Source organism: Jaculus jaculus, chromosome 5 (genome assembly GCF_020740685.1).
Source record: "Jaculus jaculus isolate mJacJac1 chromosome 5, mJacJac1.mat.Y.cur, whole genome shotgun sequence".
Classification (NCBI taxonomy): Eukaryota; Metazoa; Chordata; class Mammalia; order Rodentia; family Dipodidae; genus Jaculus; species Jaculus jaculus.
Genome location: NC_059106.1, coordinates 59,599,343 through 59,669,443, shown reverse-complemented (window position 1 = coordinate 59,669,443; position 70,101 = coordinate 59,599,343). Strand labels below are relative to the sequence as shown.

General features: G+C 46.7%; 3 protein-coding genes across 6 annotated transcripts; 2 read left to right on the top strand and 1 right to left on the bottom strand.

Moving 5' to 3' along the window:
* Nucleotides 1-17,604: 17,604 nt before the first annotated feature.
* Kdf1 (keratinocyte differentiation factor 1) lies at nucleotides 17,605-29,789 on the top strand. Of its 4 annotated transcripts, none has more exons than XM_045150506.1 (4): nucleotides 17,605-17,656; nucleotides 26,589-27,865; nucleotides 28,814-28,888; nucleotides 29,259-29,789. In XM_045150506.1, exons 2-4 carry the CDS (start codon nucleotides 26,824-26,826, stop codon nucleotides 29,339-29,341), a joined length of 1,200 nt encoding a protein of 399 aa, XP_045006441.1. In that variant the 5' UTR covers nucleotides 17,605-17,656; nucleotides 26,589-26,823; the 3' UTR covers nucleotides 29,342-29,789. The 4 variants fall into 4 exon arrangements, with proteins under 4 accessions (XP_045006441.1, XP_004671281.1, XP_045006440.1 ...); XM_004671224.2 differs by lacking the exon at nucleotides 17,605-17,656 and adding an exon at nucleotides 17,681-17,720 and having other exon boundaries at nucleotides 26,792-27,865; XM_045150505.1 differs by lacking the exon at nucleotides 17,605-17,656 and adding an exon at nucleotides 17,682-17,720.
* Nucleotides 29,790-33,749: 3,960 nt separating this feature from the next.
* On the bottom strand, nucleotides 33,750-50,851 carry Nudc (nuclear distribution C, dynein complex regulator). The gene is made up of 8 exons (XM_004671223.2): nucleotides 50,695-50,851; nucleotides 42,353-42,430; nucleotides 37,004-37,207; nucleotides 36,857-36,922; nucleotides 35,776-36,090; nucleotides 34,646-34,729; nucleotides 34,431-34,549; nucleotides 33,750-34,019 (listed from the first exon to the last, which is right to left on the bottom strand). Exons 1-8 carry the CDS (start codon nucleotides 50,773-50,775, stop codon nucleotides 33,968-33,970), a joined length of 999 nt encoding a protein of 332 aa, XP_004671280.1. The 5' UTR covers nucleotides 50,776-50,851; the 3' UTR covers nucleotides 33,750-33,967.
* An 8,417-nt stretch (nucleotides 50,852-59,268) lies between these two features.
* Nr0b2 (nuclear receptor subfamily 0 group B member 2) lies at nucleotides 59,269-62,318 on the top strand. Its single transcript, XM_004671222.2, has 2 exons — nucleotides 59,269-59,815; nucleotides 62,077-62,318. Exons 1-2 carry the CDS (start codon nucleotides 59,269-59,271, stop codon nucleotides 62,316-62,318), a joined length of 789 nt encoding a protein of 262 aa, XP_004671279.1.
* Nucleotides 62,319-70,101: the final 7,783 nt, after the last annotated feature.

The following is a 70,101-nucleotide window of genomic DNA, read 5'->3' as shown; positions in this document are numbered from 1 at the left end:
AGATTCCCCTTGCCAATATTTGGTATTTTCCTATTGCTGTTGTCCACCTGATGTTGGCAAGAGGGTGATGTCCACCCTCTGCTCATGCCATTGTTTTCCCCTGCCATCATAGAGCTTCCCTAGAGTCTGTAAGCCAAAATAAGCCCTTTTTCCACAAATAGCCCCTGGTCGGGTGTTTTCTGCCAGCAATGTGAACCTGACTGCAACAGTAAAGTGGGTGCGGAGGAGTGGTATAATTGCTGCTAGACACCTGACTGTGTGGCTTTTGGCCTTTTGGAGTTGATTTGTTTTTGTTGTTGTTGTTGTTGTTTGTTTGTTTTTGTGGTTTTCGGAGGTAGGGTCTCACTCTAGCTAGCTGAGGCTGACCTGGAATTAACTATGTAGTCTCAGGGTGGCCTTGAACTCAAGGTGATCCTCCTACCTCTGCCTCCCAAGTGCTGAGATTAAAGGCCTATGCCACCATGCCCAGCTGGAGCTGATTTTTGAGAGGAATGTGGAAAGATTTGAAATCTTGGCTTAAGAGATGCCTTGCAGTGCTGTAATTACAGCTTGATGGAATGTTCTGGTTAGAGTTGAAAGAGCTGAATTCAGTAAGAAGTATGGACTGTGAAGTTTGGCTTGTGAGGTTGAGAAAGAGCTTTGCCTGGACTGGGATAGAAGCAGTTTGTGTGAGAGGCTTGCTGTTATGTGCCCATCCTGAGAACTTTTGCAGGGTTGCATTGTATAGAAATGGACTTGTGTGAGCAGAGGGACATAGCACAGAAAAAATGAAATTTCTGAGCCAAAACTTCTGCCCATTCAGCTGCAACTGTATCAGAGATTACAACTATTGAGATTAGGCCAGCTGACCTGCACTGGTACAACAGAAAGAATGCAAACTCTTGAAGGGGCCTGAATGCTGAAGGAGTGTCCTATTCTTCAAAGTCTGCTTTATTCCTCCCTGGATTAACAAATTGGCACCCTACCTGGTATTATGGAGAATAAGAAATGCAGGAAAGAGAGGGTCATTGAATTTGCAACACATTCTTGTGTTTTTAAAATAACCATGGGCAGTGTGAAGCAGGAGACCCAACAGAGCTATGAGGATGGACCGTGGGTTGCAGTGGAGACCCAGTGGAGATGCCAGGACCACAAGACAGCTGCTAAGGAGAGCTGCCAGCCCCGGATGAAGTTTGTCAGGACTGTGAGTAGCCTAGCTGGAGGGGTGGAATTGGAACTCCAGAGACTTGTTGCTGGTTAGAATTATCAGACTTCGAAATTTGTCACTGACTAGAGTTGTTGGAGTTGGAGCTACAGAGTTTGGTGTTTGCCCTGTTTAAATCTTGTATTAAGTATTTCTTTGCTATGCCCAATGCCATCTTTTGCAGTGTGAGTGTTTATTCTGTGCCATTATGGATTTTGGGGGGACTATTTGGTATTATGGCTCAGTTAAAAGATCTCAGATCATAGGAATGTTTGAACATCATTAGGATTGATAAAAACTATAGGGGCTTTTAAACTTGGACAGAATGCATTGCATTGCATTTTCCATTGTGGATGGTTATGTTATGGGGACCACAGGTGGAATGTGGCGGTTTGATTCAGATGTCCCCCATAAACTTAGGCATTCTGAATGCTAGGTCCCCAGCTGATGGCAATTTGGAAACTAAGGCCTACTAGAGGCAGTGTATTGTTGAAGGTCAGCTTATGGGTGTTACAGCCAGATCCCCCTTGCCAGTATTTGGCACACTCTTCTGTTGCCATTGTCCACCTGATGTTGGCTAGGAGGTGATGTCCACCCTGTGCTCATGCCATCATTTTCCCCTGCCATCACAGAGCTTCCCCTCGAGTGTACAAGCCAAAACAAACCCCTTTGCCCACAAAGAGCTCTTGGTCGGGTGTTTTCTGTCAGTAATGTGAACCTGACTGCCACACTTAGTGCTTGCTCCATGTGAGTAGAGAGCCTATCAGATGTTGTTAGACACTGACTTTTTTTTCTCGCTTTTGGTTTTTTAAAGTAGGGTCTCACTCTAGCCCAGTCTGACCTGAAATTCACTATGTAGTCTCAGGGTGCCCTCCAACTCATGATGACCCTTCTATCTCTGCCTCCTAAGTGCTGGGATTACAGGCGTGCACCACCACACCCCACCACACTGCATTTTATACATAGAAGACAGACTGGGAATGTCAAGCTCAACATGGTCAAGGAGCACCGGAACCTTAGTTCTTACCGACCAGAGTGCTTCCATAGAAATGAATAAGGAGGAGCTACAGAGATGGATCAGTGGTTAAGGTGCTTGCCTATGTAGCCTAAGGACCCAGATTTAATTCCCCAGTACCCACGTAAGCCAGGTGCATAAGGTGGCACATGTTTCTGGAGTTCCTTTTCAGTAGGCATGCCCATTCTCTCTTTCCCTGCAAATATATATGTATTTAAGCAGGGTGTTGTGGTGGTGCATGATTTTAATCTCAGTACACTGGGAGGCTCTGATCCCAGCACTTGAGAGGCATGCCATGAGACTGAGGCCACCCTGAGATTACATAGTGAATTCCAAGTCAACCTGGACTAAAGTGAGACCCTACCTCGAAAAACAAAAAACAAACAACAAAAAAAAGTGAACAAGGAATAAACTAGTGACATGATAGGAAAGGGAGTCAAAGAGGGCTTCTCTTTAGGAGGTGACATTAAAGCTGAGGTCTGAAAAACTGATGAGCAGGAATCAGACTTATAGAAATATGGGTGGGGTGGTAAGCAACTGCAAGGGCCCTGAGACAGAAAGACCAGTGTGTGGTGAGCTTGCAGGAAAACAGTGAGGGTTCAGCCTGAGCCTGAATGCCAATAGGATTTCAGATGTTATTCTGTTTTAATTTTCTTTTTCTTTAAAGATTTATTTTATTAATTTATTAGAAAGAGAGAGACAGAGAGAGAGAGAGTATGGGCACACCAGGGCCTCTAGCCACTGCAAACGAACTCCAGACACATGTGCCACCATGTGCATCTGGCTTACGTGGGACCTGGAGAATCGAACCTGGGTCCTTAGACTTTACAGGTAAGTGCCTTAACCACTAAGCCATCACTCCTCCAGCCCTCTTTTTTTTTTTTTTCTGAGGTAGGGTCTCACTCTAGTCCAAGCTGACCTGGAATTTACTTTGTAGTCTCAGGCTGGCCTCAGAATCACAGCAATCCTCTTACCTCTGCTTCCCGAGTGCTGGGATTAAAGGCACGCCCCACCACACCCCAATTTGTCAGATGTTACTCTGTATGTGGGGAAAGCCTTTAAAAGGTTAAAGTTGATTTGTCTCTAAAAGATGAGGCTATTTGCTTCACAGACTGGAGAAAATGGACTAGAAGTGGGGCAGGAGGGGCCTGGGAGGAGCCAGTTAAAAGATTATTGCAGTAATCCAGGGGAGAGAGGTTGGTGCCAGGCGTAATGGCTCCAGGTGGAGTGGGAACAGATTTGAGATTTATTTGAAGAGGAGCCAGAGGACATGTAGGTGGATTAGTGCAGCAGTGAGAGAATGACCTCAGGGTTTGATCACCAGAGAGCAGGATGGATTGTGGCAATACTGACCAAGAGGAGAAAGAGCAAAGGAAGAGCAGGCTTGATGGAGACGTCAAGGTCAAGAATTTATTTTAGCTGGGTGTAGTGGCGCTTGCCTTTAATTCCAGCACTTGGAAGGCAGAGGTAGGAGGATCACCATGAGTTTGAGGCCACCCTGAGACATAGTGAATTTCAGGTCAGCCTGGGCTATAGTGAGACTCTACCTGGGGGAATATATATATATATATAACCTGGGTGACCATTCCTTTACTCCAAAAACAAGACCAACAGGATCTACAGTTCTTCTGGATGCGAACCACCTGGTGCATTCATGACCCCACAGTGATTGCTCGGCAGCCCCACAAGAACTGCAGACCCTGAGTGCAGTGTTCTGAGTGCATGGGTGGTTTTCTTTTTAATATTCCACTTTTTTATTGATTGATTGATTTTTCGAGGTAGAGTCTCACTCTAGTCCAAGCTGACCTGGAATTCACTATGTGTCTCAGGGTGGCCTTGAACTCATGGCGATCCTCCTACCTCTGCCTCCTTAGTGCTAGGATCAAAGGTGTGAATCACCACATCCGGTTTAATATTTTATTTATTTCAAAGAGAGAGGGAGAGAGAGAGAGAAAAAGAGAGAGAGAGAGAGAAAAAAGAGAGAGAGAGAGAGAATGGGCACTTCAGAGTCTCCAGCCACTATAAATGAACTCCAGACACATGCATCACCTTGTGCATCTGGCTTTACATGGGTCCTGGGAAATCGAAGGAAGCTTAAGGAACCATTCCTTAGGCTTCACAGGCAAGCTCCTTAACTGCTAACCCATCTCTCCAGCCCACATCCATGTTTTGACATGAGGAAGGAGGAGGACAAAAGGAAGGAGACAAAAAACAGAGGAAGAACAATTTAGAAAGAAGAGGGTCCTTAGTGGAATGAAGTTAAGGGACAGGGTACAAAAGAGGGTAATGAGATGGGAATACAATCAAGTTATACATACTATGCTCATATATTAAAGTACTTACTTAAAAAAAGGGAGAAGGAGCCGGGTGTGGTGGCACACACCTTTAATCACAGCACTCAGGAGGCTGAGGTAGGAAGATTGTCATGAGTTTGAGACCACCCTGAGACTACATAGTGAATTCCAGGTCATCCTGGGCTAGAGTGAGACCCTACCTTTAAAAGTAAAAAAAACAGTGGGGGGTGGCTGTAGGGATGGCTTAGTGGTTAAGGTGTTTGCCTCCAAAGCCAAAAGACCTATGTTTGATTCCCCAGGACCCACGTTAGCCAGATGCACATATTCAGCTACAAATGTCCAAATGCTTGGACTTCTATGTGAGTTGGAATAAAACTTGATAGCAGAAGTCTGTAAGCTGGAAAGGAGCTATAAGGGAGGGAGGAGAGGGAAGGCTTAAGGGGATGGTATTGGATATACGTAAGTAGAAGAATAGATTAATGGGGGTGGGAAAGCCTAAGTGAAGTCAGGGGAAGAGACTGAATAAAGGTAGGGTGGGGGAGGGTTAATCAAAATAAGGTATGAGTAAGTCATATGGAAACCTACTTTTTTGGATAATGGCACATCCAAAATGCATAGATTGTTACTAGAAAATTTTTCAAAGATAGGACACCTTCCAGTGAGTTGTTGGCCAAGGAGGTCCCATATGCCCCCAAAACATTACAGGAATAGATGGTAAGACCCTATTGCTAAGACTCCACATACTTGGGCTGCAAGGTCACTGAGAAATCCTGCTGGAGCTGAGCTGAAAACCTCCTCCATGTAGAGCAGCTGACAGAAAGTGGGAAAAAGCTATCTTGCATTTAGCTCTGTGGGAGAAAGAGAAGTCAGTGTAGATAAAGAACAGTGGACACTGAAAGCCTTAAATTAGGCCAGCCAGACCAATGAGCCAATGGATGCAATAGTGGCATGCCTGTTATGGGGGAAACACACCACTCTTTTTTCTCTTTTTCTTTTTTTTGGAGGGTAGGGCTTGAGGTAGGGTTTCACTCTAGCCCAGGCTGACCTGGAATTTACTATGTATTTTCAGGGTGGCCTCGAACTAACAGTGATCCTCCTACCTCTGCCTCCCGAGTGCCAGGATTAAAAGTGTACACTATCATGCCCGGCTTCAACTTTTTTTAAGATCTATTTTTATTTATTAGAAATAGAGAAAGAATGGACATGCCAGGGCCTCTAGCCACTGCAAATGAACTCCAGACACATGTGCCACCATGCATCTGGCTTACGTGGAACCTGGAGAATCGAACCTGGGTCCTTAGGCTTCCCAGGTATGTGCCTTAACTGCTAAGCCATCTCTCCAGCCCCCCCCCCTTTTTTTTTTTGTTTTGAGGTAGGGTCTTATTCTAGCCAAAGCTTAACTGGAATTTACTACGTAGTCGCAGGGTGGCCTTGAACTCATGGTGATCCTGCTACCTCTGCCTTCTGAGTACTGGGATTAAAGGCAGACACCACCATGCCTGGCTTGTTCAATTTTGTTCAACTGTTTCAATGGTCATATTATCGCAAGATGGCAGGATTAACTAAAAATGTGTGATTTTGGGCTCGGGAAATGGCTTAGCGGTTAAGGCATTTGCCTGTGAAGCCTAAGGACCCTGGTTCGATTCCCCAGGATCCACATAAGCCAGATGCACAAGGTAGCACATGTGTCTGGAGTTCATTTACAGTGGCTAGAGGCCCTAGTGCACCCATTCTCACTTTCTTTATATCTGCCTCTTCCTCTTTCTCAAATAAATAATTTTTTTGAAAAAAAAGAAAAACATTGGTGATTTTAGCAACACTCTATGTCGAAAAAAAAACAAAGCAAAACAAAAAAAATGGTGATTTTATTCAAGCAACAAGTTGCTGCAAACTGCTTATTCAAAAGCGATCACTACACTGTTCATGACGCAGAGTAAGAGTGAGAAAAATCTGGCCAGTAGATTTAACTCAGGCATGAGTTCTTAGGAAAGGTACACAGTGATTTCAATCAACAGCAATACAGAAGACGCTCTGACGGGCCTAGTTTCCATTTCGTCCACTGTGTCTGACTACCATGGCTGAGACCGTTACATTTCCATCTCAGGCTGGGCCTGAGCCTTCCTTGAGAGATGCACTTGGCAACGGGCTCCTTCTCCGGCCGTGCACTTGTGCTGGGCACCACGTTCTCCTCCACCCAGTATACCACGTGCTCTTGGTGCTTTCTGGGCATCATAGTCTGCACAGAAATGCGATGGTCCAAGCGACCCTACACCTCTCTATTTACTTTGTGTAGCTGTCCCCAGTAAGTGACCTCCAAAGCCAAAGCAGTGTTACTCCTCTGAACATCAAGAAGGTAGTGGTAGGCTAGGCGTGGTGCCACAGGCCTTTAATCCCAGCACTGGGAGGCAGAGGTGAGGGGATCATTGTGAGTTCGAGGCCAACCTGAGACTACATAGTGAATTCTAGGTTAGCCTGGTCTAACCTAGACACTACCAAAAAATAAACAAAAAGGTAGTGGCTGGGCTGGAGAGATGGCTTAGTGGTTGAGGCACTTGCCTGCAAAGTCAAAGGACCCAGGTTCAAATTCCAGGACCCATGTAAGCCAAATGTACAAGGTGTTGCATGCAATTGGAGGGCATTTGCAGTGACTAGAGGCCCTGGCATGCCCATTCTCTCTCTCCTTCTCCTCCTCCCCCCAAATAAATAAATAAATAAAATTTTTAAGAAAAGCTAGTGGCGCTTCTGAGTCAGTGCCTACTGTGACTTCAATTCAACCATATCCTGCATTTGTTGGATGGACGCCTGTTTTGCTTCTTCCAGTTAAGCAATTTTTTGCTCATTGAGTTTATCAATAAATTCTGCAACAGAGGAACTTATATATTTTTTTTTATTGACAACTTCCATGAATATAAACAATGTCCCATGGTAATTCCCTCCTTCCCCCCCCACTTTCCCCTTTGAAACTCCACTCTCCATCACATCCCCTCCCCCTCTCAATCAGTCTTTTTTTTTTTTTTTTGATGTCATGATCTTTTCCTCCTATTATGATGGTCTTAGGTAAGTAGTGTCAGGCACTGTAAGGTCATAGATGGGACCATGTTTTTTGTGGGGGGTTCTTTTTGTTTTTTTAGGGACCATATTTTTTTACTTACGTAGACAAGTAACCCTATTACTGATATGATAGATAAGGTTACTGGGGAAATCATATGTATTTCTTTGGATAGACAGTACAAGATAAGCCCAGTTCCAAGCATGCAGGGTCCTGTTTCTCCAGCTTTAGGATAAGGAAGAATTCCCCAGAGATCAGCCCAACATGTACTTTTCCTCCAAATTCAGGAAGAGGTAGTAAAGGAGCAAGTCATGGCTGCCCTGTGTGGAGGATCCTTGCTGCCTTCAATGCCCCTGGTCCCAGGACAGTCACATCTTCAGACACAGAGCAGAAAGTACCACCCAGGACAGCAAGGTCAGCCGAGGTGTAGGAAGCAAGTGGAGACTGGGGAGATGGCTCAGTGGATAAGGTCTTGCCTGCAAAGCCTAAGGTCCCAGGTTTGATTCCCCAGTACCCGTGTAAAGCTAGACACACAGAGGAGGGTGTGCATCTGGAACTTGCTGCTGTGAATGCAAGGCCAGTCTGGGACTACAGAGTGAGTTCCAGGTCAGACTGGGCTAGAGTGAGATCCTATCTCAGAAAACCAAAAAAAGAAGAGGGCTGGAGAGATGGCTTAGCAGTTAAGGCCCATGCCTGCGAAGCCTAAGGACCCAGGTTCAATTCTCCAGGTCCCACACAAGCCAGATGCAGATGGTGGAACATGCATCTGCAGTTCATTTGCAGTGGCTAGTGGCCCTGGCATGCCCATTCATTCCCTCCCTCCCTCCCTCTCTCTCTCTTTCTCCCTCCCTCCCTCATTCATTGTCTCTAATAAATAAAAATAAACCTTTACAAAAAAAAAAAAAAAAGGAGGGCTAGAAAGATGGCATAGTGTTTAAGGCACTTGCCTGCAAAGTCAAAGGACCCAGGTTTGACTCCCCAGGACCCACATAAGCCAGATGCACATGAGGGTATAGGCATCTGAAGTTCCTTTGCAGTGGCTTGAGGCCCTGGCATGCCCATTCTCTCTATCTGCTTATTTCTCTCTCTTTCTCTTTTATAAATATATAAAAATTAAAAAAGAAAAAAAGATATCCAGGCTTGGTGGTGCACGCCTTTAATCCCAGCACTTGGGAGGCAGAGGTAGGAGGATCGCCATGAGTTTGAGGCCACCCTGAGAGTATGTAGGTGAATTCCAGGTCAGCCTGGGCTAGAGCAAGACCCTACATTAAAAAGAAAAAAAGGGCTGGAGAGATGGCTTAGCGGTTAAGCGCTTGCCTGTGAAGCCTAAGGACCCCGGTTCGAGGCTCGGTTCCCCAGGTCCCACGTTAGCCAGATGCACAAGGGGGCGCACACGTCTGGAGTTCGTTTGCAGTGGCTGGAAGCCCTGGCGCGCCCATTCTCTCTCTCTCCCTCTACCTGTCTTTCTCTTTGTGTCTGTCGCTCTCAAATAAATAAATAAATAAATGAACAAAAAAAAAAGAGCTAGTTTTCCTAACCTCCACCCCTCCACCTATCCTTCCTACTGTACAGGTGAATACACTGAAATAAACGTAGTGTAAAGGAAAAAAAAAAAAAAGCCAGATGTGGTGGTGCATGCCTTTAATCCTAGCACTTGGGAAGCAATGGTAGTGGATGGCTGTGAATTTGAGGCCACCCTAAGAATACATAGTGAATTCCAGGTTAGTCTGGGCTAGAGAGTGAGACCCTACCTTAAAAAAAAAAAAAAAAAGCTGGGTGTGGTGGTGCATGCCTTTAATCCCAGTACTCGGGAGACAGTGGTAGGAGGATCACTGTGAGTTCAACATAGTGAAGAGTGAGACCCTACCTCAAAAACCAAAATAAATAAATAAGTAAAAAGAAAAAGAAATATTGAGAAAAGAAAAGCAGGGTTGGCCACTGTCAGAGGACACAGCAAAAGCCAAAGCCAGAGCAGATGGCAGGGGAAGTGCTATGGGCTGGCAACACTACCACCAGCCCATGGAAGCATCTCAGGGTCTTGCTCTAGCCCAGGCTGACCTGGAATTCACTATGTCGTCTCAGGCTGGCCTCAAACTCACATCGATCCTCCTACCTCAGCCTCCCAAGTGCTGGGATTAAAGGCCCATGCCACCATGCCCGGTTTGTTTTAGTTCTGGGTTTGTATGTGGGTGGAGCATGTGTGTACACATGTATGTGGAGGCCAAGGACAACCCTGGTGTCACTTAGGAATGCCGTTCTCCTTTTTATTTTTTGGAACAGGGTTTCTCATTGTCTTGGAGCTCCCCAATTGGACTAGACTGGCTGAGCAACGAAAGCTAAGAATCAATTTGTTCTCGCTTTCCCAACATTGATATTAAAAGAGTATGCCAGCCAGGCGTGGTGGCGCATGCCTTTAATCCCAGCACTCAGGAGGCAGAGGTAGGAGGATTGCTGAGAGTTCGAGGCCACCCTGAGACTACATAGTGAATTCCAGGTCAGCCTGAGCTGAAGTGAGACCTTCCTCAAAAAACCAAAAAAAAAAAAAAAAGCATGTGCCACCACATCTACCTATTTTTAAAATGCTTTATTTTTATTTATTTATTTGAGAGAGAAAGAGAGATGGAGAGAGAGAGAGTGGGCACGCCAGGGCATCCAGCCACTGCAAACGAAGTCTAGACACATGTACCACCTTGTGCATCTGGCTTATGTGGGTCCTGGGGAATCACCCTACCTATTTTTTTTTTTTTAGATTATTCCATATCACACGCTTTATTTATTTTCAACATTGATAATTTCATTCTAAACACATACATTATTATGTGTGTAGTAGGCTATACAGAATAAATAAACATCTAGCATTTTGTAGTTGTTTCGGGAGATGGAACTCAGGTCCATATGCTTACAAGACAAGCACTTTATCCCCTGATCTAGCTCCTCCGCCCCATGATATTTTTTGTTTTTTGTTTTTTTGAGGTAGTGTCTCACATTAGCCCAGGTTCACCTAGAACAAACTCACTCTGTAGTCCCAGGCTGGCCTTGAACTCGTGGCAATCCACCTACTTCTGTGCCCCCATGAATGTTTTTTGCGATTTTTTGTTTGCTTTTTTTTTCCAAGTAGGGTCTCACTCTAGCCCAAGCTGACCTGGAATTCACTATGTAGTCTTAGGGTGACCTGGAACTCAAGGCTATCCTCCCACCTCTACCTACCCCCTGAGTGCTGGGATTAAAGGCGTGCGCAAGCACGCCTGGCAAATTGTGAAGTTCTTGAGTATGAAGCTTGTAGACGAGAATGTCATGCTGCAGTGTTAAAAGACTGGATAGCCAACATCTGTGGATGAGAAATGCCTAGTTCAAATGTTATACTCACACTGGTGGTCAGTGGCATACCTAAGATTTCAACTCACCCTGTACTAAATCCTGATTATTTCCACTGTGTGTGCCGCCCCCTAGTGTCCATGTTGGAGAAGCGCACCAGGCAAGCTGCAAACACAAAATGGAAGGAGGCAGAGCCCCTGGTGCTGGACCCTACAGTTCCCCTAACACCCTGACCCACTGCTGTTCCCCAGTACCAAAGCTGCGGGTCTAGCAGCTTCTAAAGAGCCACCCATATATACAGTTGTGATGATGTGTTTGGCTATCTCACAGCCCTCCAATTCAACAGGTCCAACCCAACTTTGAATTCTTACACCCTAGACTTGTGTCCATCCAGTAACACAAGCTAGAAACCCACATCACCCTGACACCTTTCTCTTCCCTCAGTATGACATCAGTCAACTGCCCTGACTAGTGACAGGGAGAGATGACCAGAAAAATATTCAAACACAGCAATGATCAAAAACTGTGGGCCTGGTGGCGCACGTCTTTAATCCCAGCACTCAGGAGGCAGAGCTAGGAAGATCACCATGAGTTTGAGGCCACCCTGAGACTACACAGTGAATTCCAGGTCATCCTGGGCTAGACGAAGACCCTACCCTGAAGAAACAAAAATAGGGGCTAGAGAGGTTGTTTAGTAGTTAAAGTGCTTGCTTGCAAAGCCAAAGGACCCAGGTTTGATTCCCCAGTACCCACATAAAGCCAGATGCGTAAGGTGATACATGCAAATAAGCAAATAAAATTAAAATTTTTCTTTTAAATTTTTATTCATTTATTTATTTGAAAATGACAGAGACAGAAAGAGGCAGATATAGAGAGAGAATTGGCGTGCCAGGGCCTCCAGCCGCTGCAAACGAACTCCAGACGTGTGCGCTCCCTTGTGCATCTGGCTAATGTGGGTCCTGGGGAATTAAGCATTGAACTGGGGTCCTTTGGCTTCACAGGCAAGTGCTTAACCGCTAAGCCATCTCTCCAACCCTAAATAAGATAGTTTTTAGGGCTAGAGAGATGGCTTAGTGGCTGAGGCTTTTGCCTGCAGAGCCAAAGGGGTTTGATTCCCCAGGACCCACAAAGCCCAGATGAACAAGATGTGCATGCATCCTGAGTTTGTTTGCAGTAGCTGGAGACCCTGGTGTACCCATCTCTTTCTCTCTCTCTCTCTCTCTCTCTCTCTGCCTCTCTCAAATAAATAAATAAAAATAAAATATTTTAAATAAATAAATAAAATATATGCATATATAGAGATATATAGAGAGGTTTTTTGTTTGTTTGTTTGTTTCTCGAGGTAGGGTCCCGCTCTAGCCCAGGCTGACCTGGAATTCACTATATAGTCTCAGGGTGGCCTTGAACTTTTTACAGCAATCCTCCTACCTTTGCCTCCCAAGGGCTGGGACTAAAGATGTGTGCCACCACGCCTGGCTCAAAAAAATTTTTTTTTAAGAAAAAGTATATATTTGACATAGGGTCTAACTGTGTAATATAGGCTAGCCTCAAACTCACTATGCAGCTGGGGCTGTCCTCAAAGTTGAAATCCTCCTGTTTCAGCCTTCCAATGTTGGGATTACAGGTGTGTACTGCCACACATGGCTTTAACCGTGTTAGTGCTTTTGTTCTGTTTTTAAGGTAGGGTCTCTAACCCAGGCTGTCCTTGAACTCATGGAGATCTTCCTACTAAACTCCCAAGGGCTGAGATTAAAGGCATGAATCACCATGCCTGGCTCTTAAACCATTTTAAATATCAATTCAACATCAGTAATTACATTCACAGTGTTGTGCAACCATCACTTGTATTTCAAAAACTATTTTATCACCTCAAACAAGAACTCTGAACCCATGAAGCAATAGTTTTCCATTCCCTTCTAGATCCAGCCTCTGATAAAAAGTAATCTTTCTATGTGAATTTGACAATTATTGATATTTCATATATTTATTATTTATTTGCAAGCACAGAGACAGAATGAGTGCACCAGGGCCTCTAGCCACTGTAAATGACTCCAGATGCATGTGCCAGTTTGTGTATCTGGCTTTACTTGAGTACTAGGGAATTGAACCCAGGTTGTTAGGCTTTGTAAACTAATGCCTTTACTGCTGAGTCATTTCTCCAGCCCTATTTTGTTGTTGCTATTATCATTATTATGTGATTACTGTATTTTGCTTATCCAGTCATCTGTTGATGACATTTGCGTTGCTTCCTCCTTTATTTGCTTGTTTTAAATGTTTTGCTTTTTTTTTTTTTTTTTTTTTTTGAGGACTAGAGAAATGGCTTAACGGTTAAGGCACTTGCCTGGGAAGACTGAGGACTAATGTTTGACTCCCCAGAACCCACATAAGCCAGATGAAAAAAGGTGAGGCAAGTGCAAGGTTGCACATGCCTACTAGGTGGTACAAGTGTCGAGTTCAAAGTAGTGGCTGAGGCCCTGGTGCACCAATTATCTCTCTCTCTCCTTCTCTAAAGTAAAAAATAAATAAATAAATAATACTTTAGGGAGATGACTCAAGTATCTGTAGTTTGTTTGCAGTGACACTATGACCTGGCACACCCACTGTCTCTCTCTTTCTCTGCCTTTCTCTGCTTGAGAATAAATAAATTTAGGCTGCAGAGATAGCTTAGCAGTTTAGCCACTTACCTGCAAAGCCAAAGGATCCAGGTTCGGTTCCCCAGGACCCATGTAAGCTAGATGCACAAGAGAGCACACGCATCTGGAGTTCGTTTGCAGTGGGTGGAAGCCCTGGAATGCCCTCTCTCTCTCTCTCTCTCTCTCTCTCTCTCTCTCTCTGCCTATTTCTATCTCTCTCTCAAATAAATAAAATAAATAGCTAAACAAAATATTTAAAAATTAAAAAATTAAAAAAAAAATACAGTTGGAGCCGGGCATGGTGGCACACACCTTTAACCCCAGCACTTGGGAAGCAGAGGTAGGATGATCACTGTGAGTTCAAGGTTACCCTGAGACTACATACTGAATCCCAGGTCAGCCTGGACTAGAGCAAAGCCCTACCTCAAAAAACAAACAAACAAACAAAAAACAGTTGAGAGTGCTTGTATATGCCTTTAATCCCATCACATGAAAGGTAGTGGTAGGAGAATTGCTGTGAGTTCAAGGTCACCTTGAGACTACAAAGTGAATTCTAGGTCAGGTTGGGCTAGAGTAAGACCCTACTTCAAAAAGACAAACAAACAAAAAAATAATAGTTTATGTGAAGTGAAGAGATTAAGGCTCTTGCCTGCAAAACCTAATCACCTGAGGGTGATTCTTCAGTACCCACCCAAAGCCAGATGCACAAAGTGGTGCATGCATCTGGAGTTCAGTTTGCAGTGGCTAGAGGTCCTGGTCCCATTCTTTTTCTGCTTGCAAATAGTAAATAAAAATATTTTAAGCTGGGCATAGTGGCACACGCCTTTAATTCCAGTACTGGGGAGGAGGAGGTAAGAGGATCACTATGAGTTCGAAGCCACTCTGAGACTACAGAGTGAATACCAGGTCAGCCAGGGCTAGAGCGAGACCCTACCTCAAATAGCTTTAAAAAAAAATTTTTTTTTAATACTTCACTTATGGGCTGGAGAAATGGCTTAGTGGTTAAGGCATTTACCTGTGAAGCCAAAGGACCCACATTTGATTCCCCAGGAACCACATAAGCCAGGTGTACAAGGGCACATGCATATGGACTTCATTTACAGTGGCTGGAGGCCCTGGAGTGCCCATTCTCTCTGTGTCTGTCTTTCTTTTTTCTCTCTCTCCCCTTGCAAATAAATAAATAAAATTTAAAGAAAAATAAAAATATACTTCACTTAGTGACCAGAGTGCTCAGTACTGCAATATCTCTATCACACCTGCCAAGGGTCAGAGTCTAATGGGGAAGAGGTGGCAGAAAGAACGTAACAGCCAAAGGAAAGGTAGGACTCCTTACAACGTGCTCCCTCCAGACACAAATGGCCTGGATATCCATGACTTCACAGTGCCTGACACTACCTACACAAGACCATCATAAGAGGAGGAGAAGATCATGACATCAAAATAAAAGAGAGACTGATTGAGATGGGGAGGGAATATGATGGAGAATGGAGTTTTAAAGGGGAAAGTGGGGGGAGGGAGGATATTACTATGGGATAGTTTTTATAATCATGGAAGTAGCTAATAAAAATTTGAAAAAAATATACTTCACTTATAAACTAGGATGAACCATATAACTTTTCCATTGTTTTTTTAGTCAAAATGGGCCAAATAATAGCAAAAAAGGATAGTTCTTTCTAAAAAGAATAATGGTCACTTAAGGTTGAGGGAAGAGATCCCTGAGGCAAGAGGTCTGGTCTGTGGTAAAATAATTTCAAGTCACTGGGTAAGGTGGAGCATGCCTTTAATCCCATGTATTTGAAAACAAAATCAACCAGTGGAAGTCTCAGCTCCAGGTGCAGGATGCAGAGGACAGTCAGGCCGTGTGGCCCTAAAAGACACACTGCAGGTCAGCATAGGTAACAGAAATGGGCGATGATCACTACATCCAGAGTTTTCTCCAAGAAGCAACACTCTCTGGTGGCAAGCAGTTAGGGCCCAGTCTACTCTGACTGCCTGATCCCCTTAATAACAACTTCATAACAATAGCGCCAGTAAAGAAACTGCTTGGGGAACATCTCTAGAATCCATACTAAGCCCTTTATGTGGATAGTATCACTCAAGCTTCCAATAATCTGTTATCTGTGAATATTAGAAACAAAACATTGTTCATAGAAGCTCTGTACTGAAAACACACAAATACCACTGACAGCTTCATATGATTCAACCTGATATTATACATAAACATAGTGGTCAAGGCACTACAAAGCCTGACGACCCGGGTTTGATTTTCCAGTACCCACATAGAGCCAGATGCACAAAGTGCTGCGTGTATCCGGTGTGTGTTTGCAGTGGCAAGAGGCCTCGGCATGCCATTTCTATCTCTGTTTACAAATAAATAAAAAAAAATTTTTTTATCTTTTATTTTAGACAGAGAGAGGGAGAGGAGAGAGAGAGAGAATGGGTGCACCAGGGCCTCTAGCCATTGCAAATGACCTCCATATGTATAAGCAACCTTGTGCATCTGGCTTACATGGGACCTAGAGAATCAAACCTGGGTCCTTAAGCTTCACAGGTAAGTACCTTAGCTGCTAAGCCATCTCCCCAGCCCAATAAAAATCTTAATTTGTTGTTGTTGTTGTTGTTATTCGAAGTAGGGTCTCACTTTATTTCAGGCTGACTTGGAATTCACTATGTAGTCTCAGAATGGCTTCGAACTCATGGAGATCTTCCTACCTCTGCTTCCCAAGTGCTGGGATTAAAGGCATGTGCCACCATGCCCAGCTAAACACTTTTTTTTTTTCCTTTTTGGTTTTTTGAGGTAGAGTCTCACTCTAGCTCAGGCTGACCTGGAATTCACTATGTATTCTCAGGGTGGTCTTGAACTCATGGCGATACTCCTACCTCTGCCTCCTGACTGCTGAGATTAAAGGCATGTGCTACCACACCCGGTTAAAACAATTTTTTTTTAATTTTTAATTTTTTGGTTTTTCGAGGTAGGGTATCACTCTGGCCCAGGCTGATAAACACATTTTTTAAAACCTTTTTTAAAGCTGAGTGTGGTGGCTCACTACTTTAATCACAGCATTCAGGAGGTATAGGTATTAGGATTACTGTGAGTTCAAGGCCATACTGAGACTACATTGTGAAGAAAGGTCAACCTGGGCTAAAGCGAAACCGACCTTGAAAGAAAAAAAAGAGTTCAAGGCCAACCTTAGCTGTATATTTAAATGGAGACCAGCCTGGGCTACATGAAAGGCTGTTTTAAACAAACAAGGGCCTGGGGAAATGGGTCAGTAGGTAAAGTGCTTACCACATAAGCATTAGGGTCTGAGTTTGACTACCCAGCAGCCATGTAAAATGCTGAACATGGTGGTGCATGACTATAATCCTAGTGCTGGAGAGGTGGAAACAGGAGGGACAAGGGCGTGCTGGCTAGCTAGTTTCACTGAACCAGTCCAGTGAGCTCTAGATCCAGTGAGAGACACTGTCTCAAGGAATAACGTATCCAGGGACTGAGGAAGGCGACCGACGTTGACCACTGACCTCTATAAGCAAGCACGCCCATCCACACAAACACGCAGATGAATAAAAATTGAGCCTAGCCATTCGAATAATGACGAGTCACCTGCTGGACACCTAGTATGTGCCAGTCTCTGTGTAAGGGAACAGGCTTTATCTTCAAGATCAGAGACCAAAAAGAGGAGACAAAACACGGAAACAAAAACACCCAGCCAGGCATGGTGGTGCACGCCTTTAATCCCGTCACTCAGGAGGCAGAGGTAGGAGAATCAGTGTGAGTTCGAGGCCAGCCTGAGACTCCATAGGGCACTTCCAGGTCAGCCTGGGCTAGAGCGAGACCCTACCTCGAAAAAACAAACAAAACCCCAGCCAGGGGTCAGGGAAAGCTTCCCAGGAGACGTGGCCTTTGAGCTGGAGCTTTAAGGCCTGGCAAACACTCCGAGACTTCTATGACACCAAACTATGGAGCCGAGGGGGGACACTGAGCCTCTGCCCTTCGCTGCCCCTGCCATCAGGCCTCCCCACGCCCAGCCGGGTCTTCATGCCAGCCCAACGCCCTGGGGCGGGGCCTCAGCCCAGGTACGCGACGGAGCGCTTCGCGGAGGCAGGAAGTGTGTCCCTAGCGGCGGCCCGTGCAGCGCTCCCGCGAGACGCTCACCTGCGGCCCAGGTGAGCGGGGAGGGGGGGGGGCGGGGGAAGGGCTGACCCGGAGGCGGCTCACCTGGCGGGACAGGTAAACCCAGCGCGGGCCCGAGGGGGCACGAGCCCGGACGGCGCGGGTACGGGGAGCCCCTCGAGGCTGCGCCTGGACCGGGGAGGGTCTGGGGTTCGGTTCCTCGGTGGGGGAGGGCCGCCCACTCACTTCCGGGGTGCGCGGGCCGGGGAGCGGCCTGAGCGGGCGCTGGGGCTGGGCGGGCGGCGAGGCGAGGGGGCCGGGCTCGCCCTCGGGGCTGCCGGCGGGAAGCGCGCTCGCTCGCTCGCGGGTTCCCGGGGGCCTGCGGGGAGGCCCGGGAGCCGGGTCAGGACTCGGGGCCCCCGGGGCCGCCCGCGGGCGTGGGCCCTTGCTTGCAGCCCGGGAGCGAGGTGCGCGCCCCGAGGGCGGTGCAGGCGCGGAGGCTGCGCCGCTCCCTGGCCACTGCCGGGGTCTCGATCTCCTTTGCGGCCGCGACTTGGTGCAGATGGGGGCGTTTGGGGCTGCGCTTTGGAGACCCGGGGTCTCGATGTCCCGCCCCAGAGCCGACGGCTGCTCCTCCTTGCCTTGTGTGCGAGGCTTGGCTCGAAACAAGCTGGTGCAGGTGCAGCCTGCCTGCTCTCAGAACTCTGGAAAGAGGAAGGAATCATGGGGTGACAGCCCCCCAGGGTGTGTGCAGTTGGAAAGGTGAAGTGTCAATGAGAAGTCAGTGGGTTCTGGCACTAACAAACCCTGGAGGCATCGTCCTAGTGGTTCTCCGTGACGGGGCACACCCACATCCACCATGCCAGGCTCTGTGTTAAGTCCCTGTACATGGTATCTCATTTATGTAAATATTTCCTCTTTAAATGTTTGTTTATTTGCACATGTTGAAAGGCATTTGCACCTGTTTTGTTTTGTTTTGTTTTGTTTTGCATCTGGTTTACGTGGGCGCCTTGGGAATTGAACCAGGGTCCCCATACTTTGCAAGCAAGTACTTGGAAACCGATGAGTCACCTCTCCAGCCCCTAATCTTGAGATCTCACTTAAAGATCACCATTTTGTTTGTTTGTTTTAGAGGCTCAGACTGGCCTCGAATTTACAGTGACCCTCCTACCTCTGCCTCCCAAGTGCTGGGATTAAAGGCTTGTACCACCACGCCCAGCTTATTTTTGAAAAATATATTTATTTGAAAACAGAATGAGAATGGGCATACCAGGGCCTCTTGCCACTGCAAACAAACTCCAAACCCATGTACCACTTTGTGCATCTGGCTTTATCTGGGTATAGGGAAGTTGAACCCAGGCCCAACAGGCATTGCAAGCAAGTGCCTTTAATTGCTGAGCCATCTCCCCAGCTGCAGGCTTTTCTTTCTTTCTTTCTTTCTCTTCTTTCTTTCTTTCTTTCTTCCTTTATTTCCCTCCCTTCCTTCCTTCCTTCCTTCCTGAGGGAAAGAATGGGCGCACCAGGACCTACAGCCATTGCAAATGAACTCCAGATGCATGTGCCATCTTGTGTATCTGGTTTACGTGGGTCCTGGGGAATCGAACCGAGGTCCTTTGGCTTTGCAGACAAGTACCTTAACCATTAAGCCATCTCTCCAGCCCCTATACTTTTTGGGTTTTTTTTTTGCTTGTTTTTTGGTTTTTCAAGGTTGAGTCTCACTCTAGCTCAGGCTGACCTGAAATTCACTATGTAGTCTCAGGGTGGCCTCGAACTCCTGGCTATCCTCCTACCTCTGCCTCCCAAATGCTGGGATTAAAGACTTGTGCCACCATGCCCCATAGGCTATAAATTTTTAAGTATGTCCCTGTGGGTTATGAGGAACATGTTATGTTTCTTTTGTTGAGAAGGGTCTTGCTACATAGCTTATATGGACCTCAAAGTCACGATTCTCCTGCCTTGGCTTTTCAGATGCTGGGCTTACAGGTGTGCAATACCACATTCAGTTATGAGAGATTTCAAAGTTGCTTGATATAATTTTAGTTTTTATAGCTTTAAAAAATTATTTTAGAGCGAGAATTGGTGCAAGGGCCTCAGCCACTGCAATGGAACGTCAGACACTTGGGCCATCTAGTGGGCATGTGCAACCTTGCACTTGCCTTTTTTTGTTTTTGTTTTTGTTTCGTATTGTTTTTTCCAAGGTAGTGTCTCATGCTAGCCCAGGCTGACCTGTAATTCACTGTGTATTCTCAGGGTGGCCTTGAACACACAGCAATCTTCCTACCTCTCCCTCCAGAGTGCTGGGATTAAAGGTGTGCACCACCACACCTGGCTCACGCTTGCCTCATTTTTGTGTATATGGTTTACGTGGGATCTGGAGAGTTGAATCTGGGTCCTTAGACTTCACATGCAAGTGCCTTCACAGCTAAGCCATCTCTAAGCCCCTAGTTTGTATACCTTTAAGCATGGTGTTTTACACACACACTACTCCAGGACTGTCGGTTCCTGCCCAAGTCAGCATGAAGCCAGAGTCCTTTTCCTTTTTACCCAATGGTCCTAGTTGTACCGTTATGTCACACAGAATGTGTCTTTACACTGGCTGTGATGGCTCACACCTTTAATCCCAGCACTCATGAGGCAGAGGTAGGAGGATTCCCATGAGTTTGAGGCCACTCTGAGACTACATAGTGAATTCCAGGTCAGCCTGAGCTAGGGTCTACTATGGTGCACCTTCCAAGCCTGACCCTATTCCAGGCACTGAAGCAGAAAGGAGGCAGGTGCTGTTCCTGACCTGACCCTCTTGACCCTAGGAGTCTCAGTCCTTGGGAAGATACACTTATCTTAAAACGATGAATATAAGGCTGACTCAGCCTTCAGAGATTCCAGCTGAAAGCTGTGGGAAGAGGAACCTGTTTGACTTGGGGTTCTTCGGGTCCTTGGAGAAGGACACTGAATAGACCCAGAAGTATGCTAAGAGTTGTGAGTGCTTGCTTGCAAAGTCTGCCAGCCTGGGTTCAGTTGCCCAGCACCCATGTAAAACTACTCATGGGCCAGACTTATTTGAAGAGCAAGAGACTCTGATTCAAAGTAGGTAGAGTCAAGCTGGGCATCTTGCTGCACGCTTACAATCCCAGCATTTGGGAGGCAGAGATAGGAAGATTGTGTGAATTCTAGGCCAGTCTGGGACTATAGAGTGAGTTCCTGGTCAGCCTGGGCTAGAAGACCGTACCTTGGAAAAAAAAAACAAAAGCAAAAAAAAGAAAAAAGGTAGAGCTGGAGAGATGGCATAGTGGTTAAGGCACTTGCCTGGGAAGCCTAAGGACCCAGGTTCGGTTCCCCAGAACCCACACAAACTAGATGTACATGGTGATGCATGTGTCTGGAGTGTGTTTACAGTGACTAGAGGCCCTGGCATGCCCATTTTATTTTCTCACTTTCACTTTCGCTTTCTTTTCTCTTCTTTCTTTTCTTTTCTTTTTTTTTTTTATTTGAGGTAGGGTCTCACTCTAGTCCAGGCTGACCTGGAATTCACTATGTAGTCTCAGGGTGGTCTTGAACTGATGGCGATCCTTGTACCTCTGCCTCCCAAGTGCTGGGATTAAAGGTGTGCGCCACTATGCCCAGCACTCCCCCTCTTTCCCTCTCACCGTCTCTCATAAATAATAATAATAAAAAACACAAAATAAAACTATCAAAAAAGAATGTGAAATTCCCCCCTCCAAAAAATGTAGAATGCAGACAATGCCAAGGATTTATACACACACATATGCACTGTGGCATGAGTGCCTACACACACATGACGATACATTATAAAAGGGAATAATCAAATCTAGGTAACTTAACATTGATATGATAGATTTTGTTTGTTTGTTTTTGGTTTTTCAAGGTAGGGTCTCACTCTAGCTCAGGCTGACCTGGAATTCACTCTGCATTCTCAGGGTGACGTCAAACTCGTGGCGATCCTCCTACCCCTGCTTCCCGAGTGCTGAGATTAAAGGCATGCGCCACCACGCCTGGCAGTTTTCTTTTTTTAATATATTTTATGTATTGAATGAATGATTTGACAGAGAGAAGGGGGAGAGAGTGAGTACACCAGGGCCTCCAGCCACTGCAAACGAACTCCAGATGCATGCGCCACCATGTGCATCTGGCTTACATGGGTCCTGGAGAATTTAACCGGGATCCTTTGGATTTGCAGGCAGATGCCTTAACCACTAAGCCATCTCTCCAGCCCTGATATAATAGTTTTTAACTTTATTTTAAATTTCATTTATTTTGATTTTTCAAGGTAGGGTCTCACTCCAGCCCAGGCTGACCTGGAAGTCACTATGTAGTCTCAGGGTGGCCTGGAACTCACTGCAATCCTCCTATCTCAGTCTCCTGAGTGCTGGGATTAAAGGCATTTGCCACCATGCCCAGTTTTATTTTAGTACATAGGTATACATTTTGAATTATATCTTTTTATTAAATAATTGACTTGGGCATGCTGGTGCATGCCTTTAATGACAACATTCCAGAGGCTAAGGTAGGAGGATTGCTGTGAGTTTGAGGCCAGCCTGGAGCTACACAGTGAGTTCCAAGTCAGCCCAGTCTACAGTGAGACTATGCATCAAAAAAAGAAAAGAGGTGTGTGTATGTGCTTGTGTAGATGCCTATGCCCTGTGTGCACATGTGCAGAGTCCAGAAGAGGACATCAGGTTTCCTCTGCTTCTCCATCACCTATTTTTTTTTTTCCTTTTAGATTTTCTAGGTAGGGTCTCGTTCTAGCCCAGGCTGACCTGGAACTCACTCTATATAGTTCCAGGCTGGCCTCAAATTCACAGTGATCTTCCTACCTCTGCCTCCTGAGTACTGGGATTAAAGGTAAGTGCCACCATGCCCGGCCAGCTTTATTTTATTTTTGTTTTTTTCGAGGTAGGGTGTCACTCTAGCCCAGGATGACCTGGAATTCACTATGTAGTCTCAGGGTGGCTTCGAACTCAAAGCGATCCTTCTACCTCTGCCTTACCAGTGCTGGGATTCAAGGCATGTGCCACCACGCCCAGCTCCCATATACTTTTATCTGCAAATAAAGTAATTTTTTTATCTTAACTCTATGTTTACTTTTTTATTTTTATTTTTTGAGTTTGATCTCACTCTAGCCCAGTCTGATTTAGAGCTCACTCTGTAGTCCCAGGCTAGCCTGGAACTCATAGTGATTTTCCTATGTCTGCCTCCTAAGTACTGAGATTAAAAGTGTACGCCACTGTGCCTGGCTCCTCTATTTTCCTTTTTTTCTTTTTTTACAAAGAAAATACTTTTATTTGTCTATCAAATGCTCTAAGGTTAACAGCTGAAGTTAAGACACATAAAGGTTTGAAAAGCTATGTGGTAATCACTGGTGGATTCAACCTGTCCTTAATTATTTTGGAGAGCATTTCTGACATGCTCCCAACTGAATCTCCAAGCATGATGTGTCCAGGTGACAAAATTCCATTAGTCCTCATTGTCTTTCTGTTTTTTCTTCTTCTCCAAACTGGGAAGTGCTGTGCTGGTACATGGCTCTTCCTTAGACACTGGCTCTTCTTTAATGTGTTTCTTTTTATCCTTCTTTTTCTTCTTCTTTACAGATGTCTCCTCTTCAACAATTACTACTTTTTCTTCTTCCTCTTCTTCCACTTCTTCAGCTTTAATTTTAATCTTGGCCTTTTTGGCTTGGCTCCTATTTTCTTATCTCACCAAATAGTGCTTGGCATTGCTAGGAGAGGTGGCATACTTTTGTAATCTCAGCACTTGGGAAGTAGAGGCAAGAGGCTCAGGAGTTCAGGGTTATCCTTGGCTTTGTAGCAAGATGCAGGCCACTCTGGGTTACATGATACCCTATCTCAAACAAACACAAAGACCAGCCTCAGGTATGTTGGAAGTTTGAGGTCAACCTGGGCTATATCAGTCCCTGTATCAACATAAAACCCCACCTCACCCCCCAAAAAGAGACAGGGTCTCATTTTGATCAAATTGAGACAGGGTCTCTTGTTTTGTTTTTGCATGGTTTTGTCATTATGTGCATTGTAGCTGGCCTGCAAGCTCAGTTTCTTCTGGCTGTGCCTCCCATTGAGATCACAGACCCATGCATCACTTTGCATCTGGTTTTTGTAGGTGCTGGGGAGTTGAGCTTAGACAAGCAGGCTTGCAAGCAAGCATCTTTAACCATTGAGCCATCTCCCCAGCCTATTAAAAACTATTTTTAGCCGGGCATGGTGGCGCACGCCTTTAATCCCAGCACTCGGGAGGCAGAGGTAGGAGGATCGCCGTGAGTTCAAGGCCACCCTGAGACTGCAGAGTTAATTCCAGGTCAGCCTGGACCAGAGTGAGACCCTACCTCGAAAAACCAAAAAAAAAAAAAAAAAAAAAACTATTTTTAAAGTATGTGGTCCTGTGTCCTGTGGCATTAAATATTCACATTGTTGCTATTATATGTGCCTAGAACTTTCTCATATTCCCCAGCTGAAATTTTATTCCCATTCAATATAATTCCCCCATTTCCCTCTGCCCCAACCCTTGTCAATCATCATTCCACCTTTATTTCTTCCTTCTTTTTTAAAAAACTTTGGAATTTATTTGTTAGAAAGAGAGAGAGACAAGGAGAGGGAGAGAAAATGGACACACCAAGGCAGACAGCCACAGCCACTGCAAATGAACTCCAGACGCATGTGCCCCCTTGTGCATCTGGCTTATGTGGGTCCTGGGGAATTGAACCTGGGTCCTTTGGCTTTGCAGGTAAGCACCTTAACCAGCCATCTCTCCATCCCTCTTCTATTTTTTTCTTCTTTTTTAGAGGTAGGGTTTTGTTTTAATTCCAGCTGACCTAGAATTCACTATGTAGTCTCACTGTGGCCTCAAACTCATTGTTGATCCTTCTAACTCTGCCTCCCAAGTACTGGAATTAAAAGCATGCACTATCATACCTGGCTCTTTTTTTTTTTTTCTTTTCTCTCTCTCTCTCTCTTTTTTTTTTTTTTTTGGATGCATGGGCCAAGAAACAAATCCTTTTTCTTTAAAAAAAAAAAAAATCTTTTCTTTTTCAATGCTTGATTATTTATTTAAGAGAGAGAAAGAGGCAGATAGAATGGGCATGCCAGGGCCTCCACCCCTGCAAATAACCTACAGATACATGTTCCATCTTGTGCATATGGCTTATATGGGTCCTGAGAAATTGAACCTGGGTCCTTTGGCTTTGCAGGCAAGTACCTTAATCACTAAACCGTCTCTCCAACCCAGCCTTTTTTCTTATTTATTTATTTGAGGGGTGGGGGAGGAAGATAGGAAGAGAATGTGTGCACCAGGGCAAAAAGACCAAAAGAAATTTCTTGGTTTTTTTGAGGTAGGATCTCTCTCTAGTCCAGGCTGAGCTGGAATTCACTCTGTAGTCTCAGGGTGGCCTTGAACTTGAACTCATGGTGACCCTCCTACCTTGGCCTCCCAAGTGCTGGGATTAAAGGTGTGTGCCACCAAGCCTGGCTAGCCATAGGCTTTTTGGGGTAGGAGGATGGGGGATTTCAATGTAGGGTCTCACTCTGGCTCAGGCTGACCTGGAATTCACTATGTAGTCTTAGGGTGGCCTTGAACCCTCGGCGATCCTCCTACCTCTGCTTCTCAAGTGCTGTTTTTTTGGGACGGGATTTTTTTTTTTTTAATGTATTTTGAGAGAGAGAAAATGGGCACACCAGGGCCTCTAGCCACTGCCAACGAACTCCAGATGCATGCACCCCCTTGTGCATCTGGCTTACATGGGTCCTGGAGAGTTGAACCAGGATCCTTTGGCTTTGCAGGCAAAGGCCTTAACTGCTAAGCTGTCTCTCCAGCCCCTAGCCATAGACTTTTTAAAAAATAAATATTTTATTTACTTATGAGAGACAGGGAGAAAGAGAATGGGTGTGCCAAGGCCTCTAGTCACTGAAAACTCCAGATGCATGTGCCACCTTGTGTATTTGGGTGCTGGGGAATTGAACCTGGGTCCTTTGGCTTCACAGATGAGTTCTTTAACTGCTAAGCCATCTCTCCAGCCCGGCATAAGCTTTTTAACTAGGTTTACAGTACCAGGCATGAATTCTGTCCTGTGGAATGACCCTTAATTCAGAAATCAGTTGTTTACCTCCATAACAGCCATGCTACTATTGCACTGGCAGGCACATCTAGCCTGACAGGCCAGTTGTATAGCTTGCAAGATGCACAAGGAACAGTTAAAACAGTGGATGACTCTCCTCCCTCACAAAGCTACATAGATAGCACTGTGACAGCTTGTCAGAAGGAAGCTGGATTCCAGCTCATTTCTAGCTTGATTTCTCTGTACTGCAACAGAAGCATGTGATGTCTTCAGCAATACAGTTTTACCATCTAGTTCTGGTGAGCAACCAAAAGTCTATATTGTTTTGAGGGGGGGGGGTCGGTCTCTGGGACCTCCATGACCAACAGCTCACTGGGAGGTAGGTATCCAACCACTGGGCACTAGGATTTTCCTGGAACAATTTGTGGCTTCCGGACACATCTTTAAGATCTACCACCCCACCTTTTTAAAATTCATCTGTTGACAGACGTTTGGGTTGTTCTCTCCTTGTGATTATAAATAATGCTGCCGTGAACATTGGTGTACAAATTTGTTTTTGTGGGTGTGTATGTAGGGTCTTACTCTAGCCCAGGCTGACCTAGAATTCATTCTGTAGTCTCAGGGTGGCTTTGAACTCACAGTGATCCTCCTACCTCTGCCTCCCAAGTGCTGGGATTAAAGGTGTGCACCACCATGCCAGGCTTCTGTTGTGTTTTTTGTTTGCAGTGCTGGAGATGAACTAGGGCTTCTTGCCTGCTAGGCAAATGCTCTACCACTGAGCTACACTCCCAGCCCTTACACTTTTGAGGACTTGTCATACTGCTTTCTACCCTAGTGGCACTGTCAGCAGAGGTGCAGATTTTTCTACATCCCCACTAATACTTGTGTTTTGTTTTTAATAATAGCCATTCACTGGGTATGAAATCCAGACTGGAAGCCCGAGTTAGAACACAGAACTTTCTCTTTGGGGAGAGAAGAGCACAACACACAGGGTTTTCTGGATGCTTGGCCCCTCCTCCTCACAAGCCTCCCAGAAGCCAAAAGTCTGAAGCTCCTCAGATCAGCCCAGGAGTTTGTCCCTGACTTCCTCCTGGCTTCTCTCCTGCAGGTGCCTGGCTGCAGCAAACCATGCGCTGAGCCATGCCCAGGCCTGGACAGCCCCGCCCATCATCTGGGCCTCCGCGCTTGGGGCCCTGGGAGCGGCCAGCAGAGCTATGCCTGGAGACCAATGACGAGCCCCCCCAGCCCCCACCAGGCCGCCGCGCCCGCAGGCCGGACCCCAAGGACCCGGGCCACCATGGACCTGAGAGCATCACCTTCATCTCCGGCTCTGTGGAGCCCCCCTCGGAGCCGCCCACCTGCTGCCTGTTCTGGCGCCCCTGGGGGTGGGACTGGTGCCGGGCTGCCTCCTGCTTCCGCCGCTGCTGGGATTGCCTTCAGCGCTGTGGGGCGTGTGTACGGGGCTGCAGTCCCTGCTTGTCTGCCGGGGACTCCCCCGAGGGATCCGCCGAAACTAGCTGGGCCAAGGAGCCCAATGGTGTGCCTCCCAGCCCGGACCGCGCGCCCCCCAGCCGCCGGGATGGCCAGCGGCTCAAGTCCACGATGGGAAGCAGCTTCAGCTACCCCGATGTCAAGCTCAAGGGCATCCCGGTCTACCCCTACCGCCGCTCCACCTCCCCAGCCCCCGACGCGGACTCCTGCTGCAAGGAGCACCTGCCCGCCGAGCCCCCTCTCCTGCGGCACAGCCTGCCCAGCACGCTGACCAGCAGCCCCCGTGGCTCCGAGGAGTACTACTCTTTCCATGAGTCGGACCTGGACTTGCCCGAGATGGGCAGCGGCTCCATGTCAAGCCGAGAGATCGACGTGCTCATCTTCAAGAAGCTGACCGAGCTGTTCAGCGTGCACCAGATCGACGAGCTGGCCAAGTGCACCTCCGACACGGTGTTCCTGGAGAAGACCAGCAAGATCTCGGACCTGATCAGCAGCATCACGCAGGACTACCACCTGGACGAGCAGGACGCGGAGGGCCGCCTGGTGCGCGGCATCATCCGCATCAGCACGCGAAAGAGCCGCTCCCGCCCGCAGACCTCAGAGGGTCGTTCGGCCCGGGCTGTGGCCCCCACTGCCGCCGCCCCTGACAGCGGCCACGAGACCATGGTGTGCTCCGGTCTCAGCCAGGATGGTAGGTGGTCCAAAGGGGCAGAGCAGGGAAGCTCTGGCTGCAGGAGGGTTGGGCTGAGGGTCCTCCACAGTTTGCTGCAGGAGTTTTTCCTCCTGTCTTTAACTCTCGCAGTGAGATCTGAGCTAGGCTGGGAGGAGCATATGGACTTGAGAACTTTGGCCATTTTAGGCCCTGTCCTTAGTTCTCTTACAGCCATCAAGGCTACCTAATAGCTCTTTTCCCTATTAACTTCTTTATTCTCCCCCCCTCCCCCAGGGTCTCACTGTAGCCCAGGCTGACCTAGAATTCACTGTGTAATCTCAGGGTGGCCTCAAACTCCTGGCAATCCTGCTACCTCTGCCTCCTGAGTACGGGGATTAAAGGTGTGTGCCACCATGCCTGGCTCCAAATAAAAAAAAAATTAATGGGGTAGGGAGCTAGAGAGAGAGCTTAGAGGTTAAGGTACTTGCCTGCGAAGCCTAAGGACTCATTCTGTTCTCCAGGTCCCACTTAAGCCAGACACACAAAGTGACATAAACACACAAGGTGGCACATGTATCTGGAGTTTAATTGCAGTGGTTGGAGGCCCTGTCATGCCAAATCTGCTTTCTCACATTAAAAAAAAAAAATGCCAGTCTGTTAGGCTTGCCTCAGAAAAAAAATTTTTTAATTAAAAGGGCTGGGGGGGGTGCACTCCTTTAATCCCAGCACTTGAGAGGCAGAGGTAGGAGGATTACCATGAGTTCAAGGCCACCCTAAAACTATTGAATTCCAGGTCAGCCTGGTCTAGAATGAGACCCTGGGTGAGAGGGGGTCGGGCGGGGAGAGTGTACTTGTGACTCTCTTGTAATTCCAGCACTGTGAAGGCCAAGGCAGGAGTACTGTCTTGAGCTCCAGGCCAGGCTGGGCTACAGATTGAGACTGAAAGGATGTGATAATGACCACTGCCTGTTCATACTCCCTCTGTAGAACTGACAGTGCAGATCTCCCAGGAGACTACAGCAGATGCCATCGCCCGGAAGTTGAGGCCATATGGAGCCCCAGGTGTGGTACTGACCTGATGAGTATAGAGGGTGGGGGACTACCCTAGTGGCCCTCCTCCAGCTTCCTTTGGGTGTGGGTGAGGATGAGATCAGAAAGGTGCGGGGGCCTGAGCCACCATCTGCCCAGAGCTAGAAGTGATCTAACCTGAGCCACAAAGGAGGAAGGTGGAAGGTAGGCCATACAGCTTGTGGCTGCTTAGATTCCTGGACATTTCTACTGCTGTCTCCTGGGCCTTCATTAACTCCTGAGAGCAGGGTCAGTACCCTTTTACAGAGGGAGGCTGTTCAGAGGTCAGAACAGTAGGTCCCCTGGTGTGGGCCCTGGACAAGCTCCTTCCCCTCTTCTGAGCCTTTGCTTCCTCCCCTTCCAGGGTACCCAGCCAGCCCCGACTCCTCCTTCCAGGGCACCGACACAGACTCATCTGGGGCACCTCTGCTACAGGTGTACTGCTAACCTCTGCTGGGCCCAGCCCTTCCTGGGAGAAGCCTGCAGAGCAGAGGAGCTAGGACCCCCTTTGAGGGAGGTTGCACCGTGAGCCTAGAAGCTATGCTCACCTTGGCTCTTCCTCCTTTGGCTGACTGGTTCCTGAACCACACGCATTTCACAGGGCCATGGAACCCATCTCCATCTCCAACTGGCCTGACCCCTGCCTAGGCCTGTTCCTTCCTGTGGCCTGATCATGGAAAGCAAGGACTTGGGAGCTACCTTTTGGGATTAAATCCCTACTCCTTCCGCACGTCACTCTAAGCAAGCATAGAAACTTAAGCGGGCAGGGTTGGGGTGGCAGGGCTTCTCTGGAATTCTATGGGCAGTGCCCATTCCTTGTTGTATTCTGTTGAAGTTTGTTCTGGTTCTTGGTTGTTGTTCTACATGTTAACATGACCATAGTTGCAAGTACAGACACCTGTCTGGTTATCTGGGCTACGACATAGTTCTGTCCCTTTTGTATTAACTGCCCAGACAGGACACAACACAGGCATCCCGCTTGGCTCAGCACTGTGACGAAGTCAGAAGGGTAAAGTGGGGGAAAGGCTGTCTCCAGCTCATGTTCATGGTGAGCTCCAGGAGACAAAGGGCCAGCTATAAAAATCTATTATACCTGTGAAAGAGTTAAAGTGCTTTTTGTCATTCTAGGGAGGTTTATCTGGAGTGTCCAGTCCACTGTCCACAGGCTGGCCTAGTTCTGGTCATCTCTTAATACCTCCTAAATACCCAATTACTGGTAAGCAACCTCTCTCACTTCCTGATGCTAACAGCTCTGATTTTCTTTTAAATATTTTGAGACAAGAGTATGAGCATGCCAGGGCCTCCTATGTATCTGGTCTTATGTGGGTACTGAGTAATTGCAGGCTATCCCTCCAACCCTGTCATTTTCACTATATTCTTGCTGCTTCTGGCAACTTGACTAGGACTTCTCTTAGTCCTGGTAACTGGCTCTGGACCTGGAAGTTGTGGTACTTGGCTCCCCCCCCCACCCCCCAGGTAGGGTCTCTCTCTAGCCCAGGGTGGCCTAGAACTCACGATCCTCCTACCTCTGGGATTAAAGGCGTGCACCACCATGCCCAGCTCCACATGTGTCTTTGTTAATGAGTTTCAAATTGGGCCTGGTGACAGGACCCTGTAATCCCAGCTGCTTGGGAAGTTAGGGTAGGAGGTTCATAAATTCAAGGCCTGCCTGGGTAACAAGTGAGGGTGTGGTGGCACTTGCCTTTAATTCCAGCACTTGTGAGGCTGAGGTAAGAGTACTGCCATGAATTTGAGGTCAACCTAGGCTAGGGTGAGACTACCTCAAAAAAAAAAAAAATTATATGTATGTATGTGGGCTGAGGATGCAGTACAGTGGTTCAATGCTCAGTACAAAAAAAAAAAAAAAAAAAAAGGCTTTCAACCAGGCATGGAGGTACACCACAGTAATCCTGGCACTCAGGAGGCAAAAGAACTGACAGTGCCAGGCCACCCTGCAGTGTGTGATAAGACCTTATCGCAAAAGAAAATTTAGGCTTAGCTTGGGCGTGGTAGCGCACGCCTTTAATCCCAGCACTTGGGAGGCAGAGGTAGGAGGATCGCTGTGAGTTTGAGGCCACCCTGAGACTCCATAGTGAATTCCAGGTCAGCCTGGGCCAGAGTGAGACCCTACCTCGAAAAAGAAAAGTAAGTAAAGGAAACTTAGGGCTGGAGAGATGGTTTAGCATTTAAGGTGCTTGTCTGTGAAGCCTAAGGACCCATGTTTGACTTTCCAGATTAACCAGACACAAAGGTGAGGCAAGCACAAGGCCATACATGCCCACTAGGTGGTGCGAGCATCTGGAGTTCGATTTCAGTGGATGAGGCCCTGGCACACCAACTCTCTCTCCTCTCTGTAAAAATAAGAGGGGCCAGGTGGTGCGTGCCTTTAGCACTCGGAAGGCAGAGGTAGGAAGATCACCCAGTATGAGACCACACTGAGACTACATAGTGAATTTCAGATCAACCTGGGCTACAGTGAGGCACTACCTCAAAAGGGGAGGGGGGCATAGCATTACAGGCCTTTAATAAAACTTCTTTTTTTACTTATTTACATGACAGAATGGGCACACCAGGGCTTCTGGCACTGCAAACTCCAGATGCATGTGCCACCTTGTGCCTCTGGTTTACATGGGTCCTGGTGAATTGAACTGTGGCCCTTTGGCTTCAGAGTCAAGTGCCTTAACCACTAAGCCATCTCTCCAGCCCAATACACACCTTTAATCCTAGCACTCGGGAGGCAGAGGTAGGATAGCCATGAATTCAAGTCCACCCTGAGACTACATAGTGAATTCCAGGTCAGCCTTGGCTATAGCAAGACTACCTCAAAAAAAAAAAGAAAAAGAAAAAAGATATAGTGGAGCAAGCAGGCTCATTAGCCCTTTGTTTAGTAACTGCAGTCTAAATAATAATCCTTTCCCAACCCCTTTGTTCACTTATAATACCCACTGTAGGAAAAAAAAAAGGAACTATTTATTTTGGGGGGGTGGGGGGAACGGTTCAAGGCAGGATCTCACTCTAGCCCAGGCTGACCTGGCACTATAGTCCCAGGTTGGCCTCAAACTCAGTGATCCTCCTACCTCTGCTGGAACTAAAGGTGTGTGCCACCATGCCCAGTTTTTTGTTGTTTTGTTTTTCGAGGTAGGGTCTCTCTCTGGTCCAAGCTGACCTAGAATTAACTATATAGTCTATATAGTCTCAGGGTGGCCTCAAACTCACTGTGATCCTCCTACCTCTGCCTCCCAAGTGCTGGGATTAAAGGCATACACCACCATGCCTGACTTCTTTTTTTGTTTGTTTTTTGAGGTAGGGTCTCCCCTTAGCCCAGGCTGTCCTGTCACTATGTAGTCTCAGGGTGGCCTCAAACTCACTGTGATCCTCCTACCTCTGCCTCCCAAGTGCTGGGATTAAATAAAGGCGTGCACCACCACACCCTGCTCATGCCCAGATTTATTTATTTATACACACACACACACACACACACACGCACACGCACACGCATACATACATACATACATACATGTTTTTTTTTTTAATTTTGGTTTTTCAGGGTAGTGTCTCACTCTAGCCCAGGCTGACTTGGAATTCACTATGTACTCTCAGGGTGGCCTCTAATTCAGTGATCCTTCTACCTCTGCCTGCCAAGTGCTGGGATTAAAGGCATGTGTTACAACTGCCCAGCTCCAGCAAATTTTATTTTAAAAAGTACCTTTTATTTATCTGCAAGCAGAGAGAAAGGGAATGGGTACACCAGGGCCTCCAGCCCCTACAAATGAACTCAATACATCTGGCTTTATGTGAGCACTGGGGAATGGAACCTCAAGCACCTTAACTGCTGAGCCATCTCCCCAACCTATATGCACATTTTTCAAGCCATGGTTATTTCATTCTTGTGGAGGCCTTGGTACGATGCTGGGAGTGTGGCTCATTGGTAGAACACTGGCCTAGTTTTGTGAGGTCCTGGATTTCAGCCCCAACACAGCAAAAGGGAGGGAAAAAGAAACTTCGTGTGGTTTCTCAGAAGTTTGGAGGCAAAAGACAGGGTCTTCAAGTTCCAGGCAAGCCAGGGATACATAGTAAGACCTTCTCAGAAAAAGAAAAGGCACTGGGGCCCTGAGTAAGGAAGATGTCTTAGCCATAGTCCAAACAGCTTTGTGAACCACTTAAGCAGAAGTACCTTCTGCACCCTGGTGCTACTTAAAGGGGCCTGGCTCAGAGGAGGCCTAGCTTGCAGAGGTCCAGTTCAGACAATAGTGGGGTCCCACCAACTTTACCCTGCCTTGTTACTCTTCTGGCCCTGGGAAACAATCTAGTTTAAACCCCCAATTCTAGGAATGGGGAGGGGCTGGTCCTGAGACTAAAACCAAAGCACTACATCCAAATGATGTTAATCCTTCCTAGGTAGGCCCCTTTGAGAGTCTGATGTACATCCTGGCCTCTATGGCCAGGAAAACCTTTGCCACAGTGATGTACCCTTCTTGTTATTTTTGAGGTAGAGTCTCACTCTAACCCAGGCTGGCCTCTATCTCTGCCTCCAGAGCCCTGGAATTAGTGGTGTATGCCCAGCTGTAGTGCATGCTTTTAAAACTCTCTGCACTTGGAAGGCAGAGGTAATACTACAGAGTGCCAGGCCAGCCTGGCTAGAGTGAGACCCTGCCTCAAAATCACCTTTTCTCAGAATCATACACATTAAAAGCCTTGTTCTTAACTTCCTTGTAAAACATGAGAAATTGAGGCCCAGGGAGGGGCAAGGACTTGCCCTAGGTCACATGATAGAATCTGGGCCACAAGCCAAAACCTTAACTTCCAGCAGCAGTCAAAAGAGGCCTGTCCCAGAGGGAGGAAAGGTACAGGTGGAGCTGGGTAAATAGCTTTAATGTGTAACAGTAGGCCAGATGGGGAGGACAAGACCCCCAAGGCCCAGCCCTTCTCCCATGATGCCCTGCGACCTGGCATGCCTGGGCCAGTCCCATGCCTGCCCCAGCCCTGAGGCTCCCAGGTTCCAGGGATGGGTGGGAAAGGAAATTGAGTGGCTGAGGGTATAGCCTCAAGAGTTCACAAAGGCAAACCCAGGGGCTAGTTGACTTTGGCCTTGGAGAAATCCATCTCTGGGTGCTGATCCATGAACCTGGAAAGAAGAAGAGTGGAACAGGCTGCCATCTTTGGCTCTGTCTCCTCAGGCCCACACCAAGTCAGACTTTTACAGGGTCCTGAGAAAGCTGGAGCCAGGCTGAATACAACCCTAGATGTCTGAGGCTCGTTTGACCTCCAGAGACTGAAAACAGAAGTGTCAACACTGGCACTGTTTTCCTGTAGAGGCAATGACTGCCTGTTACCTCTTGTTTCCTACCCTTAGGTGGCCTTGCCCTCCAGGTGACCTCAGCAAGCGATTAAGGTAGGCAGCCAAGGCCATAAACTTGGCTGGTGCACCGTGGAAAGGGGTAGGGCAGTTCTGCAGTTCTGCACTGCACAGTGACCTAACTGGCTGCTGTCACCAGGTCTAAGCACCCCAGTACTCACCCACCCCTAAAGTACTTACTTCTTCAGGATCTCCTGTTTCTTCTGCTCGTCAGAGGTGGGCAGACCCATTGACTTTTGTCTCTGATCATACATCATTTTTTCCACCATGCTGCGGGTCTCACTGTCCAGGTCTGACAGCTGGGGGTAGAGTTAATAACAGGTTTGGATGAAGATGTGAGACTGCCTTGTGCCCTGTAACCACCACCAAAGCTTCCCCAAACAGCCAGGGCGCACCTTGGAGTTCTCAGGATTAATCTTCTTGGTATTGATCTCAGGGTCACTGGACACCAAGCGATTCCACCACTCCATCTTATTGATCTAAGGAGGACATCCAGGGGAAGGAAGGGACTCACTGTGATCCAGTCCTTGCAGAACCAAATTCTTTCCATACACATTTTTTTTTTTTTTAATTTTGAGAGCAGCAGGCAGAGAGAGAGAGAGAGAGAGAGAGAGAGAGAGAATGGGCAAACCAGGGCCTCCAGCCACTGCAAAGGAAGTCCAGATGCATGCGCCACCTTGTGCATCTGGCTTACATGGGTACTGTGGAAATCAAGCCTAGAACCGGGGTCCTTTGGCTTCACAGGCAAGGGCTTAACAGCTAAGCCATCTCTCCAGCCCCACATCATAACGTGTACCTGGGATCCTTGCAGACCTGTGCTGGGACCAGGTATACAGTGGAACCAGACTTATGCCCTCCCAGCAAATAGAGATTGATACCAGGACCAACAGTCATAAATCAAAAGAAAAAAAGTACAACAGAAATAGTCACCCAGAATGCAGGGAGAGAAGTGAGAAAGTGACAGTTGGGCTAAACCTTAAGACTAGCAGTAAGCCATTAGGAAAAGAAAAACAGCAGGAAGGACAGTCCAGCTTGAAGAAAGATCAAGTACAAGAGCAGAGGGGCAAGTGAGAGCCAGCCAAGGACAGCCAGGTTAGTTGGGCCAGGCATTCTGTGCCAGGGGAAGTTGTCCTTGAAAACAGCCCTTTCCAGACACCGCTTTTATTTACTAGTGTGTCCCAATTTCCTAGGAAGGCAGTGCAGTAAATAATGTGGTTTTCCTGTGGGCTAAAGTGGTTACATTGTGTTCACAGACTTCTCTCCAGCCCCTAGAACAGTGCCTGGCACACAGGAGTTCAAGAATGTGTGGCAGGAAGAGGTTTCACAGAGAAGACCGCTCAACCCTGATGCTTAACTCCCTAGAGGAAGAGGCATGGGCAAATCTCAGCTCACCAAAATGAGGACAGAGTAGTGACTTGTGAGGGGAAAGGCTAAGTCCACACTGCCTCCAGCACGGCCTACAGGAGTCACTAGGTACCCTTCCCTCCTCTCCACAAGCCTTCAGGCTAGGACAGCCCTCACGCACCTTCTCCAGATGCACTGTCACCACCTTGCCGTCCTCAATGAGCCACGAGCTCTCCTCCACCTTCACTTCATTGTACAGCTCCCCGTCAATGATGGCTGGCTGTCCCTTGAGCCCCACCCGGAGGTGCCGCCGCTGGATGTCTACCACCACGTCCTTCCCTTTCAGCCGGAAACTGACACGGAAGGGCACTGCCAGGTCCAGCTCCGACAGAGTCTGGGTCCAGCGGTAGTTGGGCAGATCGGCCCCATTGCCTTGGTTGGGCTTCAGCTTCCCTTTGTCCTTCTCATCTTCCTCATCCTCTTCCTCCTCAGCATCCTGCTCATATTCATGGGTGCTTAGCTACTTACCTGACAGACTGGGCCCCTACCAGGCTTGGCATACAGACACAAAACACACCTAAGCAGAGTAGATCCCCGCACTGGTTCACGGGAACCAAAGGTCCTGATCTCTGTCCAAAGGGCCCACACCACTATACCTGTGACAAAGGCCACAGCTGCACTCTACCTGCATGGTACCCTGTATGGGCACTGCCTTTTTCGGTTAGCACCTGCCCCAGGGTTAAGGCCAGTAGGCTTTTTTGTTTTGTTTTGGTCTGGCTCAGGCTGACCTGGAATTGACTATGTAGTCTCAGGGTGGCCTTGAACTCACAGCAAACCTCCTAGCTCTGCCACCAGAGTGCTGGGATTAAAGGTGTGCACCACCACACCCAGCTTTTGTTTCCCTTTGTTTTAATTTCTTGTGAGACAGGTCTTGTAGAACACATCAATCCTCCTGACTCAGCCTCCCACTGCTAAGATCATAGGTGTATGTCACCATACTGACTGTTCTTTTTTCCCTGTTTTTGGAAGGCAGACTGCAGTATGGGAAGATCCCTACAGTTGTGGGCAGAGGGAGAGGAAGGGCTTTTTTGGTGGTAGGGTTACTCTGGCCCAGGCTGGCCTCAAACTCTCAGCAATCCTACCTCTGCTGGATTAAAGGTGTGCCCTCCCCTCCCCCAGCATGCCTGGCTAGGAAGGGCATTCTAGAGAAAGAGGAAGGCTAGTTAGTGCCCACACCCAGACCCCTAGCTAGTCCATCTCACCTGCTTCCCTGGCAAGCCTAAGCTTCCGTTCTTGAGCTGGGCCTCATGATTCTCTGCATCCTTTTTCTGGGGAAAAGAGCACAGAGTTGGCAACAGAGCCTCACTTCCTGGGGCCAATCGAGGCTGGATGAGGGAACCCAACCTCACCTGGTCGATCTCCAGCTGCAGCCTTTCTGCCTCCTCATCAGTCAGCTCCTTGATCTGAGGCCCAGAGGGCTCTGCTTTGGCCTCCTTTGCCAGCCTGGCTGCCCGCTCTGCCTTCTCCTGCCGTTCTGTCTCCTGACGAGCTCGCTTCTCTCGCCGGGCCTTCTGTGCCAGCTGGTTGTGATGGTTAAAAGTCTGTGTGATGAGCTGGGAGAGGAGAGAGGGCAGTAAAGCATCAGAAAGCAGTGTCAAGGCCTGTAGCCTTCATAAAACCCCAAGCTAAATCCCCATTTTTTCACCTGCCACAATACAAACGACTGATTTACCAATTTATTTATTTATTTGAGAAAAACATGCCAGGCCTTCCTGCTACTGCAAGTAAACTCCAGACACATGTGACATTTGTGCATCTGGCTTTATGTGAGTACTGGCAAACTGAACTTGCATGCAAACCCTAATGGACTGGGTTCAATTCCCCAGTACTTATTCATTTTTATTTATTTTGGTTTTCTGAGGTAGGGTCTTGCTTTTGCCCAGGGTGACCAATTAATCACTATGTAGTCTCAGGGTGGCCTTGAACTCACAGTGCTTTTACTACCTCTGCCTCTTACGTGCTGGGATTAAAGCCACTGCACTGATACTTTTTATTTATTTACTTGCAAAGGGAGAGAGAATGAATGGGTGCACCAGGGCCTCTTGCTACTGCAAATGAACTCCAAATGCATGTACCAATTTTTGCATCTGACTTTACATGGATACTGAGGAATTAAACCTGGGCTGGCAGGTTTTGCAAGCAAGAGCTTTTAACTGTGGAGCTATTATCACCAGCCATACTAGTTATTTAAATTTAAATCATGTTATTTTATTTTCCCTTGGAAGGCAGAGAGGAGGATTGCTGTGAGTTCAAGGCCACTCTGAGACCACATAGTCAACTTCAGGTCAGCCTGGGCTAGACCAAGGCCCTACCTCACGGAAAATAAAATGTTAATAAGACGGGGGGGGGGGGGGAGGCCTGGAGAAATGGCTTAGCCGTTAAGGAACTTGCCTGCAAAGCCAAAGAACCTCGGTTCAATTCCCCAGGACCCATGTAAGCCAGATGCACAAGGTGTCACATGCATCTGGAGTTCATTTGCAGTGGCTGGAGGCCCTGTTGTGCCCATTCTCTCTGTCTCTCTCTCTCTTTCTCTTTCTGCCTCTCTCTCACTCGGCCCCCATCTCAAATAAATAAATATAAAATAATTTTTTAAAAAAGGGAGAGAGAGAGAGAGAGAGAAGATCCACCTGAAGGCCATTCTGCTGTCAAAAGAAGCACAAGGTCACAAGACAATTACACAGCAGAGACTGTTCCAACACAAAGCCTTGTCCCAAGTCCCTAATCAGGGGGACCTTGAACTCTAGCCATTTGCCAACCAGTGGCAAAGGAGAGGTGGGAACAGGGCCCTCCTCTTTCCCAGCCCCAGTGAATCATGTCACATCCCATAGTCCTATTACTTCCTAGCTCACAGAGGTTACATGAGGGCAGAGATCAGCCACCAGGCACAGTCAAGGCCAATAACAGGGTCTCTGACCCTTCGCCCAATCTCCTCCCATGAAAGGACACCTTCCATGGAGGCTACCATGGAATCCTAGTGGGTGGGCATGTGAACACAAGCTTTTCCTGACCAGTCAGGGTGACATGGAGTAGAGTGACAACCTGACAGGACAGACTGTGACCAGCCCAAAGGCATAATCTCCTGACCTTGACCACTGTGGGGACAGGCAATCACACTCAAAACAGTGGACAGCAGAGGATGCCTCTAGCAAAACACTGCTGAATTCCTCTACAGGAGCAATTCTGTCTTCCAGCCCTACTCTATCCTTGCCCATTTCCAGAAAGCTGGAGTGGGACACTAGGCTCCTGTCCTTTTACCACTTCCTAGTTGCCATACAGCACACCTGGGGAAGACGGACTGCAAGTCTAGCTGGTGGAGAGGGATACCTAGCGTTGGAGGCAGACAGACACTCTGCCATCCTCTCATCCTTACCTACAAGTCAGCACTCACCAACTTTGTCCTCCCCAGTGACTCCTATATTAAAGAGTGGCATCATCAATCATCCCTCCAAACACCCAAAGACAGTAGAGAGTCATCTATGAGTACCTCCTGTTACCAGTCCACTCACTACTCCCCATGGCCTATAGCAGCCTCTAGCCAGGTCCTCCTGCCGGCCTGTTCCTTACTGACCTTCATTTCCTAGTTCAATCTCAATTATCAAGTTCAGACCCAGTTTGTCCAGGTTGTGGTGATACCCTCTCCTGGCAGATGCAGGATATTCCTCTGTAATTTACATAGGTTTGCATTTGTTTCTTGCTGCCTCCTTTACCTGCAACACCCTTCTTCCCTCCACAACAGTCCCCACTGTGCCTTTCTGTGTTGGCATCCAAGTGCCAACTCCTCCCCACACCTTTTCTGCTTTCACCAAGTATGCACTCTCTAAACCCAAGGACTATGCCCTCAAATTGTACCACATGTATAACTATCAGGGCTGTGCTGCAGCAGAATCCTTACCTGACTACCTGGAATTCTCTATGTATAGTCAGTCTCAGAGTAGCCTTGAACTCATGGTGATCCACCTACCTCTGCCCCAACTTGGTCTATCTGGTTTTAAGTGGTTACCAAGCCATTGGGCTTTTCCTTTAACTGCTGAGCTCTCTCTCCAGCTGTTACTGAAAAAAGAATGGGCACACCAGGGCTTCTAGCAACTACAAATGAACTCCAGATGCGTGCGCCCCCTTGTGCACCTGGCTAACATGGGTCCTGGGGAAATGAACCAGGGTCCTTTGGCTTTGCAGGCAAATGCCTTAATCAGTAAGCCATCCCTCCAGCCCGATTCTTTTTTTTTTTCAATATTTTATTTTTGTTTATTTATTTGAGAAAGCAAGAGTCAGAATGGTCACTGTCAGGCCCTCCAACCACTGCAAATGAAATCCAGACACATGTGCCACTTTGTGCATCTGGCTTAGGCTGGTTCTGGGGAATTGAACCTGGGTCCTCTGGCTTTGCAGGTAAATGCCTAAACTGCTGAGGCATCTCTCCAAGCCCTGTTACTGATTTTTTTTTGTTTTTGTTTTTCTTTTTTTTTTTTTTTTTTTTTGGTTTTTCAAGGTAGGGTCTCACTCTGGCTCAGGCTGACCTGGAATCCACTATGTAGTCTCAGGGTGGCCTCGAACTCTCAGCGATCCTCCTACCTCTGCCTCCCAAGTGCTGGGTTGTTTTTGTTTTTCAAGGTAGGGTCTCACTCTAGCCCAGGCTGAGCTGGAATTCACCATGGAGTCTCAGGGTGGCCTCGAACTCACGGTGATCCTACCTCTGCCTCCTGAGTGCTGGGATTAAAGGCATGTGCCACCACGCCAGACTTTTTGATTATTTATTTATTTGAGAGTGACAGAGAAAGAGGCAGATAGAGAGAGAATGGGTGCACCAGGGCCTCCAGCCACTGCAAAGGAACTCCAAATGTGTGCTCCCCCCTTGTGCATCTGGCTAACGTAGGTCCTGGGGTCCTTAGGCTTCACAGGCAAACGCTTAACTGCTAAGCTCTCTCTCCAGCCCGATACTGATTTAGGTTTCCTGTGCTTACAGATAATTCCCAGTTAATTAGTTTAGTAAGTGATGTTGCATAAAATTATTGTCTTTCAGAAAAATCACTGAGGCAGTTTTACTACAAAGACAGTCAGGACACTGGGCGTGGTGGCACACATCATTAATCCCAGCACTTGCAAGGCAGAGGTAGGAGGACTGTTGTGAGTTCAAGGACAGCCTGAGACAGTGAATTCAAGGTCAGCATGCGCTAGAGAGAGACCTTACTTTGAAAAATGGAAAGAAAAAAAAAAAAAAAACCAAGCTGGGTGTGGTGGCACATGCCTTTGATCCCAGCTCTAAGAAGGCAGAGCCTCGTGGGAAGATCAGTGTGAGTTCAAAGCCAGCCTGGGACTGCAGAATAAAGTGAGACCTTACCTGGAGGGGAAAAAAAGAAAAGAAAAAAAAAGGAAGGAGCCAGGAGTGGTGGCACATACTTTTAATCCCAGCACTTGGGAGGCAGAAATAGGAGGATTGCCGTGAGTTTGAGGCCAACCTGAGACTACATAGTGAATTCCAGGTCAGCCTGGGCTAGAGTGAGACCCTACATTGAAAACCAAAAGGAAAAGAAAAAAAAAAAAACAAGGGGAAGGAGAGGGAATTCAAGAAGCATGACAAAGAAAACCTCCCAGTGAGTATAGTGGTTTGATTCAGGTGTCCCCCATAAGCTTAGGTGTCCTAAATGCTAGGTTCCCAGCTGATAGACATTGGGAATTAATGCTTCTTGGAGGCAGTATATTGTTGGGGCTGGCGGGCTTATGGGTATTATAGCCAGTGTTTGGCACACTTTCCTGTTCCTGTTGTCCACTTGATATTGGCCAGGAGGTGATATCCACCCTCTGCTCATGCCATCATTTTCCCTGCCATCATGGAGCTTCCCCTCTGTAAGCCACAATAATCCTTTTTTCCCACAAGCTACTCTTGGTCAGGTGATTTTTGCCCACACTGAACCTGACTGCAACAGGCACTGTGATAATGTGCACAGGGAATGGGGACAGGGGTTGCCACAGGTACTGATATGAAATCCCATGCTAGTATCAGAAGTCAAACTGGCCTGTGTCCTTTGACACAGATTTCCTTCGACTGACTTGCTGAGAACACCTCAAACAAGTTTACAGAAACCTATGAGTTTGTGAGAACAGTAGGGGGTTTCTAACACCACAGGGAATCAAAGTCTTCTGAAAGCAGAGTGTAAGGGGCTTTGCCTGCAAACTCTCTGAAGGTAACCAAATGGTTAGTGAGAGAAATATCTGCTAACAATGGAAAGCATGGTGGAATTAAGGTATGACTGGCAACTGTTAACATCTCAAGAGAAAAAAAACAAACATGTTTCTAAGAAGCAAATCCAGCCTGCAGTGTACCTACTGACATATGAGAAATCTATTGGCAAAAACATTAAACCACTCCATGGAGATGCACAATGCAGTCACAAGACTAGTTTTTGTCCCAGGTTGCTGACACAAAGCTCCCAAATCCTTTGTTGGTTCTCCAAGTTAGCACAAAAGAACACACAGGCCCATTTCCTAACGTGTGGAATGGGGATGGCTAACACCTAGACTTCTTCACGAACTGCTGCACAACCATGGGAACACAAGAACAAAGCACTCAGTAAGGTTTCCAGTCACCAAGCCCCACCCTGCATATTCCTCCTCTGCTTAAGGGTCCTTGAATGCCAAAGGAAGTGAGCTTTTCTTCCGCACTCAGACCTACCCAAGGAAAACACGTTCCCAACACTCACCTTCTCTGCCATCCCCTCTTCTCCTCCAATGAAAAAGTCTGTTTTGCGTCGAAGGAAACTGAAGAAGGTGTTCACAAGCTGAAAGACAGAGGGACACGTAAGCCAACAGTGTATTGATAAGAACGCTCAACAGCAATCAACTTCCTCAATTTAAGAGGGATGATTTGGCAGTTAAGACACTTGCCTGCTAAGCTTAAGGACCCAGATTGTATTCCCCAGGACCTGTGTAAGCCAGAGCACAAGGTGGCACGTGTGTAGAGAGCCTGGTGTATCATCCTATCTGCCTCTCTCTCTTTCAAAAAAAAAAATATATATAGATAGATAGATAGATAGACAGATATATACACACACACATACAGACATATATATATTTAAAGAGAGAGTTTGGGCTGGAGAGATGGCTTAGCAGTTAAGCGCTTGCCTATGAAGCCTAAGGACCCTGGTTAGAGGCTCAATTTCCCAGGACCCACGCTAGCCAGATGCACACGCATCTGGAGTTTGTTTGCAGTGGCTGGAAGCCCTGGCACACCCATTCTCTCTTTCAATCTGTCTGTCTCTCTGTCACTCTCAAATAAATAAAAATGAGGGCTGGAGAGATGGCTTAGCGGTTAAGCGCTTGCCTGTGAAGCCTAAGGACCATGGTTCGAGGCTCAGTTCCCCAGGTCCCACGTTAGCCAGATGCACAAGGGGGCGCACACGTCTGGAGTTCGTTTGCAGAGGCTGGAAGCCCCGGCACGCCCATTCTCTCTCTCCCCCTCTGTCTTTCTCTCTGTGTCTGTCGCTCTCAAATAAATAAAAAATTTAAAAAATAATAATAAAAATAAATAAATAAAAATGAACAAAAAAATTTTTTTAAGTTTTGGGGCTGGAGAGATGGTTTAGTGATTCTGGAGTTCGTTTGGAATGGCTACAGGTCCTGGCATGCCCATTCTCTCTCTTCTCTCACTCTCTGCACTTGCAAATAAAAAAAAGTATTAAGGGGCTGGAGAGATGGATTAACAGTTAAGCACCTGCCTGTAAAGCCTAAGGATCCTGGTCCAAGGCTCCATTCCCCAGTACCCATGTAAGCTAGATGCACAAGGTGGTGCATGCATCTGGAGTTGGTTTGCAACGGCAAGAGGCCCTGGTATACCATTTTCTCCCCCCCCCCCCCGCCTCTTTCTCTCTAGTAAACAAACAAACAAAAATATTTTTTAAAAATTTTTAAAAGAGAAGAGTTTGGGTTGGAGAGATGGCCTAGTGGTTAAGGTATTTGCCTGCAAAGCCAAAGAACCCAGGTTCAATTCCCCAGGACCCACGTAAGCCAGATGCACAAAGTGGTGTATACATCTGGAGTCAGTTTGCATTAGTTGGAGGCCCTGATACACCCATTCTCTCTCTCTCCCCTCCTTCCTCCCTCTTTCCCTCTATCTCAAATGAATAAAATAAAATAAAATAAAAAAAAGAGGGCAGGAGATGGCTTAGAGGTTAAGCACGTGCCTGTGAAGCCTAAGGACCTGGTTCAGGGCTCAATTCCCCAGGACCCACACTAGCCAGATGCACAAGGGGGCACCCTAAGTAGGGTCTCACTCTAGCCCAGGCTGACCTGAATTCCCTCTGTAATCTCAGGGTGGCCTTGAACTCACAATGATCCTCCTACCTCTGCCTCACAAGTGTTGGGATTAAAGACATGAGCCACTACAACCAATAATTTTTTTTTCTTTTTTGGTTTTCGAGGTAGGATCTCACTCTGGTCCAAGATAACCTGAATTAATTATGTAGTCTCGAGGTTGTTGTTTTTCAAGGTAGGGTCTCATTCTAACTCAGGCTGACCTGGAATTCACTATGTAGTCTCAGAGTGGTCTCAAACTCTTAGCGATCCTCCTACCTCTACCTCCTAAATGATGGGATTAAAGATGTGCACAACCATACCCGGCTCCCAATAAATATTTTTAAAAACAAAATTTTTAACAAGGGCTGGAGAGATGGCTTAACAGTTAAGGTCCGATTCCCCAGAACCCTCATAAGCCAGATGCACATGGTGGCACATGCATCTGGAGTTCATATGCAGTGGCTAGACCCTGGTATGCCCATTATCTCTAATAAATAATAAAACAACCAGAAGCCATGGCTTCACTCTACATGCACAACAAAGGCACCAGTGATTTTGAGTGCTGATGGCCACCCCTGATAAAGGTTTGCCTTAAGATATATTTTATTTATTTATTGGACAGAGGCAGATAGACTGGGCATGCCAGGGCCACTAGCTGCCACAAACCCACTTTAGATGCATACACCACCTTGTACATCTGGCTAACGTAGGTCCTGGGGAATTGAACTTGGATCCTTAAGCTTTGCAGCCTTAACCTCTAAGCCATCTATCCAGCCCTAGGATTTTTTTTGTTTTTGTTTTTCACTTTTTCAAAGCAAGGTTTCACTCTAGACCAGGCTTATCTGGAATTTACTATGTAGTCTCAGGCTAGCCTTGAATTCAAGGCAATTCTCCTACATCTGCCTGGCATTAAAGATGTGTGCCACCTCACCAGCCTCAGAATTTTTTTTTCTTTAATATTTACTTTCAATGTGAGAGAATGGGCATGCAAAGGCCTCTTGCAAATGAACTTCATTTCAGCTGCAGGTGCCACTTCATACAGCTGACCTTATGTGAATGCTAGGGAATCAAACTCAGGCCATCTGGCTTTGGAAGCAAGCGACTTTAACCACTGAACAATTTTGCCAGTGCTGCATTAGGACTTCTTTGACTTGGTCTTGTCACCAAAGCAGTATGCATTGTGTAGAAACCAAATTTTCAATTTCGGTCTTTTCCTGGGCTGGCAGTATGTATAGTAAGTATACTTTCTTATGATACAAGGCAGAGAGCCTCTGCTCCCTACCATCTATTCTGCCTTGAGGGCAAACTACCAATGTACTGTGTCCCAGCTATGTTGTCCCAAAGGTGGGTGTATTCATGTGTCTTCAACTTCCTTATGATGGAATCCAACCCATCTCCAGTTGAGGAGCATCAGCATATGCACAGTAAAGTGCTTACTGAATGAAATCATCTAGGGGTAGTCCAGGGCAAGCAATGCAGGCTTTATTTGCTCAAGTAAGGAATTCTAAATCTGATGCTAGACGTTATTCCAATGGGTGCAATTCTTACCTCTAAACACTTTTTTGATTTTTGAAGGTAGAGTCTCACTCCTACATCAGCCTCCAGACTGCCAGGACCAAAGGCATGTACCACTCCACCTAGCTCCTAGACACTTTTTATTATTTTTATTTTTTAATATTTTATTCATTTATTTGAAAGAGAAAATGAGGAAGGGGAGAGAGAGAATGGGCACACTAGGGCCTCCAGCCCCTGCAAATGAACTCCAGACACATGCCATGCACCACCTTGTGCTTCTGGCTAACGTGGGTCCTGAGGAATCGAACCTGGGTCCTCTGGGCCTTAACTGCTAAATCACTCTATGTCCATGTACAGAATGTGAGTTGTGGCCTGATCCCCACAGGCTCTTCTACTTCTTTCTGCTTCTGTTTACTAAAAAAAAAAAAAAAAAAAAAAAAAAAAATACAAGCTGGGCATGTGGGGTACACATTTAATCCCAGCACTTTGGAGGCTGGTGTAGAAGGATCACCCTAAATTCATGAGTTTGAGGCCACCCTGAAAGGAGGGAAAAAAAATTCACTGATACTCCTACATAAAAAAAAAAAAAAGCTAGTGCCTATGAAGCCTAAGGACCCCGGTTTGAGGCTCGATTCCCCTGGACCCACATTAGCCAGATGCACAATGGGGCGCACGCATCTGGAGTTTGTTTGCAGTGGCTGAAGGCCCTGACACGCCCATTCTCTCCCTCTCTCTCTCTCCCTCCCTCTCTCTCTCTCTCTGTGGCTCTCAAAAAAATAAATAAAACTAAAGTTTTTTAAAAATGTCATATCCATGTTCAAAACATTAAAAAGATACAAAATGACTAAATAAAAACCAATGAAATTTCTCAAAAAAAAAAAAAAAAAAAAAAAAAAAAAAAAAAAAAAAAAAAAAAAAAAAAAGCTAGAAAAGAGATATAAAGGGAAGAGAAAGGAAGGGAGGGGATACTTAATAGGATGGTATTATATATAAGTAGAAGAATAGATTAATGGGGATGAAAAGGCCCAAAGTAAAGTCAGGGGAAGAAATTGAGTAAAAGAAAGGTAGAGGGAGGGCTAATCCAAAACTAAAAGGATATAAGTAAATCATATGGAAACCTGCTTTTTTGGGCAATGGAACACTCAGGAGCCATAGATTATTGCTAGAAATTTTTAAGTGCCAGGGATAGGATACCTTCCAGTGAGTTGTTGGCCAAGGAGGTCCCTGATGCCCCCAAAACATTATAGGCCATTCCCCAGGCTCTTGGTTTTCCACCAGGAATAGATGGTAAGGCCCTATTGCTGAAGACTCCACATACTTGGGCTGCAAAGACACTGAGAAATCCTGCTGGAACTGAGCTGATAACCTCCTCTATGTAGACCAGCTGACAGAAAACTGGAAAAAGCCATTCTGCATGCAGTTCAATGGTAGAGAAATCACCAGTGAAGAACTCAACAGTGAACACTGCCAAGTCTTAAATTTGGCCAGCTAGGCCAAATGAGCTAATGGGTGCAATAGTGGCACATCTGTCATGGTGGAAACCAACTGTCCCCCCTAATTGGACTGGAGGCATGCTCCATGAGAGGGAATACATCCCTGATACTGAAAACTTAAAACATGGGTAGTCATGAGCCCTAGGGGTGTAACATCTGCTGCTGTCTGGCTTAATGTATATACTATGCTTATCAAACTGCCCAGTAAGAACTTCTGTTAATGTTCATACCCTTATATTAATGCTACTCTCACTTTTGGTAGAGAATCTTCTCTTTTCAGATGGCAGTGACCTTGGGATGACTAAGAAGGTGTCATGGTGCTGGGAAGAAGTGACAAATAAGTGTTCAGCACTGCACTATCTCTAGCACACTTTCCAAGGCTCAGGGACTATTGCAGAAGAGGTGGCAGAAAGAATGTAAGAGCCAAAGGAAGGGCAGGACTCTTTACAATGTGCTCCTCCCGGCACAAAATGGCCTGAATATCCACGACCTCACAGTGCCTGACACTACACAAGATCATCATAATAGGAGGAAGAGATCATGAATAAATAAGAGACTGATTGAGATGGGGAGGGGATATGATGGAGAATGGAATTTCAAAGGGGAAAGTGGGAGGGGGAGGGTATCACCATGGTATATTTTTTATAATCATGGAAGTTGTTAATTTAAAAAAAAATTTTTTTTTTTTAACTATCAGAAATACAAGGGAAAATGGAAAGCATCTTGCTGAAGAGGACTCTGACCTGCCTTGCCCAACTTTGGAAGGCCAGAGCAGAAGAGTCTCCAAGAAGTGATGCTCTGCAGCTCTGTGAACCAAACCCAGAGTTGAAGTCTTCTTTTTCAAAAACAAACAAACAAAAGAAAAAAATTAAAGAATTTTAAAAAGAAAATGATAGAGAGGGAATGGATGTGTCAGGGCCTCCTACCACTGCAAATGCACATGCACCACTTTGTCTATTTGGCTTTCTGTGGGTCCTGGGAAATCAGACCTGACCTTCAGGCTTTGAAAACAAGCACCTTAACCACTAAGCAATCTCTTCAGCCCTGTTTTTTATAATTCTATGTATTGGCTATTTTCCTCTCCTTGGTCACCTTCTCTATCATTTGGTCAATTAAAAATTAATGACAAGGGGCTGGAGAGATACTTCACCAGCTAAAAGTATTTGCTGTACAAGCACCAGGGCCTGAGAGGGCCTAATACCCTATCTGAGTTCCATTCCCCAACATCCAGCACCCACATAAAAAGCTGTGTGGGTGTGATGGTCTGGATCAGATGTCCTTCATAAACTCATGTGTTTTGAATGGCTGGTCCCCAGCTAGTGGTAATTTGGTAGGTGGAGCCTTAATGGAAGAGCTGTGTTGTTGGGAGCAGGCTTAGGGGTGTTATAGCCAGCTCCCCTTTGCCAGAGTTTGGCTTACTCTCTCCCTGCTATTATCCACCTGCTGTGACAGAGGTGATGTCCAGCCTCTGCTCATGCCATCCATCCCCAGCCATCATGAAGCTTCCCCTAAAGACTTCAAGTCAAAATAAAAGCTTTCCTCCCATCAAGAAAGGAAGGGTTAAAAAAAAAAAAAAAAAGGAAAGGAAAGGAAGGAAGCAAGAAAGGAGGCAGGCAGGCAGGCAAGCAAGCAAGCAGCAAGACCCTACTTCAAAAAAACACACAAAAACCAATTACAGAACCTGTGCTAGTGGATCCTTGCAGTCCATACACCTTAACCATACTGTTACTGTGACTGTGGAAAAGGGTCTCTGTCGGAGGCCATTGTATGTATCACTGGCTGGCTTCCAACTCAATCTACCTGCCTTCTCTACCATCCCAGTACCAGGATTAGTCATGAATTAGCACACCCAGCCCTCAATTGTGCATCTAAAATGCTCTTTAAGGGGGGGGGAGGAAGCTGGAGAGATGGCTTAGCAGTTAAGGTGTTTGCCTACAAAGCAAAAGGACCCAGGTTCGATTCCCCAGGACCCACATAAGCCAGATGCACAAGGAGCACGTGTGTCTGAGGCTCATTTGCAGTGGCTATAGGCCCTGGCATGCCCATTCTGTCTCTCATCTCTCTCTGCTTGTTAATAGTGTATCTGACTTATGTGAGTGCTTGGGGAATTGGACCAAGGTCCTTAGGTTTTTCAGGCAAGCAGCTTAACCATCAAGCCATTTGCCCAGCAAACCAAAAATATTTTTATTTACTTATTTGAGAGAAAGAGGCAGATAGAGAACAGACGTGCCAGGACCTCCACCCACTGCATAGGAACTCCAGACAGATGCGCCACCTCGTGCATCTGGCTTATGTAGGTCTGGGGAATTGAATCTAGGCCATTTGGCTTTGCAGGTATGTGCCTTTTCTCCAGCCCCTAAAATGCTCTTTTTAAGCTAAAATCAAACACCCTATAACCTCACTATAGACGCCTTTAATAACAACATTCATGAGGCCAAGGTAAGAGTTATCACTGAGCTCAAGACTACCCTGAGACTACAAAGTAAATTCCAGTTCAGCCTGAGCTAGTGAGACCATCTACGATAAACTAATCAACTAAATAAATGAATAAATTTGACATCAGAGCTTCACAAGCGAAAGTGTTTAAATCGCTGAACCATCTCGCCAGCCCCAAAACAAATTTTAAAATCCTTTTTTTTGGGGGGGGGGTGTTCCAAGGTAGGGGAGGATAGCGCTCTAGCTCAGGCTGACCTGGAGTTCACTATTTCAGGATGGCCCCGAACTCATGGTGATCCTCCTACCTCTGCTTCCCGTAAAATGCTCTTTCTAAGCTCCAAGAAGAAAGGACAGGTTTCTGTTCACTTCTGTCCCCAGGGTTCTGGCTCATGTGTGACACATGCTAATCGCTTCTGACAAACACTTCCTAATGAACAAGTCTTACTATTCAGAATTCGGCCATTCCCTTCAAGACACTATTCTCCCAATACTCAAGAAAATTAGGAGTCAAACGTGAACGCACACACCCGTAATCCCAGAACTAAGGAGTTCCAAACAAGCTAGAGCTTCCTCACCCGGCATGATGGCACACTACTTTAATCCCACCACTTGGGAGTCAAAGGTACGAGGATCTCCATGAGTTCGAGGCAACTGTGAGACTACACAGCGAAAACCAGGTCATCCTGAGATAGAGCAAGACCCTACCTCGAAAAACTAAAAGAAAAAAATAATTTTAATAATCCCCCAAAAGATTCTCTCTAGATGAACATATAAATAAATAAAAGGGGGTAGACTAGGTGTCATCTCATAGACAAGGAAACTGAGGCCTAGAGAAGTGTCAAGGATCGCAACTTGGTAGCTAGTGGAATTCACCTGTGACTGTAGGTTTTCTGGAAAGGCCACGTGCTAAACCCGGCCCACAGCGACACTACGTCCAAGATGCAAAGCCCGTCTGAGGCCGCCCGAGGGATGCTCTCGGGGGTGGCCATGCAAACGCTACAGCGTGTGTGGAACCCAGGGTGGACCCCGAGCATCGGAGGAGGGTGGGGGGGTCAGAATGGCTAAGGAGACGTGAGGTAGGCCGGGCGGGGGGACCCTGGAACAGAGGGGAGGGGAGGAGACTCCGCCGACGGGCGGGCCGGACCGGAAGCCGGAGCGCGGCGACAATAAACGGGCAGCCCAGGCCCCGCGAGGCTCCCGGGTCCTCCGAAGGAGACAGGAAGGCCCGAGGGAACCAGGCTAGGGAAGGCGGGTGGTGGGCGGGCGGCTCTGGGCCCGGTGGGCCGACGCGGCGGCCGGGCCGTTACCTCCTGCACGCCGCCCTCGTGCTGCTGCGCCATGGCCAGCAGCATGCCGTCGAAGCGCTCCTCCTCCTGCTCCCCGCCCATCGCGCCTGCCGCTCCGCACTCCGCGCTGCTCGGGATCGCGCCGGGATCAACGGCTCCGCTCCGCTAGCTAGCCTTCCGCAGCGGAGCCGGAAACACGCACCCGCCGGCCGCCCAGACCCGCCTCCTCTCTCTCGCTCGCTCGCTCGCTCTCTCTCTTTCTTTCTTCCCGCCCCTCTCCCGGGCGGCGGCCATTGACCGCGCGGGAAGCGACCCGCTTCACACACCATTGGTCGGCGTCTTGAGCCAATCAGCGAGCGCAGCCGTGAAGCGGTGGGCGGAGCCGGGGAGGCCCCCAGAGTTTGGATTGAGTTGCTATGGTCACCAGGCGCTTCGGAGACTTCTAGAAAAGCCCTGTGCTTTCTTCTAGACGGCGGCGTTAGAAGTTAGAAGGAACTTGTGCTCCTCCTCCGCCTCGCTAACGACGTCCTAGCCTAAAAAGTAGTGCCTTTAAGTTGTATCTTCCAATCGTGCTCGAACTAACCAAATGAGACCCAAAAAGAAAACACCCAAAGGACAGCCTACATCCTTCCCAGTCATCATCACACACTTGACCAGGCTCCTAGAGCTTAGAAACCACAGCTGCTCAGGCCCTATGGCTAAGAAATTATGTATGTATTTATTTGTTTTAAGAGGGGGGGAGGGAGAGAATGGGCGCAGCAGGGCCTCCAGCCACTGAAAACAAACCCCAGATAAATGCGACCCCTTGTGCATCTGGCTTACCTGGGTCCTGGAGAATCTAACCAAGGTCCTTTGCCTTTTTAGGCAAGCGCCTTAACCTCTAAGCCATCTATCTCTCCAGCCCCACCCCTACTTTTTAATATTTATTTGTTTACTTATTTCAGAGGGATAGAATGGCGTGCCAGGGTCTCTAGCCACTGCAAAGGAATTTGAGACGCATGCGTGGCGTTGTACCTGTAGCTTTACGTGGGTACTGGGGAATGGAACCTGGATCCTTTGGCTTTGCACGCAAACGTAATCTCTCCAGCCCTAATATTTTTTTAATACATTTTACTTCTTTAAATATGGTAGAGAAAGAGAGAAGAGAAAGGGACAGATACAGGGAATGGGCACACCAGGTGCTCTAGCCCACATGAGCACCCCCTTGTGCATCAGGCTTGCGTGCATCCTGGGGATTCGAACCCCGGGTCCTTTGGCTTCAGAGTCAAATGCTGTAACCGCTAAGCCATTTCCCAATCCCCCCCCCTAATATTTATTCATTTATTTGCGAGAAGGAGCACACTAGGGCCTCTAGCCACTGCAAAAGATCTCCAGATTCATGTGCCACCTTGTGCATCCTGCTTTACATGGGTACTGGAAAGTCAAACCTGAGTCTTTTGGCTTTGCTGACAAGCGCCTTAACCATTAAGCGATCTCTCCAGCACCTGAATTTTTTTGTTCATTTTCTTGGTTTTAGGCTTTTGGTTGTTGTTGTTTTGGTTTAGTTTTCGAGGTAGGGTTTCACTTCACTCCAGCTCAGGCTGACCTGGTGTTCACTATGTAGTCTCAGGGTGGCCTTGAACTCACACCAATCCTCCTACCTCTGTCTTCAAAATGCTGGGATTAAAGGCGTGCGCCACCATGCCCGGACTGTGTTTTGTTTCTCAAGGAAGGGCCTCGCTCTAACCCAGGCTGACCTGCAATTTACTATGTAGTCTCAGGGTGGCTTCGAACTCTCTGTGATCCTCCTACCTCTGCTTTCCAAGGCCTGGGATTAAATTAAAGACATGCTCCACCATGCCCAGCTCAAGCCCCTGAAGTTCTCTTAATTTTTTTTTTGGGGGGGGGCGGTTTCAAGGTAGAGTCTCACTCTAGTCTAGGCTGGCCTGGAAGTCACAAAATAGTCTCAGGCTGGTCAAAAACTCACAGTGATCCTCCTACCTCTGCCTCCACACCTGGCTGAAATTCCCTTTTTTTTCATACACACACACACACACACACACACACACACTTTTTATTGACAGCTTTTATACTTAAAGACAACAAACCATAGTATTTCCCTCCCCTCCCCCACTTTCCCCTTCATAACTCTGCTCTCCATCATATCCCCTCCCTTTCTCCATTAGTCTCTCTTTTAATTTGATGTCATCATCTTTTTCTCCTATTATTAGGGTCTTGTGTAGGTATTGCTAGGTACTGCGAGATCTTGGGTATAGAGGTCAAATTTTGTACGGACAGTTGTATGTAAGGAATGGTACCTTTCCTTTGGCTCTTGCATTCTTTCTGCCACCACTTCCGCAATGGACTCTGAGCCTTGGAGGGTGTAAGATGTTTCAGTGCTGGACACTCCTCCATACCTTCTCAGCACTATGTTCTGGCTGAAATTCTTTTTTTTTTTTTTTTTTTTTGGTTTTCTGAGGTAGGGTCTCACTGTAGCCCAGGCTGACCTGGAATTCACTATGGAATCTCAGGGTGGCCTCAAACTCATGGCGATCCTCCTACCTCTGCCTCCTGAGTGCTGGGATTAAAGGCGTGCGCCACCACACCCGGCTTGAAATTCTTAATTTAAAAAAATGGCCTTGAAAAATGAAAAAAAATAAAAAAGGCTGGGGAGATGGTTTAGTGATTAAGGCATTTGCCTCTGAAGCCTAAGGTTCCAGGACCTGCATAAGCCAGATGCAGATGGTTGAACGTGGGTCTGGAGTTCATTTACAGTGGCTGGAGGCCTTGGTACATGCATTCTCTCTCTCTCCCTCTCTCTGTGTCAAATAGATAAATAAATAAATAAATAAATAAATAAATAAATAAATAAATAAATAAATAAATAAAAAAGACAAACCCAAGCCAGGCATGGTGGCACATGCCTTTAATTCCAGTACTCTGGAGGCAGAAGTAGGGGGATCACTGTGAGTTTGTAACCAGCCTAAGACTACATAGTGAATTCCAGGTCAGCCTGAGCTACAGCGAGACCCTATCTCAAAAAGCCTATAGATATATTATGGCTGGAGGGATAATTTAGTGGTTAAGGTGTTTACCTGAGAAGCCTGAAGACCTAGGTTTTCTTCCCCAGCACCCCTGCAAGCCATGTAAGGCAGCACATGTGTCTGGAGCTTGTTTGCAGTGGATAGAGGCCCTGGCATACCCATTCTCTCTATCTTCCTCTCTCTCTTTCTTGCTCTCAAAATAAATAAAATAAAGTTATTTGTTTGTTTATTTGGAAGCAGAGACAGTGTCTCTCATTAACCAATTAGGCTGACAGGCAGGCTAATTAGGCTAGACAAGCTGGTCAATGAACTCCAAGGATCTGTCTCTACCTCGCTAGCACTGGGATTATAGGTCAAACACCACTGTTAGAAATGAGTCTAAGATAGCCGGGTGTGGTGGTGCACATCTTTAATACCAGTACTTGGGAGGCAGAAGTAAGAGGATCCCTGAGAGTTCAAGGCCACCCTGAGAAAGGAAATGGGAATGGACACACTAGGCGCTCCAGCCTCTGCAAACAAACTTCAGACACATGCGCCATCTTATGCATCTGGTTTACGTGGGCACTGGGGAATCAAATGTGGTATCTTAGGCTTTGCAGACAAGAGCTTTACATGCTAAGCTATCTCTCCAGCCCTCTCTTTTTTTTCGAGGCAAGGTTTCACTCTAGCCTAGCCTGTCCTGGATCTCACTCTAATCCTAGGCTGGTCTCGAACTCACAACCATCCTCCTACTTCTGCTGGGATTAAAGGCATGTACCACCACACTCAGGTGAAACCCTTCCTCAAAAATCAGGCCAGGGGAAGAAATAATAAAGATTAGGGCAGAAATTAATGAGATAGAAACAAAAAAAAAAAATCCAAAGAATTAATGAAACAAAGAGTTGGTTCTTTGAAAGGATAAACAAGATTGATAAACCCTTAGCAAATCTGACCAAAAGAAAGAGAGAAGAGACACAAATTAATAAAATCAGAGATGAACAAGGTAACATCACAACAGATTCCAGAGAAATTCAAAAAATCATAGGGACATACTATAAAAGCATATACTCCACAAAGTATGAAAATCTGAAAGAAATGGATGATTTCCTTGATCTATATGACCTGCCTAAATTAAATCAAAATGAGATTAATCACTTCAATAGACCTATAACAAACATGGAGATCCGAACAGTTATCAATAATCTCCCAACTAAAAAAAGCCCAGGCCCGGACAGATTCACTGCTGAATTTTACCAGACTTTTAAGGAAGAGCTAACACCATTGCTTCTTAAGCTTTTCCAGGAAATAGAAAAAGAAGGAATTCTACCAAACTCCTTCTATGAGGCCAGCATCACCCTGATACCAAAACCAGGCAAAGATAGAACAAAAAAAGAAAATTACAGACCAATCTCCCTCATGAACATAGATGCAAAAATTCTCAACAAAATATTGGCAAACAGAATACAAGAGTATATCAAAAAGATCATTCACCCTGACCAAGTAGGCTTTATCCCAGAGATGCAGGGATGGTTCAACATACGCAAATCTATAAATGTAATACATTACATAAATGGGTTGAAGGACAAAAATCACATGATCATCTCATTAGACGCAGAGAAAGCATTTGACAAAATCCAACATCCCTTCATGATAAAAGTCCTACAGAGACTGGGAATAGAAGGAACATATCTCAATATAATAAAGGCTATTTATGACAAGCCTACAGCCAACATATTACTAAATGGGGAAAAACTGGAAGCTTTTCCACTAAAATCAGGAACAAGACAAGGGTGTCCACTGTCCCCACTTCTATTTAATATAGTTTTGGAAGTCTTAGCCATAGCAATAAGGCAAGAGACACACATAAAAGGGATACAAATTGGAAAGGAAGAGATCAAGTTATCATTATTTGCAGATGACATGATTCTATACATAAAGGACCCTAAAGACTCTACTAGCAAGCTGTTAGAGCTGATCAAAACCTACAGCAATGTAGCAGGATACAAAATAAATACACAGAAATCAGTAGCCTTCGTATATGCTAACAACAAACACACAAGAGGATGAAATCAGAGAATCACTCCCATTCACAATTGCATCAAAAAAAATAAAGTACCTTGGAATAAACTTAACCAAGGAAGTAAAGAATCTCTACAATGAGAACTTTAAAACTCTCAAGCGAGAAATTGCAGAAGACACTAGAAAGTGGAGAAACAGGGCTGGAGAGATGGCTTAGCGGTTAAGCGCTTGCCTGTGAAGCCTAAGGACCCCGGTTCGAGGCTCGGTTCCCCAGGTCCCACGTTAGCCAGATGCACAAGGGGGCGCACGCGTCTGGAGTTCGTTTGCAGAGGCTGGAAGCCCTGGCGCGCCCATTCTCTCTCTCTCCCTCTATCTGTCTTTCTCTCTATGTCTGTTGCTCTCAAATAAATAAAAAATGAACAAAAAAAAAATGGAGAAACATCCCTTGTTCCTGGATTGGAAGAATCAATATTGTGAAAATGGCAATCTTACCTAAAGCAATCTACACATTTAATGCAATCCCTATCAAAATTCCAAAGGCTTTCTTCATGGAAATAGAAAAAACAATCCAAAAATTCATTTGGAATCACAAAAAACCTCGAATATCTAAAATAATACTGAGCAACAAAAACGAGGCTGGTGGTATCACCATACCTGATTTTAACCTATACTACAGAGCCATAGTAACAAAAACAGCATGGTACTGGCACAAAAACAGACATGTAGATCAGTGGAACAGAATAGAGGACCCAGATGTAAGTTCAGGTAGCTATAGCCACCTGATATTCGATAAAAATGCCAAAAATACTCATTGGAGAAGAGACAGCCTCTTCAGCAAATGGTGTTTTGAAAACTGGATATATATCTGCAGAAGGATGAAAATAGATTCTTCTCTCTCGCCATGCACAAGAATTAAGTCCAAATGGATTAAAGACCTTAACATCCGACCTGAAACTCTGAAACTGCTAGAGGAAAAAGTAGGGGAAACCCTTCAACATATTGGTCTTGGCAAAGACTTTCTGAATACAACCCCAATTGCTCAGGCAATAAAACCACAAATTAACCACTGGGACCTAATGAAATTACAAAGATTTTGCACTGCAAAGGACACAGTGAAAAAAGCAAAGAGGCAACCTACAGAATGGGAAAAAATCTTCGCCAGCTATATATCTGATAGAGGATTAATATCTAGGATATACAAAGAACTCAAAAAGCTAAATAATAAGGAATCAAACAAGCCAATCAAAAAATGGGCTATGGAGCTAAATAGAGAGTTCTCAAAGGAAAAAATACGAATGGCATATAAGCATCTAAAAAAATGTTCTACGTCACTAGTCATCAGGGAAATGCAGATTAAAACTACATTGAGATTCCATCTCACTCCTGTCAGATTGGCCACCATCATGAAAACAAATGATCATAAATGTTGGCGGGGATGTGGAAAAAAAGGAACCCTTCTGCACTGCTGGTGGGAATGCAATCTGGTCCAGCCATTGTGGAAAATCGTGTGGAGGTTCCTAAAACAGCTAGAGATTGATCTACCATATGACCCAGCTATAGCACTCCTAGGCATATATCCAAAGGACTCATCTCATTTCCTTAGAAGTACGTGCTCAACCATGTTTATTGCTGCTCAATTTATAATAGCTGGGAAATGGAACCAGCCTAGATGTCCCTCAACAGATGAGTGGTTAATGAAGATGTGGCACATTTATACAATGGAGTTCTACTCAGCGGTGAAGAAAAATGAAGTTATGAAATTTGCAGAAAAATGGATGGACCTGGAAAGTATTATACTAAGTTAGGTAACCCAGGCCCAGAAAGCCAAGCGCCACATGTTCTCTCTCATATGTGGATCCTAGCTACAGATGATTGGGCTTCTGCGTGAGAATGAAAATACTTAGTAGCAGAGGCCAGTAAGCTAAAAAGGAGACATAAAGGGTAGAGAAAGGATGGGAGGAGGATACTTAATAGGTTGATATTGTATATATGTAATTACAATGACTGTAATGGCAAGGTAATATGATGGAGAATGGAATTTCAAATGGGAAAGTGTGGGGGTGGGGAGGGAGGGAATTACCATGGGATATATTTTATAATCATGGAAAATGTGAATAAAAATTAAAAAAAAAAATCAGGCCAGGTGGCCGGGCGTGATGGTGCACGCCTTTAATCCCAGCACTCGGAGGCAGAGGTAGGAGGATCGCCATGAGTTCGAGACCACCCTGAGACTACAAATTGAATTCCTGGTGGGGCACCTGAGACTCACAGATGATTGAGACCAATCTAAAGTCATGCAGCTTTGACTGTGCGATGGAACCAGAAGTACATGCCAGTGTCTCCCTATATGCAGGGCACCAGGTTGCTCAACAGTGTGGTGACAGAAAGCCTGCCAGACTCGGCTGGTCAAGGTCAGCAACCTGGCACAAGTGAAGACCTCTCATTCCCCTAACCCATACCAACTATCCAGGACATATAAGGACAGAGACGACGGGTAGTGTCAGAGTAACATTTCTGCACACACCCAGGTAGATGACATCTGCAGAGCAGGCTGTAACAGTGGGCAGGCAGCTAGTGACCAGCCCTGGGAAACTCACTCTCTGGTTACACAATTGGGCCATCGGATGCAGAGGAACAAACAAGGCTTCAGGGTCAGACAGGTCTGGGCTCTGTCCCTTCCTGTGGGAGTGATCTTAAGCAGGTCATGTCACGTGTTTGAGTCTGTCAAGGAAAAAGCTTCATAGGGAAGCTTTGACCATGACAGAAAAAGCCATTCACACAGAGGAGGTGTTCCATGAAAGGCACCAGTGCTTTCATGATGATTGTGTGAGGTTTCCCAGCAGACAGTCTCTCAGGAGCTGTGGGAGTCCAGGCTGGGAACAAGGGCTCTTCTAAAGGACCTTCCTCCCAGAGGGTCCCCAGCAGTAGAGTCACAGGAAGGGAACTCCTAGACTATACAGTAGGCAAAATCCTTCCAAGGCCCTCAGGGTCTTGGCTGTCTTCTCTGCAGCCTGTTCCTTATGGACAACAGGAGCAGGGCCCCAAGGTTAGGCAAACAAGGCAGTGATAAGGCATTTCCAGGCTGGGCCATGAATCCAAGGCTTGTCCAGCTCTATGGCTGGCTCAGAATCCGTCTTTATGCCCACAAAAGCAGGCGCCAATAGAAACAACAGTGACAGTCACCTGCTGATTGAGCACCTGAGGCCTTGGTGCCCTGGTACAGCCTGGGTTAATGACCCTGTTTATTTGCTTGAGTCATCCGATAAGGGGTATCCAGGCAGCTGGCAGGTGGCCCTGTGCCCTGCACTGGCCACTTCATTGACTAAAGTGCTATCAGTGCCACGTGGAGCTCCCAATACCCCCACCCCCATAACTTCCCTACCAGCCCTGCCAGGGTGAGTGTGTGTATGTGTGTGCATGTGTGTGTGTTTTCAATGAACATAACTTCTGGAGTCAAGGTTATATGGCCTACGGCCAATCCCCCTGCTGCCCGCCCATCGGAGATATAAATAGCACCCACACTACGGCATAGAGGACCACAGAGACGGGAAGAAGTAGGAACAAGCCCCCAAGCATGAGCTCCAGCCAGCCAGGGACCTGCCCATGCCAGGGCTCTGCAGGTCGCCCAGCCATCCTGTATGCACTTCTAAACCCTAACCTCGGAGCCAGCACGGCCACCGACGTGTCCCCATCCCGCAGCCACTGCTTGTGCCAGCAGCACAGGCCTGTCCGCCTGTGTGCTCCACACCGCACCTGCCGGGAAGCCTTAGATGTCCTGGCCAAGACAGTGGCCTTCCTCAGGAACCTGCCATCCTTCTGCCAGCTGCCTCCTGAGGACCAGAGGCGACTGTTGCAGAGCTGCTGGGGGCCCCTGTTCCTGCTCGGGTTGGCTCAAGACACTGTCACTTTCGAGGTGGCTGAGGCCCCAGTGCCCAGCATACTCAAGAAGATCTTGCTGGAAGAACCCAGCACCAGTGCTACCAGCGGCCAAATGCCAGACCGGCCCAGACCCTCACTGGCTGCGGTGCAGTGGCTTCAGCGCTGCCTGGAGTCCTTCTGGAGCCTTGAGCTCAGCTCCAAGGAGTATGCCTACCTGAAGGGGACCATCCTCTTCAGCCCAGGTGAGCTCCCACACACTCCTGGATAGGAGCCAAGGCAGTAGGGAGGGCTACAGGGCCACCTAAGGAAGCGCCTTTTCAGAGCTTGACAGCCACTATCTCATTCAACCCTCATTAACTAGCTTCAAGTAGCTAGCTCACAAGAAATACACAGACTAAAAAACTACCTGAAGGTCACACAGGCAGGCAGGAGCACAGCAGGGCTGGGAACTCAGGTCTGTCCATTCTAGAGATTCATCTTTGCCACTCTGCCTGAGAAATTTGCCCCAACTCTTGGGGAGTGTGCGAGGGAGGAGGAGGTGGGGCAGACACAGCTGTGGGGTGGCCATGTCTTCAAGGGCAGACAGCCTGGTAAACTCTGAAGGTTAAAAGTCCTCCACAAACTCAGGAAGACCACACAGAGGAGAGGAGTAAAGGGGTGTGGGAGGAACTCCTTATGAAATCCAGCCAGCGGAGTAATGATAGCTTGTTCTTTGTAACTTTGAACATGACCTGAGACAGGCCTCACAAGTGTAAAGTCTAGTCACTGACTGTAAGAACAGTAGCAAATTCTCTCATACTGTACTTACCATATGTTAGGTAACAAGCCTAGGAGACAGCACTGTTATTATCCCTATTCAACAGATGGAGAAACTGAGGAGCAGAGATTAAATAACTTGCCTAAGGTTACTTAGCTAATAAGAGACAGTGCTGGGATTCAAAGCCTGGTTTTTTTGTTTTGTTTTGTTTTTGTTTTTGTTTTGAGGTAGGTAGGGTCTTGCTGTAGCACAGGCTGACTTGGAATTCACTGCGTCGTCTCAGGGTGGCCTTGAACTCACAGCAGTCCTCCTACCTCTGCCCTCAAAGTGCTAGAATTAAAGGTGTGTGCCACCACGCCTGGCTTTTTTTTTTTTAAATAATAGTTTTATTTATTTGCCCACAAAAACAGAGAGAGAAAAGATATAGGGAGAATGGGTGCACCAGGGCCTCCAACCACTGAAAATGAACTCTAGATGCATGCACTACTGTGCATCTGGCTTTATGTGGGTACTGGGGAATCGAACTTGGGTTGTTAGGCTTTGTAGGCAATCCCCTTAGCCACTGAGCCATTAGCCATCTCTCCAGCCCCAGCCATGTTTTTTGTTTGTTTGTTTGTTTTTGTTTGTTTGTTTGTTTTTGTTTGTTTGTTTGTTTTCTAAGGCAGGGTTTTGCTCTAGCCAGGCTGACCTGGAATTCACTATGCAGTCTCAGGGTGGCTTCAAATTCATGGTGATCCTCCTACCTCTGCTTCCCAAGCGCTGGGACTAAGGACATGTGCCACCATGCCCAGCCCCAGCCCAGGTTCTTTTTTTTTTTTTTTTAAGTTGATTTAAAGTATTGCTGATTTTTTTTTCTGATTTATTATTTATTAGAGACAGACAGGACAGAGAGACAGTGAGAATGGGAGCTCCAGGGCTTCTAGCCACTGCAAATGAACTCCAGATGCATGCATCACCATGTGCATCTGGTTTATGTGGGGTCTGCTAGCCCAGGTTCTTAATCATTATAATCTACTTTCTATGTATAAATCGATAGATGAATATGATAAAAAAAATGTAGGAGCAGGGCACACGCCTTTAATCCCAGCACTCGGGAGGCAGAGGTAGGAGGATCACCATGAGTTTGAGGACACCCTGAGAATACAGTGAATTCCAGGTCAGCCTGAGCTACAGTGAGACCCTACCTCAAGAGAAACAAACAAAAAATAATAATAATGAAGGAGGTGGTAATTGAAGCCTCAAAAGTGGAACAAAGGTGGTGGAGGGAGCAAAGGTGTGTAGCTCATTGAGAGAAAGCTTGCCTTGTATGCCAGAGGCTTTGGATTCGATTCCCAGAACCACAAAAGAAACAATTAGGCCAGGCTTGGTGGCTCACACCTTTAATCCCAGTATTTGGGAGGCAGAGGTAGGAGGATTGCTGTGAATTCAAGGCCAACCTGAGACTTTAGTCAATTCCAGGTTACCCTGAGCTAGAGTGAGACCTTACCTTGACAGAAAAATAAAATAAAATAAAACAAAGAATAAAAACTAGTTCCTTTTCTAGCCTTAAGAATGAGAAGTGTAGCTCAGTGGTACAGCCTTTGCTTATCAGGTCTAAGGCCTTGGGATTCACCAGAGGTAGCTCAATTGTAACATACTTGCCTGGCTCGCACAAGACTTCCAGTGGTGTCTGATGGAGGGCCAGCCTTGCTCGTGGTGAGAGAAGGCACTCATCAGTTCCCTTCACCCTCTTCCTCTCCCTCGCAGATGTGCCAGGCCTCCATGCCTCCTCCCTCATCGGGCACCTGCAGCAGGAGGCTCACTGGGCACTGTGTGAAGTCCTGGAGCCCTGGCACCCAGCTGGCCAAGGCCGATTGGCCCGAATTCTCCTCATGGCATCCACTCTCAAGAACATTTCGCCCACCCTTCTCGTAGACCTCTTCTTCTACCCCATTATTGGAGACGTGGACGTTGCTGGACTGCTTGAGGACATGCTTTTGCTGAGGTGATCTGCACAGTGGGAACCTGACAGACAGCACTCAGCTCCCCAGGAGCAGTCCTCACCCAGCCACACAGTAACCTGGAACTTTCTTAGTTTGGACATAGTGTGCTAGATGTCAGTCAGGTTCTTGATGGTCTGCAGAGCCTCTGGGGTTAAAACTCCTATCCCCGTTAGGTGTGGTGGTGCACACCTTTAATCCCACAACTCAGGAGGCAGAGGTAAGAAAACCACTGTAAATTTGAGACCAGCCTGGGATTACAGAGTTCCAGGTCAGGGTAGACTAAAGTGAAACTCTACCTCAAAAAGACCACAAAAAAAAGGGGGGGCAAAGGCTGGGCATGGCAGCACATGTCTTTAATCCCAGGACTTGGGAGGCAGAGGTAGGAGGATTGTCATGAGTTCGAGGCATCCTGAGACTACATTGTGAAATCCAGGTCAGTCTGAGCTAGCACAAGACTGTGTCTTGGAAGACTGAAAAAAAAAAAAAAGTTTGAAACCAGCCTGGGACTACAGAGTGAGTGCCAGATCAGCCTGGCCTAGAACGAGACCCTACCTCAAAAAAAATTATATATAGATAGATAGATACAGATATAGATATATATCTCCAACCAAACCAAGCCAACCTGTCCCTTCCTGGGACGGGATAGAAAACAATGCTGCTCATTGAGCCAAAATCCCACCTGACTTTGTACAGATTGAATTAAGTTATTGACTTTTGTAATAAAAGGTATGACACACTTGAAGCCTGGCACTATTACAATGGTAAACAACCAGCCTCCCCCTGTCAGAGGGGACCCCGGGGATGGAACCCTGAAGGGCATAGGGGCCATGCCTCAGGGTACAGACATCATGTTTCATAGTGGGGTGGTGTTGCAATTACCTTCCACTGGGACAAAACACCCAACCAGAAATAGTTTATGGAAGGAAAGGAAAGCATTTATTTTGGCTCACAGTGTTGAGGGGAAGTTTCATCACAGCATGGCAGGCAGAGGCTGGGCATCACATCCTGTCTTGGCATCAGCAGCTGGGAGGTAGCTTCAAAAGAGTAAGCTAGGGCTGGAGAGACGGTTTAGCGGTTAAGTGCTTGCCTGTGCAGCCTGAGGACCCTGGTTCAAGGCTCGATTCCCCAGGACCCACTTAAGCCAGATGTACAAGGTGGCCCATGCATCTGGAGTTCATTTGCAGTGGCTGGAGACCCTGGTGTGCCCATTCATTCTCTCTCTCTTTCTCTCTGCCTGTCACTCTCAAATAAAAATAAAATTAGAAAAAAAAGAGTAAGCTAGAGAAAAGACAAAGAAAAAAAAAAAGAGTAAACTAGAAGCTGGGGCATGGTGACGCACGCCTTTATTTCCAGCACTCAGGAGGCAGAGGTAGGAGGATCACCATGAGTTGAGGCCACGCTTAGACTACTGAGTCAATTTCAGGTCAGCCTGGGCTAGAGTGAGACTGTACCTTGAAAAGCCAAAAAGAAAAGAAAAAGAATAAGCTAGTACTAGCAAGAGGGTAGCTGGACTACTAACCCTAAAGTCTGACCTCAACAACACACTTCTTCTAGCAAGGCTTCAGCTGCCACACTGCTACCAGCTGGGGACTAAATACTAGGTTTCAGCACAAACACATGGAGGCTGTGGGGACACTTTATGTTCGAATTACAACAGATGGTTATTTCATTTTGGAGATGAGATTTTGCATCTGGATATGCATTTGGCAGACAATATCAGCTCACAACACCATCGCCTCCTTGCCTTCTTGGACAGAGATTTCTCATGCCCAAATCCCCATTTCTCTCTCTCCCACCCACCCTGCATTCCTGCAGCTAACAACAACAGCAAAGATTTCCCCTTTATTTTCCCAAAAAACAGGGACAAAGGCCCAGCGTGGTGGCGCACTCCTTTAATCCCAGCTCTTGGGAGGCAGAGGTAGGAGGATTGCCATGCGTTCGAGGCCACCCTGAGACTACATAGTTAATTCCAGGTCAGCCTGGACCAGAGTGAGGGGAAAAAAAGAAAACAAACAAACAAACAAATGGGGTGACAAGACACCCAGACTGCTTGGAGACAGAGGCAGGCTGAGTTTTAGTAGGCACACAATGGTATGGCCACCCCAGTTGTTCTAAATTGGAAGCACTTCCATAAAACAGTCTTTGTTCTGATCTCCTTAATTCCCTTCCACTGTCCCTCTTTCCTGCCCCTGCTCTTGAACTCCTGATTGTCCAGCCTCTAGTTCCTGAGTGCTAGGGCTACAGGTGTGTGTCACTATATATATAATCTCCTGGACATTCCCATTGTCTAGCCCCTGGTGTGGCTGTGCTTGGCCAGGCCACAGCCTCCAGTGCTGCTCCATTCAGAATCTAGCTGGGGTTTGTTCTGATTGGGCAGTGTCTATGCCTCAATGTTTGTTAAATCTTTTGACCTGGTCACCCTGACCCAGGGTGACTGACCTGAAGGATGGACAGGAGGAAATGATAACAACACAGATGCCTATAGGACTTGTGGGCCTCCTCCCGTCCTAATCAGGCTCCCAAGCCCTTCACTGGCAGTTTGGAACACTCTCATGGGAGCCAAGTTAATTATTGCTCAGCGAGAGGTCATTCTTTCAGGGACAACAGCCTTACAGCCATCATTCTGGCCTATTGCTAAGGTCTCCAAGCTTAAGACCACACTGAAGTGGTCATATGCCAGCACTGAGGGCACCTCTGTACCTTCCCCGGCCTCCTGCCACAGGTCACAATCCAGAAACACATGGCTCAGAGGGCTGCTTGAAATTCATGTACAGGTCAGACATGCCCAGTCAGAAAACATGCTCACCGAACATAGGAAAGCATGGTGAGGAGACACTAGGCAACATGCAGCAGGCAAAACACACACAACACACACATACTCCTGTACCCAAGGATGGGCCACTTGGCATGGAGATACATTCACCCCCAAGGTATGCCCTTTTTTGTTATTTTTTTGCTTTTTTTTTTTTTTTTCTCTCTCTCGAGATAGGTTCTCACTCTAGCTCAGGCTTATCTGAAATTCACTATGTAGTCTCAGGATGGCCTTGAACTCATGGTGATGCTCCTACCTCTGCCTCCCAAGTGCTGGGATTAAAGGCGTGTGCCACCACATCCGGCTCTGTTTGCTTGTTTTATTTAATTTTATTTTCATTTTTGTATTTGCACATGTTGCGAGGGGAGCCATGTACTAGGTCCTCTTGCCATTGCAAAGGCACACCAGACACTTGCACCACTTTTTGCATTTGGCTTACGTAGGTGGTTTGAGAATTGGACCCTGACCCACAAGCTATACAAGCAAGAGCCTTTGGACCCTGGGCCATCTCCCCTGTTTGCTTTTTTTTTTTTCCAAGGTAGGGTCTCACACTAGCCCAAGCTGACCTGGAATTCACTATGTAGTCTCAGGGTGGCCTAGAACTCATGGCAAAATGGCAATCCTCCTACCTCTGCCTCCTGAGCGCTGGGATTTAAGGCATGTGCCACCATGCCTGGCTCTGTTTGCTCTTTTTTTCTTTTTAGCTTTATTTATTTTAAAGTTATTTACTTATTTGAGAGAAAGAGAGAGAGATAATGGGCGTGCCAGGGCCTCCAGCCACTGCAAACGAACTCCAGATGCATGTGCCACCTTGTGCATCTGTCTTACGTGGTCCTGGGGAATCGAACCGAGGTCCTTTTGGCGTTACAGGCAAATGCCTTAGCCACTAAGCCATCTCTCCAGAGCTCCCTATTTTTACGGTAGGGTCTCGTTGACCTGGAATTCACTCTGTAGTCTCAAGTAGCCTCAAACTCATGGCAATCCTCCTGCCTCTCTGCCTCCTGAGTGCTGAGACTGAAGACGTATGCCACCTGGCTTCTTTCTTCTCCTTTCTCTCTCCTCCTCCTCCTTTTTGTTAAGGTACACTCACTCACACTCAGGCTGACCTCCAACTCAGCATTCTTCTTACTTCTGCCTCCTGAGTGCTGGGATTAAAGGCATGTATACTTGGCCTTGTTTGTTTTCTTAAAATGTTTATTTGCAAGTAGAGAGAGAATGAATGAATGAATGAATATGGGCATACCAAGGCCTCTGCAAACAAACTCCAGACCCATGTGCCACTTTGTGCATCTGGCTTTACATGGGTACTGGGGAATCAAACCTCAGTCAGCAGGATTTGCAAGGAAGTTCCTTTAACTACTAAGCCATCTCCCCAGACCCCCACATTTCTGTTTCTTTCCCTCCAGTCATTCCCTGTGTCCTGGCTCTGATTTTTTGTCTGTTTGTTTGTTTTGAGGTAGGGTCTCACTTTAGCTCGGGCTGACCTGAAATTCACTATGTAGTCTCAGGGTGATCTGGAACTCATAGTGATCCTCCTACCTCTGCCTCCTGAGTGCTGGGATTAAAGATGTGCACCACCACACCTGGCCCTGGCTCTAATTTTTTTTTTTTAACAATTGCTTTCTTTTTTTTTAAATTTTTATTTATTTATTTGAGAGTGACAGACACAGAGAAAGACAGATAGAGGGAGAGAGAGAGAGAGAATGGGCGTGCCAGGGCTTCCAGCCTCTGCAAATGAACTCCAGACGCGTGCGCCCCCTTGTGCATCTGGGTAACGTGGGACCTGGGGAACCGAGCCTCGAACCGGGGTCCTTAGGCTTCACAGGCAAGCGCTTAACCGCTAAGCCATCTCTCCAGCCCCCCCCCCCCCCCCGGCTCTAATTTTTATGCTAGGAACATAAAGACCAATAAAATGAAACTAGAGGGAACTGTGCACAATGGAATAAGGGGAAGGGCACTGGTGCTCTTTCCAAGAGATATAGACTTTCCAAGCCAGAGGACTTTGTCTTCGTGATCAGCATCCTGTGCCTCACTTCCATAGGGAGGAGGAGGAAAGAAGCCCAGGTTAGGTTACTTTCTGAAGGTCTAAGCTGAACATTATGGGTAGGGAGGTGAACTCAGAGATCCATGTTATTCTGGAGGCTGGGTTCTCACCATAGCACAGGCGGAAACGAGTCATGGTCAGTAAGGACTCGACTGTCCTGTGCCAGCTCAGCCTTTGTTTACTGACCATCCATGTCCTTAGGCTCAGCCAAGGATGACTCACTGGGAAGCAGGAGAGTAGCTGTGGCTCAGGGGCATATTAGGGTGCAGGTTTATTGCCATCATCAGCTCTATCTTCATTAGCCAAATCACTGACTGTGTATTAAACAGTCCAACAGCTGTCAGCTGACCTGTCCTGTGCCCTGAGCTTAACAATCCTGCCCTTGGAGCCTTTGCACATACTAGAACCTTCAGTGCCAGCAAAGGTTAATACCTGTTATCCATCTGTCCATTCATCCCATCCCATCAGTTCAGTCGGTGCCTCTTTTTTTTTTTTTTTTTTCCTCAAGGTAGGGTCTGACTCTAGCCCAGGCTGACTTGGAACTTACTATGTAGTCTCAGGCTGGCCTTGTACTCACAGTGCAAGGCCCTACCTCGAAAACACACACACACACAAAAAAAAAAAAAAAAAAAAAAAGAAGAAGAAGAAAATAAAGAAAGAAGGAAAGAATATGTTTAGGGGTTTACAAGAGATGAGCATTCCAGACAGAGGAAATGTGCAAAGGCACAGAGGTGTCCAGAGCAAAAGGTGTCCCCTGAGAGTGGTCTAGGGCATGTGGGAGCAGGGGATGGGCTGGGAGAGATGGGTAGGGATTGCATCACTGGACAGAACTGGAAAGAAATGAAATTCTATTGAAACTGGTGGAGACAGGCAAAGGATTCAGGGAAACTGAGGTCTACAAAGTGGACAGCAGCCTACTCCTGGCAGGGGACTGTTAGGTTCAGAGATTAGAAGACTGAGGCAGTCTGCACTGAAGCAGACAGTTTGCTTGGGCCCAAAGATTTCTTTTTCTTTCTTGTTGTTGTCTTTTGTTTTTCGAGGTTCGAGACAGGGTCTTACTATAGCTCAGGCTGATCTGGAATTCACTTTGTAGTCTGAGGGTGGCCTCCAACTCTCACAGTGATCCTCCTACCTCTGCCTCCCAAGTGCTGGGATTAAAGGCATGGACCACTACACCCAGCTAAAGTTTACTTTAAAAAAAAGATAAGTTATTTATTTGAGAGAGAGGCAGATAGAGACAATGGGCACATGAGGGCCTCCAGCCACTGCAAATGAACTCCAGACACAAGTGTCATCTTGTGCATCTGGCTTTATGTGGGTACTGGGGAATTGAACCTGGGTCCTTTGGTTTTGCCAACAAGTACCTTAACCGATGAGCCATTTCTCCAGCCCAAGTTTTCTTTTCATAATTTATTTTTATTTATTTGAGAGTGACAGATCAAGAAAGAAGCAGAGGCAGAGAGAGACAGAGAGAAAGAGAAAGAATGCTCCAGGACCTCCAGCCACTGCAAACAAACTGCAGATGCATGTGCCTCCTTGTGCATCTGGCTTACATGGGTCTTGGGGACCGAACATGAGTCCTTAGGCTTCCCAGGCAAGTGCCTTAATTGCTAAACCATCTCTCCAGCACTAAATTTTTGTTTTTTTGAGGTAGAGTTTCACGCCAGTCCAGGCTGACCTGAAATCCTGGAATTCTCTATGTAGTCTCAGGGTGGCCTCAAAATTATAAAGGGCTGGAGAGATGGCTTAGCGGTTAAGCACTTGCCTGTGAAGCCTAAGGACCCCGGTTCGAGGCTCGGTTCCCCAGGTCCCACATTAGCCAGATGCACAAGGGGGCGCACGCGTCTGGAGTTCGTTTGCAGAGGCTGGAAGCCCTGGCGCGCCCATTCTCTCTCCCTCCCTCTATCTGTCTTTCTCTCTATGTCTGTCGCTCTCAAATAAATAAATAAAAAATGAACAAAAAAAATTTAAAAAAAAATTATAGATAAATATATAGATTTCTTTTCTTTCTTTCTTTCTTTCTTTTTTTTTTGATTTTTCGAGGTAGGGTCTCACCTTGGCTCAGGCCGACCTGGACTCATGTAGTCTCAGGGTGGCCTCAAACTCATGGTGATCTATCTACCTTTGCCTCCGGAGTGCTAAGGTTAAAGGTGTGTGCCCAGCTCTCTCTCTCTCTCTTTTTAAAATATTTTTTAGGAGCCCATTCTTTCCCTTTCTCTGTATCAAATAAATAAATAAATAAAATATATTAAAAAAAATAGAACCCTGATGATTCAAACACCCTGTCAGCCATTTTTTTTAATTTTTATTTCTTTATTAGCAACAGAGAGAGAAAGAGGGAGAGTGAGGGGGTGGAGAGACAGAGAGAGGGGGAGGGAGAGAGGGAGGGGGAGAGAGAGAATGGGCACACCAGGGTCTCCAGCCACTACAAAGAAACTCCAGATGCATGCACCACCTTGTGAATTTGGCTTACATGGGTACTGGGGTATCCAGCCTCAAACCGGGGTCCTTAGGCTTCACAGGCAAGTGTTTAACTGCTAAGCCATCTCTTCAACCCTGCCATTATCTTTTTTTGTGTGTATGAGTAGGCATTGGTACCATACTACCCATTTGTCTGCCTACCTGTTTATATTTCCCTGAATATTCTTGTATCATTCATTTTTTAATTTCTCTGTTTCCTTTTCTGTAAAATCAAGTAAATAGTAAAACCTCATAAAGCTGTGAGGAGTTCAGAAAATATACCAGTTGTTTAGCACAGTCCCCAGTGCATAGTGGGGACTTTCTAGGAATCAGAATTTTGGATCAATAAGTATGGCTCACGGTTTCTGTCCTTCACCAGTGCATAAATAAAGTGACATTTACTGAACACTAAGCATTTTACATGCACTACTTCATTAATACATTACAGACCCATGAGAGAGAGCATAGGGATT

Excerpts from the sequence above, each read along its gene's own strand:
- Kdf1 (XM_045150506.1), top strand. The coding sequence starts at position 26,824 with ATGCCCAGGCCTGGACAGCCCCGCCCATCATCTGGGCCTCCGCGCTTG. Across the intron at positions 27,866-28,813 it reads CTCCGGTCTCAGCCAGGATG|AACTGACAGTGCAGATCTCC; the intron begins GTAGGTGGTCCA and ends CTCCCTCTGTAG. Across the intron at positions 28,889-29,258 it reads GAGGCCATATGGAGCCCCAG|GGTACCCAGCCAGCCCCGAC; the intron begins GTGTGGTACTGA and ends CTCCCCTTCCAG.
- Nudc (XM_004671223.2), bottom strand. The coding sequence starts at position 50,775 with ATGGGCGGGGAGCAGGAGGAGGAGCGCTTCGACGGCATGCTGCTGGCC. Across the intron at positions 36,091-36,856 it reads TAGGCTTGCCAGGGAAGCAG|GATGCTGAGGAGGAAGAGGA; the intron begins GTGAGATGGACT and ends GAATATGAGCAG. Across the intron at positions 34,020-34,430 it reads AAACAGGAGATCCTGAAGAA|GTTCATGGATCAGCACCCAG; the intron begins GTAAGTACTTTA and ends TCTTCTTTCCAG.
- Nr0b2 (XM_004671222.2), top strand. The coding sequence starts at position 59,269 with ATGAGCTCCAGCCAGCCAGGGACCTGCCCATGCCAGGGCTCTGCAGGT. Across the intron at positions 59,816-62,076 it reads GACCATCCTCTTCAGCCCAG|ATGTGCCAGGCCTCCATGCC; the intron begins GTGAGCTCCCAC and ends TCTCCCTCGCAG.